This window comes from Apium graveolens, chromosome 6 (genome assembly GCF_009905375.1).
Source record: "Apium graveolens cultivar Ventura chromosome 6, ASM990537v1, whole genome shotgun sequence".
Classification (NCBI taxonomy): domain Eukaryota; kingdom Viridiplantae; phylum Streptophyta; class Magnoliopsida; order Apiales; family Apiaceae; genus Apium; species Apium graveolens.
In genome coordinates this window covers 158,983,173-159,055,261 of record NC_133652.1, presented here as the reverse complement: position 1 = coordinate 159,055,261, position 72,089 = coordinate 158,983,173, and the positions used below count along the sequence as shown (strand labels likewise).

General features: G+C 34.3%; 2 protein-coding genes and 2 non-coding genes across 5 annotated transcripts; 2 read left to right on the top strand and 2 right to left on the bottom strand.

Annotated features, from left to right (window-relative positions):
• Positions 1 to 21,160: 21,160 nt before the first annotated feature.
• LOC141667795 (E3 ubiquitin-protein ligase SINAT5-like) lies at positions 21,161 to 30,444 on the bottom strand. Of its 2 annotated transcripts, XM_074474416.1 has the most exons (4): positions 30,108 to 30,444; positions 27,830 to 28,216; positions 26,274 to 26,330; positions 21,161 to 21,673 (listed from the first exon to the last, which is right to left on the bottom strand). In XM_074474416.1, exons 1-4 carry the CDS (start codon positions 30,300 to 30,302, stop codon positions 21,311 to 21,313), a joined length of 1,002 nt encoding a protein of 333 aa, XP_074330517.1. In that variant the 5' UTR covers positions 30,303 to 30,444; the 3' UTR covers positions 21,161 to 21,310. The 2 variants fall into 2 exon arrangements, with proteins under 2 accessions (XP_074330517.1, XP_074330518.1); XM_074474417.1 differs by lacking the exon at positions 26,274 to 26,330.
• TRNAI-AAU (transfer RNA isoleucine (anticodon AAU)) lies at positions 24,766 to 24,839 on the top strand. The gene has a single exon. It is a non-coding gene; the product is annotated as a tRNA-Ile (tRNA).
• Positions 30,445 to 36,316: 5,872 nt separating the features above from the next.
• Positions 36,317 to 39,651, bottom strand: LOC141666654 (UV-stimulated scaffold protein A homolog). The gene is made up of 2 exons (XM_074472773.1): positions 39,394 to 39,651; positions 36,317 to 38,366 (listed from the first exon to the last, which is right to left on the bottom strand). Exons 1-2 carry the CDS (start codon positions 39,577 to 39,579, stop codon positions 36,612 to 36,614), a joined length of 1,941 nt encoding a protein of 646 aa, XP_074328874.1. The 5' UTR covers positions 39,580 to 39,651; the 3' UTR covers positions 36,317 to 36,611.
• A 16,931-nt stretch (positions 39,652 to 56,582) lies between these two features.
• Positions 56,583 to 56,689, top strand: LOC141670133 (small nucleolar RNA R71). The gene has a single exon (XR_012554377.1). It is a non-coding gene; the product is annotated as a small nucleolar RNA R71 (small nucleolar RNA).
• The last annotated feature ends 15,400 nt before the right edge of the window (positions 56,690 to 72,089 follow it).

Genomic DNA, 72,089 nt, shown 5'->3' with positions numbered 1-72,089 from the left:
ACAGGAGTGAAGGGTCCATTCTTGAGGATACCAATGTAGAGATGATTGGCCATTCTTATAAACAGCAACATTTTCTTTTTCCATAAAGTGTAATTGGCCTTATCAAAGGGAGGAATCTTGATACTACTGATTTTCTGTGTATTCATTTTTCCAAGATCTAATCTGTTTACTTTCAGATTTTGCTCTAATACCACTTGTTAGATATGAATACTACACAGAGGGGGGTGAATGTGTTTTGGCTTAAATGTTTGATTTTCGATCGACTTAGGCTTTAGCAGTTGGTTGTTGTTTATGATTTAGTAGAATGGATGTTAAACATAAATAGATGTGCAAATAAGTAAAACAAAGATCTTCAAAACTCACTTAATTTTATATTAAAAATCAAGCAGTGTTTTGCTACAAAATCTCTAAGTTCTTGTTTTAGAACTTAGCTTCTTTCTTGAGAGAGAACACACACGCTTCTATTCTGATTGTTCTTCTTTACTTAACTAGAGGACCAGTGTTAACTTTATAACTCAGTTAACTGCTGGTTTACACAGTGGATAATAAACATGCTATTAGCTTTTCTAAACTGTCACTTGTCATTTCTATTTATAGAAAAGCAAATCTTCCATTTCTGGCTTAGCATATCTTTAGCATCCCGTGTTAACTTTAATCTCCTCTGTTAGTTAATCTTTGTCGTTGATCTTGCACATCTCTCAAGCTGCTTTTTGTAGACTTGTCAATCCAGCTGTGTGAATTGTTTGTTGATTTGCAACCTTGGATATTGAACTGTTCTGCAATTTTGTACTTAGAGAAATTTCTTCACTTCGAGATCTTCAATTAAGCTGTAGAGAACTCGACATCTCAATAGGCATGTTGGCTTGTCGATATCTCTGAAACTTCATTGTTGCCTAGACTTATCGACAACTCTGAGTTCTCTAGTGAATTTTGGTTTATCGATAACTCAGAGTTCTCTAATGGACTTTGGCTTATCGATAACTCAGAGTTCTCTGATGAATGTATACTTGTTGATATCTCTGAGTTCTCGACAGACAATTTCTGAGTTCTCTACACCCGGTGGATGTTGCTTATCCGTCGAGTAGTGATGGCTTATCCGTCGAGTAGACATTCTTCATCCGTCGAGTAGATATTGCTCATCCGTCGGGTAGATATTACTCATCCGTCGGTACTCTCTGGAGTTTAAATGACTTCTCGATAAGTCATTATGGAGTTCTCGAATGATTTCTCTATAACACTAATTTTGTGACTTGTAGAGATCTTGACTTAGAATGTTTTACACCAAACAGATTTATTCAACTCCAAGCTTCTTCATAATTCTTCTGAGGCATGATCTTCTTGATCTTCTTCCAGATAGAATTCTTAGGCTTAACACTGTTTAGAGAAAAATGCTACAGTCTGCTCCATTTACATTTTACAGACATTAAGTGTTACAAGTATGAATTACAGATTAAGGTTACAATACAACTAATCTTAGGGTTGTCAATATCACTTAGTCTTGTTATGATACAGGCATGTCTTGCACAACAGAGTGAAGAGGAAATAATTGAAGCACGAGTTCATGCATCTGAACCTGTGATAGTTGAAGCTGAGAATGTTACTTCTCAGAAAGAGAAAGCAGCTCAAAGTTCTGATACTTTGAAAAGGAAATCTGTAAATTCTGATGTTGCTGAAGCAACTCCTTCATTGGCAAGGAGATTGAAGAAAATGAAGGCAAGGAGGTATTTGGCTAAGGCTATATCAGAAGATATTGAAGAAGCTGAGGAAGGGGGTCAGGAATCTCTGATCTCACAAGAACCAATTATCATTGAAGCCCTTCCAGCTCAAGCCAAAGACACTGCTAATTACACAGTTGTTACCCCTCATGTATCTCCTATTAAAGCTACAGATGATGCTAAAGAACAAACTGATAATTCTGAAATTGATATTCATAATTTGAATATACTTAAAGTTCTTTATCTGGAAGCTCCATATAAATCAAAGACACCAGCTGTGGAGATAAATTCTGCTTATCAGAATTTAGATGATGTTATTCCTGAATCTCCAGTTGCTTCGCACACTGTTGAGCTATCAGAATAGAATGAGTCTTCCTCAAGTTCTGATGACAGTGTTTCTGTTGAGACTCCGGTATCTACTCTGGGCAAGGAAGAATTGGTGAAGAAATTTGTTGAAAAGGAAGCACCTATTCCTTGGGAGGATACTCACAGAGGTGTTGAATGGACCAAGAAGTGGAATGAATCAGATTTTATTCCGTGTTCTGCAATTCTGACAAAGCATATTGCAAAAGCTGATGAGTTTCTTACAAATGCTAATTTCAAGACACAACTCAAGATCACATCTCTGTCTACAAAACATCTTCAAGGTCTACATACTTCTACTCATGAAAAGGTTGATACACTCAGGGAACAAGTTGATAAGTTCAATTCCTGACTGAATCGGAATATCAGAACTTGACATCAGACTTTGCTTATCACCACTTGACTTCAACTACAGATCAAGCTTGATAAGAACAGGTATATTAGACCTTTTTCTGAAAAAGTAGCAGCCATTGAGAAAACTCAAGAGAAGCAACAGGCCCAAATTGCTGAGATTCTGGCTAATCAAGCTTCTCAGAAAGCTCAATTGGATGAAATCCAATCTTCAGTTGGACTTCTTCTTTCTCTCTTACTTCCTGATGATGCCAAAAAGGGGGAGAAGGTAGTTAAGTCTAAATGCACACCTACTCAAGAACTGAAGAAAAAGGATGATAAAGGTGATGACCAGGGAAACTCTGAAAAGAGCAGAGGTCAAAGAAAAGTTCAAGGAAAATCTTCTATTCAGAACAAGTCAAGTTCTGATGTTGTGAATGCTCAAAGATTGAAGTCAAGTGGTGATAAGCAAAGTCTTATGTCAAGTTCTGATATTCTGATTCAGTCAGGATCTGAAGACTCTCAGAAGTTCTTGCAAACTCTGAAGTTAAAGGGGAAGCAGACTACTGTTTATTAAAAAGATCCTAAAATCCAGACACTTGATGAGGAGATAGCAAGAAGATTATTTCTGAAACACAATCCAGGAATGGATTTAGAAACTCTCAAGGAGGAAGAAGCTAGATATGCTGTTGAGAAGACAAATCCTAAGTCTAAAGTTTCTGATGCAAAGAAACCTCCAAGGCCTAAGGAAAAAGGCATTGTGATCAAGGAAAAGTCAAATTCTGAAACTTCAAAGGTCAAAACTAGATCACAGACTGAGAGTGATCCCAAAGACAAAGGGAAAGGAAAAATTTATGAACCAACCAAGTCACTGGACTTGAAAACTTCTCAAGCTCTGATGAACCAGTGTGTAAAATGGTTCAAGTAACTGATGATAATCTTGTTCAAGATAAAACTGTTCAAATTCTGAAAAGAAGAAAGATAATTAAAGATTCTAAAACAACCTCTGACACTGCTCAAGTTGTTATTCAGAATAAAGGACAGGAAGGTACCGAAGAAATAGCAAATTCTGATCAAGCTATCAAGACATCAACTACTGACAATGCTCAAGTTGATTTGGATAAAATGACAATTGCTGATAAGAAGAAGCTGTTATGGAAGAAAGCTACTCCAGTTGAACCAAAATCCAATCTCATGATTAATCAACTTGCTACATTTGGGTTGAAAGCCAAGCAACCTAGAGATAGAGTTAGATTAGGTTCTGATGAAGAGAAGATTCAAACAGGAGTAGAGGTTACTCTAAGAGATCCTTTCATATTGACAGACAAACCATATGAACTGAAGGGTTTTTAGCACATAAACGCAGCGAAAATGTAAATATAATCTTAAAAAAACCGAAAACCCTCTGCAGGATCCATGCGAAAAATAATATTTAATTCGTAGTTCAGTATGTTTACCTTAGGAAGCTTTACGTTAATGGAAAGATGGAGGTCTTTAATTGTGATCCAAGAACGATGAACGGAGATCCTTAGCAGCTGCTCCTCAAGTGTGAAGCGCTCCACCGGTATCCACCAAGAAAATGATGTAATGAAGGAGGAGGAGATGGAGAGAATTAGGGCTTTGTAAATCTTTTTTGTTGAGGCAAAAATAGGGTTTATATCAGTATATTTATAGGCAAAATTTTCAGCTGAAAATTTTCCCATAAAATATTATTATTATTATTAACCATTTATTATTCTCACTAATAATTAAAACACCTTTTAATTATTAATCCTTTTTCTAAACTCTTTAGAAATAATTCTCTCACTTGATTTAATTTCCAAAAATTAAATTCTTAAATAATAATATTAAGAACCTTTTTTTAATTAATTTATAATCAATTAAATCTCATTTAATCAATTATTAAATTTGCCAATTAATTATTTATTTCATAAACAAATAATTATCAGCCATTATTAATTAATTCATCCACCATTAAATCATTCTCTTTTATGGTATGATCCTGTAGGTTCAATATTAAGCCGGTAGTAGAAATAAATAATAATAAAACTATTTTATCATTATTTATATAAATTCTCTAATTCATTAAATATGATTAATTAATTAATCATATTTATTCTACATCGTGAGGGATACTTCTCAGCATATCGCGACTATCCGGATAATAAAAATTCACTGCTTAGAATACCAAGAACCTATTCAGTGAGTAGTTACCGTACAATTAATTCCTTCTACCCTGCAATGTCACGATTAAATACAAGGCATGGAACTTGTGTCAAGCCTATCTTATTTAATCACTTGCTTTCTCATTCACTATGCTTAGTTCTATTTAATGTAAATTAGAAACTCCTTTATAATTTCATTCACTCTGGCCAGAGATTCCTGAGCTAACATAAGTGGATCAGCATTGAACATTCTCTTCCTACACTGGAAGGGGTAGATCCTTTATTGATCATACACTATCTTCGTGTACAAATTCCTATACCCAGTAGAGCCCTTATAATTGTCCCTTGAGACTAAGAACTAAACCAAAGCATAGTTCAGTGTACACAAGATGACTATGATGACCTCAAATCTAAGGATACTTGTACAACTATCACTATGTGAACAACTGCTGACATGTGAGTGAACTCCATCAGTTGTTCAGTTGTGTGAGTCATGTTCAGTGAACTTATTCTATAATAAGCACCTACATACTAGCTATAGTGTCACCACACAAATATCTATGAGAACAGACATCCTTCATAATGAAGCAAGCATAGTATGTACCGATCTTTGCGGATTATTAATTACCAGTTAGTAATCCTACGACCAGGTACTATTTAAGTTTAGAGTTATCATCTTTTAGGTCTCATTATTATGATCTCATCACAATCCATAAAAAGCTTTACTCTTAACTGTGGTATATCTTATTTAAACATTTAAATAGATAGAGCCCGTAATAAAAACAAAACAAGCCTTTTATTAATACCAATGAAATCAAAATAGATTACATAAAAGTTATTCTTAAATCCTCATACATGATTGGACTTAGGACATATCTCTTTCATGAACAAATCAAACAAAGGCACCTTGACAAGGTGTTGTCTGCTCAAGTTGTGATAGATGCTCATGACAAAGAGAATCTAAAAGAGAAATTGATCTTATTTCTCAATGATGGAAGGACTTATAGATTAGCTGATACTGATGTATTAAAGAAGTCTATTAGAGAACTTCAACATATTCACTATCTTCTGGAAGTAAAATCTGATGTTACAAGAAGATGGTCAGAATACATTTTGAAGGCTATAAGAGATCTATTCAGAATCTCTGGTACAAAGACTTCTCATTACAGTCCAATGATTACTGAAGGTGATGGAAGAGAAATTCCTATGCTGAAGAATTCTGCTAAGGTGGAAATTATTTTGAAAGGAAGATGCTTATATTATAATGAAAACTCTTCACATCCTAAGGTTATCAGACTTGGTGATGGACTTGAAAGAACATCCATTCAAGCTCTCAGAACAACCATTTATCAAATTGGTGATAGTAATAAAGAAGAACTGATGCAGGTCAAAGCACAGTTAGCTGAAGTTCTGAAGAAAGTTGAAGATAATCTGATAAATGATTTTGTTAAGAATCATTATGGATTCAGATTAATTCAGTGATGTTGGTAAAGCTGGATGTTTTTTAAGTTGAAATTAATAGTCTTATTAAACTCTTATTACATTTGAACTTAAATGTTTTTGACATCATCAAATCTATTAACTTGTACATTCTTGCATAATTTACAAGTTGGGGGAGATTGTTGGATATATTTGAGATGTCATGTCTAATATGTTTCATGTTTAGTTTTCAGATCTTAACTAACTAGGAAATATCAGTACTTACTGGAATCAGGACTTACTTGAAGTCAGGACTTAAGGATATCAGGACTTAGATTATCAGAAGATAATATTAGAAAATGGAAATCAGAATTTAAGTATTGGAGGACTAACAGTTAAGGAAGGAAGCTGATTCACAGGAAAGATGATCGAGACTAATACAAGAAGAAGATATGCATGGAAAGAGTTAGAGGACTAGAAGAATTATATAAGATATCTAGTTGATATATTTTAGGAGACAGAATTATATTTCATATTAACTAGAAGTTATCTTGTAAATGTGTGTCTATATAAACACGGGCATAGGTTTACTCTATAAGAGTTACGATCATCAACCTAGCAGCTCTCGTGATATTTGTTCACCACTGAGAGAGAACAGTTCCATTGTAACAGAGTTTATTATATCGAATACATCTATTTTCTGTTATCTGTGCTTTGAATCAATTTGATTGTATTCTACACTGTATTCAACCCCCTTCTACAGTGTTGTGTGACCTAACACAGTTCAAGCCTAAGAAATAAATTCTGGAAGAAGATCAAGACAGGTCATGCATCAGAGAAATAATACGAAAACTTGGAGTTGAATAAATATGTTTTATGGCAAATATTCTAAGTCAAGATATCGATAAGTCACAGATCAAGTCGTATAGAGAAGTAATTCGAGAACTCCAGAATGACTTATCGAGAATTCCAAATTGGCTTATACAGAAATCCCAGAGATATCGACAAGTCAAATGAAGATATGAAAATTTAAGATATCGACAAGTCATTTTGCATATAATAACTCAGAGATATTGACAAGTCAATTTTCTCACTAGAGATCTCAGATATATCGACAAGTTAAAATGGAGATATGAAGATTGGAGATATCGACAAGTCAATTTTCTCACTAGAGATCTCAGAGATATCGACAAGTCATTTCTACATGCAGAGTTTTGGAGACCTCGACAAGACAAAATTCACTTATAGAGAATTCAGAGACCTCAACAAGTCAAAGACACTTATAGAGAACTAAGAGATCTCGATAAGCCATTATACTTATCGAGATGTCAGTTCTCTATACACCAAACTGGAGATCTCGATATGAACCTCAAGTACAGAATGTAGACAAGTTAAATATTCAAGATTATCAATCAACAAACGTGTTATTCCCAGTGGACTAACAATGAGATTTATAGAAGGGGGGTTGAATGTAAATCTCAAAACTTTTTCAAGTTTTGAGTAGTTTCTAAGGCTAAGTGTTTTAGTGAACAAATGTGTGTGAATTGCTTGAAGCTAATACAGATAGATATATATTCAAACACAAATGTAAAGAACACAAAGAACTTAAAAACTTTTCTGGTAGATTTGTTGTTCCACCAGAGATGTGTTATTTCAGAAAATATGTGATTCAAAGAATTAAATCACAGCTGCTTCCTAGTACAAACTAGATGATTTTCTCTCTGGATATTTCTAAACAGCTCAGGAAAATTCTCATCTAATTACTAGCTGTTACTTGGTTTATATATCACCAAGTTTACAAGTGAAGACAAAACTGTAAAATATAATTAAAAAGATTCTTCGCATGTTTCTTCTTCATTTCACTATCAAATGCAATTTAGGCTTGGCTGTAGATTTTTGAATACTTCCTTGTTTGCATCAGAATGGAAATGCTGCATTTTCTTGATTCCTCCTAGAGGCTTCCACATTCCAGTTTGTCTCTGTCAACCCATGTGCCTCTGTCAGCTTGTGAATTATCACTATCAACTGCTAATGAACTAAGCATCCGTTGAAGCTTTCATCCGTTGAAGCTTTCATCCGTTGATGCCTTATCCGTTGAGGCTTTATCCGTTGAAGCTTTATCCGTTGATGCATTATCAGTTAAAGTCTTTATCCGTTGAAGCACTCATCTGTTGATGGATATTATCCATTGAAGCTTTAGAGACATCCGTTGAAGCTTTGTTTCTTATCCGTTGAAGGTCTTCAATATCAGTTGATACTTCTTCACTTATACAAAATTACAAGGCATGAAATATTTACAATTAGCCCTCCTATTTGCATATCCACTAGTAGTCAACATGACTGATAATTTCCTACAACATCTAAGAGTTACAACTTGAATCCAGAGAATGAAATGTGCTACAATACTAAAGTTATTGCTAAGTAAAGCTACTCCTTCAACGGATAGCCAAGATGGTCTTATCCGTTGAGGCTACAAACACTAGATTTCTTCTTAAGTGTTTTGTTTAACTTATCATCAAACTAATACACATATTCCTAACAAAATAATCTAATCTTGTGAATGTTGATTCATCAAGTGGCTTGGTAAATATGTCTGCAATCTACTTTTCACTTGGAACAAAATGAAGTTCCACTGTAACTTTCATCACATGTTCCCTAATGAAGTGGTACTTGATATCAATGTGCTTGGTTCTTGAGTGCTGCACTGGATTTTCAGTAATGGCAATGGCACTTGTGTTGTCACAGAATATTGGAATTTTGTCAACAGTTAAACCATAGTCAAATAGTTGATTCCTCATCCATAGTATCTGTGCACAGCAACTACCAGCAGCAATGTACTCAGCTTCAGCTGTTGATGTAGAAACAGAATTTTGCTTCTTGCTGAACCATGACACAAGCTTGTTCCCTAGAAATTGACAGGTGCCAGTTGTGCTTTTCCTGTCTATTTTACAGCCTGCATAATTTGCATCTGAGTAGCCAATTAGATCAAAACCAGACTCTCTAGGGTACCAAATTCCTAGATTTGGAGTCCCTTTGAGATATCTGAAGATTCTTTTAATAGCCACTAAGTGAGATTCTTTAGGGTCAGCTTGAAATCTAGCACAGAGACATGTAGAAAACATTATATCAGGTCTACTAGCAGTTAAATATAAAAGTGAGCCAACCATGCCTCTATAACTTGAAATATCCACAGACTTTTCAGCCTTGTTTAATTCAAGCTTGGTGGCAGTGGCCATGGGAGTTTTTCCAGATGAACAATCCATTAAGTCAAACTTCTTTAAAAGATCATAAATGTATTTAGTTTGACTAATGAAAATTCCACCACTTACTAGTTTAACTTGTAAACCAAGAAAATAAGTTAGCTCTCCCATCATGCTCATTTCATATTTACTTTGCATTAACTTAGCAAACTTTTTACAAAGCTTATCATCAGTAGATCCAAATATAATATCATCTACATAAATTTGAACAAGTATTTTAGAGCCATTAACATTTCTAAAAAAGAGAGTTTTGTCAACAGTACCTCTTGTGAAGTGATTATCTAGAAGGAATTTTGACAAAGTCTCATACCAGGCTCTAGGTGCTTGCTTTAGTCCATAGAGTGCTTTCAACAGATAATACACATAGTCTGGAAAGTTTGGATCTTCAAATCTTGGAGGTTGGCTTACATAAACTTCTTCCTCCAATTCCCCATTTAGAAATGCACTCTTGACATCCATTTGATAGACTTTGAAATTGGCATGGGCTGCATAGGCTAGAAAGATTCTGATGGCCTCAAGTCTGGCAACTGGAGCAAATGTTTCATCAAAATATATTCCTTCTTGTTGAGAATAGCCTTTAGCAACCAATCTGCCTTTATTCCTTATGACAATGTCATTTTCATCCATCTTGTTTCTGAATACCCATTTTGTGTCAATAGAACTCTTGTTCTTTGGCTTGGATACCAGCTTTCATACTTTGTTCCTTTCAAATTGGTTTAGCTCCTCTTGCATTGCTAAAATCCAATCTGGATCCAATAGAGCTTCTTCCACTCTCTTAGGTTCCTCCTGTGATACAAAGCTATTATACAGACATTCATCTTGAGTAGCCCTTCTAGTTTGCACTTTAGATGTAGCATCACCAATGATCAGTTCAAAAGGGTGATTCTTGGTCCATTTCCTTTGAGGTGGTAGATTAGTTTTAGATGAGGTTGCCTCAGTATTGTCATGATGTGAGATAGAATGTTGATTGGTTGAAACTCCACCTGAGTTGCTGATCCTTTGAAAAGGAATTGGGAGCTCTATCAACTGATGAAGTGAATTGATTATCCGTTGACAGACTGTGATCAACGGATGCTTCATTATGAACTTCAACGGATGATGCACTTTGTCTTTCAACGGATGCTGCATTGCTTCTTTCAACGGAAGCTGAATTATGACTTTCAACGGATGCAGCATTCTGTGCATTATCCAAAGGCAGATTCTGAATTCTTCTTAAGATGCCTTCTTCATCATTCTCATCTTCACTATCATCACAATATATCTCAATGTTGTCAAATCTGAGTCCTTCATGATGTCCCTCATCTGTTAGTCCATCAATCTTTTTATCATCAAACACAACATGCACAGATTCCATGACAATGTTGGTTCTTAGATTGTAGACCCTATAAGATTTTCCAGCATAATAGCCAACAAATATTCCTTCATCAGCCTTTACATCAAACTTCCCTTTGTGATCAGATTGATTCCTTAAGATATAACATTTGCAACCAAAGACAAGCAGAAAGTTTAAAGTTGGTTTTCTTCTCTTGAATAATTGATAGGGAGTCATGCCTTTTGCCTGATTGATTAGAGAAATATTCTGAGTGTAACATGCACAGTTAACAGCCTCAGCCCAAAAGTAAGTTGGGAGTTTTGACTCTTCAAGCATTGTCCTTGCAGCTTCAATTAGTGATCTGTTCTTCCTTTCCACCACACCATTTTGTTGTGGAGTCCTTGGAGCTGAGAACTTATGTATGATCCCATTTTCTTCACAGAACAACTTCATGGTTGAATTCTTGAACTCAGTTCCATTGTCACTCCTAATATTCCTTACTTTGAAATCAGGATGATTGTTGACTTGCTTAATATGATTGATAATGATTTCACTAGCTTCATCCTTTGATCCAAGAAAATAGACCCATGAAAACTTAGAGAAATCATCAACAATCCCTAGGCAATATCTTTTCCTTGAAATTGACAATACATTGACTGGTCCAAAAAGATCCATGTGTAGCAGTTGTAATGGTTCATCAATTGCAGATTCAAGCTTCTTACTGAATGATACTTTCTTTTGCTTTCCTTTCTGACAAGCATCACACAGTCTATCCCTTATGAATTCCACTAGAGGCATTCCTCTAACTAATTCCTTTTTGACTAGATCATTCATTGTCTTGAAATTCAAATGGGACAGCTTTTTGTGCCATAGCCAACTTTCAACTGCACTTGCTTTGCTGAAAAGACAAGTAATGGATTCTGCATCTGTAGAGTTGAAGTCAGCTAAGTACACATTCCCTTTTCTAACTCCAGTTAGAACCACTTTATTGTCCTTTTTACTTGTGACAATACAGGCTTCAGAATTGAAGGAAACAGTATTCCCTCTGTCACATAGTTGACTGATGCTTAATAAGTTGTGTTTGAGACCATCAACCAATGCAACTTCATCAATGATGACATTTTCTTTTGAAATCAAGCCATATCCCATAGTGAATCCTTTGCTGTCATCTCCAAAGGTTATGCTAGGGCCAGCTCTCTCCTTAAACTCTGTGAGCAGGGTGAAATCTCCTGTCATGTGTCTTGAACAGCCACTGTCCAAGTACCATAGATTCCTTCTTTTTCCCTGCACACAACAAAATCAATCAAGTTGATTTTGGTACCCAAGTTTCCTTGGGTCCAGCCTTGTTAGTCTTTTTCCTAGACTTCATTCCTCCTGCATCTTTTGACTTCGGTAACTTTGGGTCAACCTTGATCTCAGATGTGGTTGGTTGAAGTGTAGGGTTAGTCACAGAATCATTTAGCACATTTGATTGAATTTGATAAGGCATAGATTGTGCAAACATGTTATTCCACATAGGCATATTGTAAGGCATTTGAGGCATACTAAATGCAGTAAAATAAGGATTATTAATATATGGCATGTTTGCAAAATGTGCATGGGGATTCTGATGAGACATAACAGGCATGGCATGCAGAGGTGACATAGACATGTTAGGCATGGAGGGATTTGAAGACATGGGAGCATTTTTAACAGATTTGCAATTATCAGATAGGTGATTAATACTTTTACAATGCACACAGCTTTTTCTAGGAGCATACCTATCAGGTGTGTAATTGTTATGTTTATTAATCCCTACCTTCCCATTTCTTTTAGATTTTCTTTTAGTTTCCTTCTTATCCTCAACCAACTTAAGCCTATTTTTCAGTTGATCTAAAGTCATGTGTCCTATATTCACCTTACTGACATCTTTGGATGTGCTAGCTCCTTCTTTGACAAAGTTCTTGAGAGTTGAATCATTCTTCTTATTGAGATTTTTATTTTTAAAATTACTTGCCTATTTTAATTGATGAGTCTTCAACGGATGCTCCTTTTCTTCCTTCAACGGATAACTTTCATCATCCGTTGATTCCACATCCGTTGACAATTCATCAATTAATTCTAACTCCTTTTTGTTTTTCTTCCAGGCATCCTCACAGAATGATTCAATTCCCTGAACCTTGGCAATCTGAACGCTAACATCCCTAGATGTTTTCCAGGCCTTGATTACCTCTTGCTCACTTTCTAACTGTTTAGAAAGAATTTCTACTTTCTTAACAGCTTCTTCTAGTTCACTTTCAACAGTCAAGCATTTAAGTTTAATCTTTTCAAGCTCAATTACCTGATTCTCTAACACAGCATTCCTATCACTTAAAAACATATTATTCTCTTTGATCCTAGTATTTTCTTTAGCTAGTGATTTAAGGGGAACACGCAAATGATATAATTCATTGGACATATCATTTATGGCTTCATTGCATTCATGTTTAGAAAGCTGAGAGAGATCAGTAGTAATTACCTGGTTGCTTGATGAACTAGTTTCATTTTCATCAGAATTAGCCATCAGGGCTAGGTTGACATATTCCATATCATCATCTTCATTGACCCCATCTGCTGCCCAATCATCTTGAGTGAGAAAAGCTCTTTCCTTTTGTTTGAGCAAATCAAAGACTTCTTTTTGTAATCAACTTGCTCAAATTTCTTTTTATCAGAGGTTGGCTTCCTACACTCACTTGCAAAGTGTCCACTGTAATAACCCCAAAATTTTCAACTTTTTGTAACCCTTGTGAATAGTGTTTTAGCTGAATGAAGAAACTTTTCATGCCACACTATGTAGGGGTTCTGTTATGGATATTCTGGGATATTATTAGTACTCTATAAAGTATATAAGTGTATGTAAAGATCGTCAGAATCCAATTCCGAACACTTTGGTTTTTCCCGGAAATCCACAAGATACGGAGAGAATTGAGTATAAGGTAACAGGATAAAAAGGATTTAAATTAAAGGATTATAATAGAGGATCATAAAAAGGAATATAATGTATTGAGAAAGGTTAAGGGAACCTAAGTAATAAGATCCCGGGTATGATCCTTCAAACGATAAACGAGAACGAAAGTTAAGCAAACCGTATAACAGATCAGCGGTCATTAGGCAAACGATTAGGAAGTTAATCAAAGGGATTAGGGGGAATGATGTCATCCAACCAATAGAAAGAGGACAAGGAAGGGAGGATGACATCATGAGGATGACATAAGCATGACATGGGAAGGAAGGAGGTGTGGTGGCTTTGTAACCACACAAATCCAAGGGCAAGAAGGTAATTGACTAAAGCAAGCACAAAAACCAATCGACCAAGCCAAGTAAAATCATTTTCATCAAAAATCAAAAGCAACCAAGGCTTTGTTCTTCATTGCTCACGGCTTTTCACTATTCAAAAGGCAAGAGAAATTCAAAATCCAAGATCCAAGCTTCCTAAATTGGTAAGATAATTCCCTAATCATCTTCATGCTTAGTTAGGACTATATCATGAGTATAAGCCATTAATTCTTTCTCTATCTTCTTCATTTAATCAAAGAAGAAGACAATGAATAGTGTTTTCAAGTTTTTAACTTGAACTTTTTCTTGTTTTTCTTGAAGATCCAAGCATTCTTAAGACTTCTCAAAGCTTCTTAAGGCTTCCTAGCTCCACCCACCACTTCAAGGAAGGTATACCATCTCCAAACCCTAGATTCCTATATATTATAAGATGATTTTGATTAGTGGGTTGATATTGTAGTTTGTTGTTATGATTTAGAGTTTGGGATTTGGAATGGTAGTGAAATGGAATGGTAATTGTTGTGGTTTTGATTTAAAGGAACTTAAGTATGATTAAAGTTAAGTTTAAGCATAAGTATGAATGATTAAATTGAATTGGTTGGGGTTGTTATGATGTGATAAGGATGGATGTTTGTTGTGTGTTGGATTTGAGGTTGGTTTGTGGTTGGTTTTGTATGGTTTAAAATTTGGAAATCGCGTAAACATAGCTGTCGTAACGTCCGATTTTCTTTGGACTGTTTTTGTGCATAGCATTAGGACCCGAGAACCCCCTGCTAGATTATGACCACTGCCATGTTTAGATAGCTCATGTTACGAGCTTCGTTTTGATATGTAGTTCGTTCGATTCCGATGCACGGTTTAGGAGAAACGACCGTTTCAAGTAACGGCGTTTCGCGAACGAAACTTTTTCCCTCGCCTTACTTTGAAACATAGGTTAAAGACCAAAAAGGGTTAATTAATGTATGAAACATTTATGGTAAGTGTGTTAGGCAGTTGGTAAGACACTCGCGAAGGAATCGCTTTAAAACTCGTAAAGGTTAAATTATTAAAAATGGTGGAGCCGAGGGTACCCGAGTGACTTAAGCGAATCGGTGAGCGCAAAACAAGCGTTAGAGTCTAAGTTAGTTAAAGTATAGATTTACAAGTGATTTTGGTTTAATTCCAACTTACTTGTTGTTTATAGGTTACCAGACTCATCCCGAGCCTTTCTCACCCCCAAGTCGCTCAGGCAAGTATTCTATCCGTTATACTGTTGTTGTGATGTATACATTTGTATATGCATGATCTTGCGATAAATGCATATTGGTTATTTAGCAAATTCTTGCGATATATTGTAGCATGTGATATGGTATATATGCATGCCTGTTTCATATTCTTGAAATATATATCTGTTGGTTCAGTTGATAATACATATGCTAGAGGATAGCGGTAACTTGCATATACCCTTAGTATAGGGACCCAAAGGTGAAAATATTTTCTAAAACCGGGAGTCGAGGATCCCGAGTAGATTTTGTATATATGGATATGGATATATATATATATATATTTATATATATATATATGGTTATAGTTTTCCAAACTATTAATCGAATAAGGTTTATTCGATAACTTTAACTTTATATTATTTATTGAATATTATTTGAATATTCATTCGAGGGCTTACGACTCTTTATATTATTTAATGAATATTATTTGAATATTCATTTGAGGATCTATGACTCCGATTATTTGCTGAAATATATTCTTTATTTTATTAAAGAATAAGGTGTTAATAATCAAACTTATTTTCGATTATTCAAATAAAGATAATACTTTCATATAAGTATATCTTTGGTTATTTAATACTCGTTTCAAGTATAAGTTTTAATACTTCTACTTCAATTATTTTTATAAAGATTATTCTTTATGGGAATATTATTTAAATAATAATATTCAGTCATTTTCTAAATATTCTGGGGACTGATTTACTTCATTAAATCAGTTTTACTCCAAACACTCTTTAAAGTGTTTTCGAGTCTTTAAAATGATTTTCAAAAGTGAGAGCGGATCCCAAAACTATTTTTATATTTAAGATCTTCCTTTTAAAAAGGGGATTTAAATACTCGCTCAAAACATGGGGGATCCGGCTCGGTGGTGTGTTTTATATTCGCAACAAGGTTGCTGTCTTGGTAAAAGAGTTTTTGATTACTTACCCAATATTCGGGAAGTAAAATTCTTGGAACAAGTTAATCCATTAACAGGCATCGCCTGGGAAATATCGGTGAGTTTTCCTTTCCAACTAGATACGACTTCTTGGTGGAGCCGTATCAACAAGTTTCTACTTGGAGAAAGGGGGAAACGAGCTTTACGTTTCAGAGTCATGGATTTCATCTGAACTAGGAGTGGCGTAAGTGGTCGAGTAGCGCCGGCCCAGCCTTATTATATTGGCCCAAATGGCCTGGAAGTTCCGCTAAGGCGGTCCATTCCTTAGGAGTTCAGTGTTCGGTTGACAAGTAAATCCGACAGGTACTCCTCTACATGTAGAAAATGGTGGGGTTGTACTACTACGACTGATCATCGTAAGTGGTCTTCCTGGCGCGGTAAACTCCCGTAATGAGTTCATCATCCATTTGGATAATTCTGCAACACTACCCGTAGCATTTCGATCGAAAGGCTACTAATGGGTGGTTGCCGAAGCATTGACAGGGTCAAACATTTTTATTGGTGTATCCATTGAATGAAGTATCTCGTAACTTCATCTCTTTTCAAAATATTTCAAAGATCAAATATTTTCAAGTTTTATTTGTGGTCTCATCTATGGGATGACCTCGTGAATCTTATAATACTTTGAACGGTGATAGTTCAAGTAGCTTTATAAATGATATAAGTGTGGGGAAGTATTGGTAACTTCATTTCTTGTTTTTACTTATATCTAGTAAGTAATTATCTTACACACGATAAAGATTCTAGTAAGTATCCATTTAGATACTTGTATTATTGTTATCACTACATATTATCTTGCGAGCTGTAAGGCTCACTCTTGCTTTATTTCTTCATCACACAACAACAGTTAGGAGAGATGGCCAGACTCCAGCAGACCCAGCGCAAGCGCGTGGGAAGCGTCCCGCGTCTTCCCGATGATGTTGTAGCTGCTATAGCTGCAGAGGTAGATCCATTGTAGTTCAGATTATCTACTTTTAAGAATCAAATTATGTATAATTATAACTTGTGGCAGATAATGGCAATTAACTGTAAATTATCAAGTAATCATTTTGGGTTGTAATAATTTTAAATTGTGGATTCAAAGACTTGTACTTATTTCAATTTCATCTCTGAGACTATAACGGGTTGTGGTGTGTGTTAGTGTGGGGTCACAGCATGAGGTTATTTATTATTAATTAAGTGAAGTGATATTGTGGAAAGAAAGACCGTGACAACCCGGATCCCCGACCCCGGATCTGGGGGTGTTACATCCACTAATGCCACAGTTGTAATATTTGAACTTTGATTTGTCCACCATGTTTTTGTTTGGCTTAGTGAATTTTGTATTTTTCCTGAACTTCATCTTTGCAAACCTCCTGGACAGAAAAGCCAGATGTTCATCAATATCATCAGAGTCATCCTGACTGGAATTGTCTTCATCCTCAGCTACTTGCTCTTTACCCTTGCTTGATTCTGATTTTCTTGTGCCAATTTTGAGACTTGGCATTGTCTTTTCCTCATTCCTGGCTTCAACCTTCTCACTGTCAGCTACAAGTGCAACTGATCCTCCTTTTCTCTTTCCCTTTTCCAACAGCTCATCTTGCTCCATCTCAAGTTCATATGTCTTCAAAATTCCATATAATCTTTCAAGTGTGAAGTCCTTATAATCTTGAGAATTTCTTAGAGAAACAGTCATAGGCTTCCATTCCTTTGGTAGAGACCTTAGAAATTTTAAATTGGAGTCCTTGACTTGGTACACTCTCCCATACAGCTTTAATCCATTCAACAGTTTCTGAAATCTGTTGAAGGTATCATTCAATGATTCTCCTTCTTCAAAGTGAAAATATTAATACTATTGAATGAGAAGCTGCATTTTGTTTTCTCTAACTTGCTCAGTGCCTTCACAGATAAGCTGCACAGTATCCCAAATTTCCTTAGCAGTTTGGCTATTGATGACATTATCAAACATATCTTGATCCAGGCCATTAAACAGAATGTTCATGGCTTTCTTGTCCTTGTGGACCTCTTCAATATCTTCAACAGTCCATTCTGCCTTTGGCTTGGGAATAGACTGTCCAACAGCAACTGTTGCAGTAGCAGTTGTTGCCACCTTGTGTGGGATGTGAGGACCATTTTCAATGCAGTTGATGTAGCTTTCATCTTGAGAGAGAAGATGTAAATGCATCTTCACCTTTCAGTGATGATAGTTATCTCTTTCCAGGATTGGAATCTTTACACCAATATCCTTCTTACTCATGATGGCTGAATAGATCTTTAAACTCTTTGTATGTTAAGAGCAAGCTCTGATACCAATTGTTATTCCCAGTGGACTAACAATGAGATTTACAGAAGGGGGTTGAATGTAAATCTCAAAACTTTTTCAAGTTTTGAGTAGTTTCTAAGGCTAAGTGTTTTAGTGAACAAATGTGTGTGAATTGCTTGAAGATAATACAGACAGATATATATTCAAACACAAATGTAAAGAACACAAAGAACTTAAAAACTTTTCTGGTGGATTTGTTGTTCCACCAGAGATGTGTTATTTCATAAAATCTGTGATTCAAAGAATTAAATCACAGTTGCTTCCTAGTACAAACTAGATGATTTTCTCTCTGGATATTTCTAAACAGCTCAGGAAAATTCTCATCTAATTACTAGCTGCTACTTGGTTTATATATCACCAAGTTTACAAGTGAAGACAAAACTGTAAAATACAATTAAAAAGATTCTTCACATGTTTCTTCTTCATTTCACTATCAAATGCAATTTAGGCTTGGCTGTAGATCTTTGAATACTTCCTTGTTTGCATCAGAATGGAAATGCTGCATTTTCTTGATTCCTCCTAGAGGCTTCCACATTCCAGTTTGTCTCTGTCAACCCATGTGCCTCTGTCAGCTTGTGAATTGTCACTATCAACTGCTAATGAACTAAGCATCCGTTGAAGCTTTCATCCGTTGATGCCTTATCCGTTGAGGCTTTATCCGTTGAAGCTTTATCCGTTGATGCATTATCAGTTGAAGTCTTTATCCGTTGAAGCACTCGTCCGTTGATGGATATTATCCGTTGAAGCATTAGAGACATTCGTTGAAGCTTTGTTTCTTATCCGTTGAAGGTCTTCAATATCAGTTGATACTTCTTCACTTATACAAAATTACAAGGCATGAAATATTTACAATTAGCCCTCCTATTTGCATATCCACTAGTAGTCAACATGACTGATAATTTCCTACAACATCTAAGAGTTACAACTTGAATCCAGAGAATGAAATGTGCTACAATACTAAACTTATTGCTAAGTAAAGCTACTCCTTCAACGGATAGCCAAGATGGTCTTATCCGTTGAGGCTACAAACACTAGATTTCTACTTAAGTGTTTTGTTTAACTTATCATCAAACTAATACACATATTCCTAACAAAACGATCTAATCACTTAGATTGAAAAGTCTACAAAAGCAGTTTGAATAGTGCAAGATCAAAGGCCAAGATTAACTAACAAAGGAAAGTCACAGACCTACACGATTTGCACAGATACAATAAGCTAGAAATGAAAAGTTTTAGAGATAACTTAAAGTATAGTTTACTACATCTTATTTTATGTTGTGTAAACCCGTGTTTACTAATCTATAAAGTAAACATTGTTCCTTTATCTTTAGACGTATCAAACAAATCTAGTTTTTCTTGTACTCTCTCAAGGAAGAAGTCGAGTTCTTTACTTACAAAGAACTCATGATTTCTAGCAAAACCCTAGCTTGATTTTAATACAAAATTAAGTGAGTTTTGAAATATTGTGTGGACTATTTTTATTTCAGCCTCAAGTTTAAGTTTAATTTTGTTGTAAAAATTTTATATTGATATAAAAGGGTTTAAACCGAAACCAAACCGAACCAAACCGTTTTAAACGAATCAGATCGGTTTGGTTTTTTATCTAACAGTTTAGTTCATATTGAAATTTAAGTAAACCGATATATTAGGCTTGGTTCGGTTTGGAGCTTTGAAACCGCCCGAACCGCCCGATACTCACCCCTGAAATAAATAACCGTTTTGTTTTCAGACCGTTTAACACAAAAACTATGCAAATTCTTCAATCTAAAAGGTATTACAATGAAATCTCGAACAATCCAACCTATACCAGTTGTGAAATTACTAGCATCACAATTGGCTTTCACATAAACATCATCTGCAGCCCAATGTTCAGATATATGAGTTACATCAACTGATATTGGAGTAACAAATACCTCTGAAAATTTGAACAATTTTTTATCGTAAAATGTGAGTTTTTGCGATATACATCATCATACCATATTCGATGCGAGTCTGAGAGATCCCTCAAAATACCATATCAATCATTGTCAGCAAAACTACTGAAACCCATAACATGACACACAAAAACATTAACACAGAAACACACTAACATCCCAAAAAGATGGACACGAATAACAAACTTAATAATAAGGTACTCAACAAGATTATATCCAAAAAAGATTGTATCTCGATTTTATTGAAATAACCGATAATAAAAGAGTGTACAAGAAAGTGCTTTTTTAATAATTGGGTGTGTTTGATAGACATTTTTTTGTGAAAATACTGTTAAAAAGGGGGTTTTCAAAAATATAATTTTTTAAAAAAATATTTCGAAAATACTATCATTTTTAAACTTACTTTTAAAAATATAATTTTTTAAGTTTCATTTTCAAAAATATGATTTGCAACTTCTGCAACTTATTTTGCAATTTTTATTTTATTTATTTTTCAAAGTTGATTCGATTGCAAACTTAAAACGCAATTAATGCAACTTTAAAATAAAGATTTTCAAAATTTGAAATTAACTTGTGTAACAAGTTGCAGAGGTTGTAAATCGTATTTTTGAAAATAAAACTTAAAAAATTACATTTTAGAAAGTAACTTTGAAAATTATAGTATTTTTGAAAATAAGTTTAAAATAGAGATATTTTAGGTAATTTCCCTAAAAATATTTGATAAAATTTAGAAATTACTTTTCTGAAAAATGTTTTGTGAAGTACTTTTTTTCTTTTACGGAATCTGCTCCAGAAATTTTATTTACCCTTGCCCAGCAGTTTTTAAGAATCCCAAACAGATTTGTCAGCAGTTACAAGAAAAGCTTAGTATTGAATAATGCATTCACCTCAAACATGTTACATGACATATTTCAAGAACTTTCTTGTTTTCAATACACTAAGAATAAAAATAAACCGAACTTCACCACACACAAAAACATCAAATAACAGAGGCTACCACCCATTTAACAGTTCCTAACTACAATTAATTGGTATACAAACTCCACTCTCTTGGTTCTGTTGTTCCTTCCATATACGTCCTGTAACTCTTAGTTTCAGTTCCTTCCTGTCACCTCCAGAAAAGAAGACTGCCATGTTCCGCTGAATAATAAGCCCGTCATGGCTATCCCTTACCTTCTTGTGACTATCTCTAATGCTTCGTGGAGTTCCCTCCCAAGTAAGTTTTCTGCCATTCCCTCCAACTTCTAAACTGTAGCTGTAGTTTCGGGCATCTTCATCATCACCCATATATCGTAGAAAAGCCATATAAACAGGGGCCATGCCGAGCTGAAAAGCTTCAAAATGGAGACAGAAGTACTGTCCGAAACAATTGAAGACCTAAACAAACAGGAGGGCTGGTTATATATCAAATTCACAAAAATTTATACTCTGCCAATAATAATTAGACCAACATTCAGGATCAGGCAACAAAATTACATTTAAAGCTGCAGTATTATGGTTCTTACTTTTTAAGGTCTCTTGTAATACATTACAAATATTAGATATCGACATAAAATGGACAGAATTTTTATCCTGAAACATAGGATAATAGATCATCATGGTAAAAATAGATAAACATTAATCACAAATTGTAATAATTAAAGAACATGATAATACAGACAAGAATTGGAATAAACGGAGTAATGCACTAAATCACTGCACCATAATAGCCTTATATACACTTTCATATTATATCTTATCTTTGTAATTGGTGATGTTTTTACGTTTTGACTTTTCATTGGAAAAAACTATATCTTTAGGCAAAAAGACATTATTTAAAAATAAATAACACAATTAGAAAACTTAAATAAGCTGGTCTTGTAGCTCAGTTGGTCAGAACATTGGTCAAATGAGCTAACTTAGGAAGCACGGACTCTTCGTTTTGGCTGCTGTATGCGAGTCCGACTCGGTCTCGACTTGGCTGAGTACGTATTGGACTCGCCAGGTGGAGAGTCGTGACAAAAAGATTGCTGGACTCATCTAGGACTCAGCGGGGACTCTTCTGGGACTCGCCCAACAAGAAAAAGCCCAACCCAACTAACTCATCTAGGACTCAGCGGGGACTCTTCTGGGACTCGCCCAACAAGAAAAAGCCCAACCCAACTACAAAAATCCCAACCCATTGAGCTTTTAATCTAATTTTATAAACAGGTGCTAGATATACACACACCATACATACAGACTGCATCATCCAAATTCATCTCTTTTAATCCAAACTCATTATCGATTTACAACCATACACCCATATATATATATATACAGTTATACACACACCCTATATATATACACATACACCCATATCAATCTCTATTCCCGATGAGTGGTTCAGAGAATTTATGGTTAATAAATGAAAATCCTAAGTATTTTTCATACATACCTCTTATCAAAAATATTTATTTATTTATTATATTATTTGCCGAGTCCCGTATCCAAAACTCTTCGAGGTTTGCCGAATCCCCGTGTCCCCGTACCCGAGTCCCATGTCGCCGTATCCGAGTCCGTGCTTCTTAGTGCCTAACATACTTTTAGAATTTAAGGCTGCCTTCCTAATATCATGCTCACCCATATATAAAATAATATAAATATATTTTTAATAAAAATATTAGTGATTTCCTAAAGTAGGCATGCAGTATTTATTTGATATTCATTTGGTTTGAATGGCAACCTCAGAGATTCTCTGGCAGTATAAGAGATTTTTACAAGTCAAGGGGTGTGCCATGACAGTTTGAGCAACATTCAAGATCAGGCAACAAAATTTACATTTGAAGCCGCAACACTATGATTATTACATCTGAAGGTCTCGTGTAATACAATACATATATAAAACATTAACATAAAATTGACAGAATATTTGTCCCGAGACATAGGATACTAGATCATTATTATAAAAATAGATAAACAGTAATCATGAATTGTAATTATTAAAGAACATGATACTCTAGAGTAGACAAGAATTGTCATAATGCACTTTATCACGGTACCATATATACACGTCACATCATATTTTAAAATTGTAATTTGTGATTTTTTTTGTTCTGATCAGAAAATATTATTAGATAAATTACAAAGACAAAAGAAACAATATTTAAAAATAAATAAAATTATTTGTATATACAGATAACCAGGTCTTGCAGCTTAGTTGGTCAGAGCATTGGTCTAATAAGCCGAGGGTCGAGAGGGATTCTTGAAATCAAGAGGTATTTTATTTGGATTAAAAAAAATCCTTTATAATGTGATGGTATTCAATAGAGATTAGAAAGAGACTTTTAAAATCTGAGTGTATTCAATTTATATTTTAAAAAGTCTACTGAAATCTGGCGGTTTTCAATTTGGATTTTTAAAAATCCATCAAAATATGATGGTTATCAAAAGTCCGTGATTTTTTTTATTTGAAAAAGTGATAAATTTTGATGGATTTACTAGTTCATTTTTAATCTTTTGAAATCTCTTTAAAATACATGAGATTTTGAAAGATTTATCTAAAATTTCACAAAATCAGCAAGACTCTACAAGATTTTTTTTATCAACTCCATCAAAATCCACGAACAAGTAAAAATCAACAAAAATCTTTTAAATTCATGGATTATTATCAATCCTTTAAAATCTGAAATGAATACACCCCTTGAATGTAATGCAGCCTTCCTAATATCATGCTCACCCATATATAAAATAATATAATTATATTATTAATAGAAATATTAGTAATTTCCTAAAGTAATTAGGCATGCGGTATTTATTTCATATTAAGTTACTGTTTATAGGGCAGTTATTTGATATCAAGTTGTTTATAGGGACTGCCAACTTATTTTTAGAATTTAAGGTTGCCTTCATAATATCATGCTCGCCCATATATAAAATAATATAATTATATTTTTAATAAAAATATTAGTGATTACCTAAAGGAATTAGGCATGTAGTATTTGTTTGATATTCATTTGGTTTGCAAGGGAGCCTGGGAGATTCTTGAGCAGTTTAAGAGATATTTACAAGTCAAGTAGTGTGCCATGATAGTTTGAGCATGATTTAGGATCATGCAACAAAAATTACATTTGAAGCCAACAAAAATTACATTTAAAGCCGCAGTACTAGGATTCTTACATTTGAAGGTCTCTTGTAATACATTACATATACAATATACCAATATAAAACTGACAGAATACTTCTCCCCGGGACATAGGATAATATATCATTATGGTAAAAGTAGATAAACAGTAATCATAAATTGTAATTATTAAAGAACTTGACAGTGTAGACAAAAATTGGCATAATGGACTTGATCACAGTACCATACATACACTTCACATTATATTTTGAAATCGTAATTTGTGATGTTTTTGTGTTCTGATTAGAAAATATTATTAGATAAATTATAAAGACAAAAGAAACATTATTTAAAAATAAATAAAATTATTTGTAAATACAGAAAATTAGGTCTCGTAGCTCAGTTGGTCAGAGCATTGGTGTAATGAGCCAAGGGTTGAGAGTTCAAATCTCTCCGAGACCATTTTTTATTGTTTACAGGGGACTGCCTAACTTTCTTTTAGAATGTAAGGCAGCCTTCCTAGTATCATGCTCACCCATCTATAAAATAATATAATTATATAATTAATAAAAATATTAGTGATTTCCTAAAGTAATTAGGCATGCAATATTTATTTGATATTGAGTTATTGTTAATAGGGCAGTTATTTGATATTAAGTTGGTGTTTATAGGGACCACCAAACTTAATTTTAGAATTTAAGGTTGCCTTCATAATATCATGCTCGCACATATAAAACATAATATAATTATATTTTTAATAAAAATATTAGTGATTTCCTAAAGTAATTAGGCGTGCAGTATTTGTTTGATATTCATTTGGTTTGCATGGCAGCCTGGGAGATTCTTGAGCAGTTTAAGAGATATTTACAAGTCAAGTAGTGTGCCATGATTGTTCAAGCAACATTTAGGATCATGCAACAAAAATTACATTTGAAGCCAACAAAAATTACATTTAAAGCCGCGGTACTATGATTCTTACATTTGAAGGTCTCTTTTAATAAATTACATGTACAGTTTATCAATATAAAACTGACAGAATATTTCTCCCCTAGACATAGGATAATAGATCATTATGGTAAAAGTAGATAAACACTAAAGAACTTGATAGTGTTGACAAGAATTGGCATGATGCACTTTATCACGGTACCATACATACAATTCATATTATATTTTGAAATTGTTATTTTTGATGTTTTGGTGTTCTGATTAGATAATATTAATAGATAAAGTTTAAAGGTAAAAGAAACATTTTTTAACAATAAATAAAATTATTTGTAAATATTGATAACCAGGTCTCGTAGCTCAGTTGGTTAGAGCATGAGCTGAGGGTCGAGAGTTTAAATTTCTCCGAGATCATTCTTAATTTGTTTATTTAGATCATCTCCAAGAGCCTTCTAATCCATTTCTATAAATATTATAAAATGTTAGAATCTTAGTGATTTAGGATATTATAAGGGAAGGTAACTCCAACAACACTCTTTATATATACTCCTTATAATTATTATAATATTAAATTTAAGAGGGAAAGAGAGAAATAGAAGAAAAAAAGGATTGGGTAATAGAAGCAAATGAATATAGAGACAAGTTCCTTAAAAATAATGTATAAGAGAGACATGTCAAAATTTTAAGGAACAACTAGCTAGCCTCTTGGAGTGACAAAATATGCCAAATTCCTTATATTTTGAATTTAAGGGACCATTTAGCTAGTCTCTTGGAGATGCTCTTAAGGCTGCCTTTCTACCATCAAGCACACTGCTCACCCATATTTAAAATAATTTAATTATTTTTGAAATAAAAATATTAGTGATTTCCTAAAGTTGCAATGCAGTGTTTATTTGATATTCAGTTGGTTTGCATGTACAACAGTCAATCTGAAGTTAAAGGATGAGAAAAGACCTTATCAAAATAAGCTATGCCTGGTACTGTACTGTCCCTGCAATTAACCCTATGATCCTACCAAAGTTCAAAATGGTTAATTTGAAGTTTGGTGGCAACGACAGTATCAGATTATTGAGTAGCGGACTAGCGGAAGCGATGTAAAAATCTCAGAAGACTGCATCACTAAAAGAGAACAGGAACTCACTATACATTTCTTGCAGAAAAGAAGATTTTACAAGTCAAATGGTGTCCCATAATAGTTTGGGCAACATTCAGGATCAGGCAACAAAAATTGCATTTGAAGCCGCAGTACTAGGGTTCTTACATTTCAAGGTCTCTTGTAATACATCACATATATAATTTTTACTTGAGTAGATATCAACATAAATTGACAGAATATTTCTCCCTGAGACATAGGGATAATAAATCGTTATGTTAAAAGCAGATAAACAAACAGTAATCATGAATTATAATTATTAAAGAACCTAATAATGTTGACAAGAAATGGCATAATGCACTTAATCACAGTACCATGTATACACTTCACATATTATCTCGAAATTGTAATTTCTGATGTTTTTTTGTTCTGATTAGAAAATTTTATTAGACAAATTATATAGGGGAAAAAACTGTTTAAAAATAAATATAATTATTTGCAAATGTAAATAACCAGGTCTCGTAGCTCAGTTGGTCAGAGCATTGGTCTAATGAGCCAAGGGTCTAAAGTTCAAATCTCTCCAAGATCATTTTTTATTTGATTATTAAGGCTTCCTTTACATGGCAGGTTGAGAGATTCTTTAGCAGTTTAAGAGATATTACAAGTCAAGTGGTCAAATATCTATTCAACTTCTGTCTCTTTGCCATTTTTTATTTGTTTATTTAAGGATTCCTTTGGTTTGCATGGCAGGTTGAGAGATTCTTTAGCAGTTTAAGATATATTACAAGTCAAAGTGGTCAAATATCTATTCAACTTCTGCCTCTTTGCCACTTAATGGCATATCTATCGAGTATTGAAGTGTTTTGTCGGATTCCTTTCATCATTGATAAGAATTAGTAACTTGTGGAACAATAAGAAAGGCCTCCTATATTCCTCTATCTTTCAACATTTGCTTGCATTCTTTGTACATCTTGTGTAGATGATACAATTCTGTATAAGTGCACTCGTTTACGTTATATATGTAGACATGATTCCTTATTTGCTCAAAACTTGATGCACATTTCTATCACGCAGCGGAGGCTGACCTCCACTTCAGTCCCCACTGATCAATGAAAACAGTCAAAATTTTATATTTAAGCCCTGCAATTTTCTTAGAACCGATTAATTTTAGCCCCGGGTCGATTTCAAATCCTAAATTCCGCCTCTAACCATGATCAAATCTTCAGCATCTATATATTACCATGTAACAGTTGTATTCTTAATATGGGGAAAAAACTGCAAGGAGTTTTACCTGTCATAGTATACATGGCACTGAACAAGCTAAAAAAATTGGGTGACGTGTCAAAAAGAAGACAAAACGCAAGAACATTCTAGTTTAAAAAAACAAAACAAACTATGGCATTGTATATAAACTTACAGTTAACATCCAAGTGGCATTTTCTACTTCACGTGGATTTGATTTGACATAACGATGATTGAATGTGCATCCGGTGTGCATGTCCACTTTGTGATCTTCCTTTAAATGAGTAACTAACTGTGGAATATCACCAACAACTGAGCACTCTGATCCAGCGTATGGGCAGTTATATGGCCTAAAGTTACAGATCGCTTCATGTTTTAACTTGCTGAAGTAGAAGAAGATCTCAGGGCATCCAAGGGAGCAATACTTGCAAGGCAATTCAAGGGATTCAGCTACCTTCTCTAGTGCAAGACACCTTATGTCACCAAGCTCCTGTCTACATGTGGGGCAACGATTGTGTACCCTTGTTTTACAGGTAGAACAAAGTGTGTGCCCATTGTGACACTAAAAATTCAAACAATATCATTCTTATTAGTAAGAACAAGAGCAAACACTACAAAACATGGTCCTGACAAACAACTAAAAATCGTTTATATCGAATTAGTAAATTGAACAAAACACATAATTTTATGATTTTGGCATTATGTGATGACAGTAAGAAAAGACAGTCAATCTGAAGTTGAAGGATGGGAAAAAAGCCTGATCAAAATAAGCTATGCCAAGTATAGTACTGTCCCTGCACTTAACCTTATGATCCTATCAAAGTTCATATGGTCAATGGTTTAGAGTTTGGTGGCAAGGACAGTATCAGATAATTAAGTAGCAGCAGCGATGAAAAAAAAACCTCAGAAGACTGCATCACTAAAGAAGAAGAGGAACTAGTTATAATTTCTTGCAGGAAAGGACCCAAACATTATTTCGGCCTTATATAGACTAGAAATTCCTTATAGGCTGCACCACACTGACATTTAATTGGCGGTGATAGAAAAATATAAAAACTTCAACACATTGAACCTAGAGAAACAACTCTCTTTTATTTTAGAAAAATATAAAAACTTCAACACATTCAACCTTGCCCATTATTGTAATCGTGATAAATTAAGTAACCAATGACACCGTAGTAAAGAACTTAGAGTTACATTGTAATAGTTTTAATTCTTATACATATAATTTGGGTCACTATGAGGAAATTCCAGATTACAACATGTGAGATAAAACAAAACTCTGTTAGTCACCTAGTGGAAGACAACTGTTGTGGAAGAAAACTCTGTTAGTTACCTAGTTTTACTTCTCAAACTATTGTGAGGACAACTGTTGTGGAAGATTTTAATTCTAATTACCTAGTCCTTCTACTTTGGTATCAAGTAAAAAGGGAACAGAGTCATTATCCTTTATGTCTGTATACTTACGGAACACAATTTTTAACAAAAATATTACTATCATTATGAAGCCATTTGAGAACATTGCTAATACCAAAATCTATTAAGTTTCCAGACTGATCATATAATTCCGTCTGTCTCGAGTGGCTGAAAGGGTACTAGGTACATAACTGAGCCTCCATGTAACGTGATTTGACCTTAAATAAAAACAAAAATAAATTGTGCATCCTATGACGGTTGAAAGTCACAATTTATTATCACTCCCAATTATTCTTAACTTGAGGATCCTATGCAGAAATGTGAAGCTTACCCCTACGAGCCTGAATCCTTGGCAAGCTACATTATGTAATAGTATTATACCACTGCAATATGTATCTCTCCTAGCACTCGATGATTCTCAATCTGTATGCATATTTATCAATATTAACCCCTAAAGATAAAATCGTTAACAAGTTTGATCACTTTCTACTTCATCTTGGGGGAACCATTTAAGAACATCCTCTCACTAATCAAAGGGAAATAAACTGTAAGATGGACAGAAACATAATCAAAGGGACAACTTAAGCTTGAAACGTAATAGAAATTGAGAATAAATAAAATTGATAGTCCTGGGATTACAATCCCATAAAACACACACACACACTCACACATAATACGGAAGCATACACACAGGCATAAAGAACAAAAACAAAATCACCAATGTAATGAGCACAACAAATCACCAATACCCCCAACAATCAAGAAACACATAATAATAAAGCAAGAGAAAGCACATAGATTCCCCTATTCACATGAGCATACACCGGCAGAAAAAAGGTAAAACAAATCAATTCACCAACATAATGAGCACACCAAACCAACTATACACCCAACAATCAAACATGAATTTAAAGAAAACCCATCAAAATTAAATACAACAAACATCAAGCAAGGCCGTAAAAAACAAATCTTGAAACCCAAAAAACAAGAAAATCGAAGAATCGAAAAAGGGGGAGGGGGAGGGGAAGCAAACAAACCTGATGAATAGGAGGGTACATTGAATGATTACAAACAGGGCACTCCAGAAGCTGATGAACACTAGTAGTTGGATGAACCCCATTTGATGATTTGTTGTTAAAATAATAAGGTTGTGTTTGTGTTGAAGACAACTGAGAAGAGAGCAAGGAATCATCTGAAGTTGATATGCATTCTATACTCTCCTCCACGTCCATTTTACTTTCTTTTTGTGTGTGTATATCACATCAATGACTGATCTTAATTTCCAATTTCAATTTCAATAAATTTAACAGTCTCCTCACACACACTTGATGAGCTTTAAATCATCCGGAGATATCAGGAGCGGAGATGACCCAGAGAGTGTTTCTTTTAATCATAAACATTATTTTAATAAATTAGCATTTAATAATACTAGCCTAACCCGTGCCAAGATTATTTTTAATATTATATAATTTTTTAATTTAATTTGAAGTGCAAATTTTAAATTCTGAAATTTATTTATTAGAAGTTTTTGATAATATGATTTGATAAATATTTAAATATGCATGTGTATAATTTAGTGAAATTTCAATTTTTATAGAAATATCATTGATTAAAAGATTTAATTTTGTTAAAATTCATATGTGTGTTTATAAAAGATAATTATGTTTTATTTAAAAAATAAAATTTAGCTAACATAAATAGTAAAAAAATTATCTTTACTTTGATATACCGAACAAATCTAATTAATTATATTCAAATTTATCTTGGGTCAGTTGTTGAAACCCAGATTAATGATAAAAAGTTTATGTATCAATAATAAACCCGAATAAAAGTACATATAATTTATGTTAGTTGGTATAATTATTTTCTTATTTTGATTTATCATGAATTAATTGTATAATTTTTTTAGCCCGGATGAATAATATGTATTGATTTATTTTAGTCTGATACGATTATACTAACTAATAAATCATCTCTATTTTCATTTTATTAAAATAATTTTGGATATTATAGAAATGGAAAAAACCCTTAATTATGTAAAACCAAACATTTTACACACAGATATGCAATCTAACCTTTAATATTTCGTCTATTAGGGTCGGATCTCGGTTATCCCACAATTCTAAGCCTACATTATACCTAACGACGAATTGGGTAGACTTTAATTTTATTTTAGCACGGATCAATAATATAGGAATTACCTTTAGTTTAAATTTAATTTTAATGTTAGCGTAGATCAATAATATACATTATTTTGTTTTAGCCTTAAACCCGTTATATCAACCATTTAATTATATTTAGTTTGTTTTTAATTTTATTTTAAATATTATTTTGTTTTAAGTCGAATAGATAACATATTTTATTTTTTTCTGATGAAATTATATCGACCAATGCATTATGTTATAGCCCGGTTTGATAAAATATTTTTTTTAGCTAGATCGGTAGTATTTATTGTATTGTTTTACCTCAGGTAGCAAATCTTGGTTTTAGTCTCGAACACGTTATGTCAACCTAATCCAGCTAATTATATTTAGTTTTTTGTTTAATTTTATTTTAGCTGGGAATGAATACTATTATATTTTAGACCAAATTGATAATTATTAATATGATGACATTAGATCTTTCAAGCGAATTTACTTTCAATTTATTTTGTTTTAGCTCGTTTATTTTTTTGTTTTAGCCTGATGACATTATATCGACCAAACGAATTTGCTTTCAAATTTTTATCAATATTTATTATTTTATTTTAATCCGAGGCTGCAAATCCAACTAATTGTAAGTAATTTATTTTTATTTTTTTATTTAGGATTGGTTCAATAGTATAATTTTATTTCATATTATATATTATTTTGTTTATATCAAAACCATTAGACATATTACAATTCTATTTGTATTTATATAATTATATTGTGAATATTAATCTATTTATGAGAGTATTTAATTTTAAATATTATTATAATTACGGAGAGCACCAAAATTTCATTGTTTCGTCTTTAATATAATAGTAAATAGATAGTATAGAGCAAGATTTGTTTCATTTGGTGAAAATTATTGAGCATGTATTAAAATTAAATTGTCCATAAAATATCAGTAATATACATCAAAAATAGATAGATAATGAACATATATTAAAAAGAATTGTTCATAATATTTTTGAGAAAGATTTGTTTCATTTGGAGAAAATAAAAAAGACAACATTTTTTACTTAAAAAGTATAGATTAAAAAGAATTGTCTAAAATATTTGTAGAGAATGAGTTGTTTTATTTGGTGACATTAAAAAAGGCAACGTATTTTACTTATAAAGCTAATTGGGTAGATATTAATTAAGTAAGGGTAATTGAATAAAATATTATTTTTTTAAGAAAGGGTCATTATGTAATTGAAGGAAGGACAGTAAAGTTTCGTATTTAATATAATAATATAATAGATAAATATTTTGACCTCAAAAATCGAATATTTTTTTTATTTTGTTTATGTAATTGAATTATAAGATAATACTTACTTTAAGTATATTTGTCTTTACATTAATAGTAAAAATTATATAAAACAAATATTTTTTATTGTGGGCCCGTACAAAATATATATGTGACAACTACTGGGTAGAGGTTGCAGATGGTTTTGAATTTTACACTGTTTTAAGAATAACGGGTTTTTGCATTGCCTTAAACGATGAGATGAGATTGTTTTTGTTGTCGAGGAATAAGGATGAAGATTCTAAGTTGTTCTTGTAAAACAATTAAGAATTTATGAATTGCTAAAGTTAAGGAGCTTAATAAAGTCTTTAAGTAAAATAATAATTAAATAAAATAAACATTAAGTAGTTGAAAAGGGTAATTTATTAGTTATTAATGGTTATAATATTATTATTTTATTTTATTAAATAAACTTGTACGTGATATTTAAAGAAATTATTTTAATTGAGATAAATAAAAAAGATAACGCGTTATAGTTGAAAACGATTTTTATTTTTTTTTCTATTATAATTCGATTACTAAAGTTAATAAAACTTTCAAGTAAAATAAGGGTAATTTAGTAAAATTCAGCGTGTACCAAAAAACAGGTACCGTATCAAAACTTTCAATGTTTCGTCTTTTATATAATAATAATATATATAAGAAGAAGAGACACATGGGTACTAGTATTCGGGCACACGTGCCAGACAAATTTCTTCAGGATATGAATATGAAATTTTATCTTCATAAATTTTAGTCAAAATATATTTTAATCAACTATATTTATAAATTAAGTATTCATGTTAATTAGTTACTATAAAAATATTAAGGGCATTTTTCATAAATAACCAAATTTAAAAGAATTTTTGCAAAAATATTGTCACTTTTTCAAACAAATTGTAAAAATACTATGTTCCAAAAAATATTTACAAAAATACGGTGGTTGCATATGCAACCATATATGCAACTGTTAGCAACTAGAAATACAACTTTGAAAAAAAAATTAAAAATTATATTTATTTGCATAATAAGTTGCAACTGGTCGCAAGGCAGAAAAATAAATACCCCTGCGGGGTCAAACATTGCAGCCTAAAAAATAACTAAAACAACAAACTAGAAACCATAATATCCAAAGATTTGTCACGAGCATTCTTCTCAATTACAAAGTGTACAATATCCACTATGGTCACTTCCTAAAATAATTTAAGTTACCTAATATGCTGTACAACTTTTTTATACTGACCCGCAGGGGCAGTTGCATCTAGATACAATGGGATGCAACCATATGTAATTGAATGCAATCAAAATTAATAATACGGTTCGTAACTTCTGTAACCATATTTCAACCAAAAGCAATCACTATTGAATCTTACATAAGTGGTTGCATAACAAGTTGCAGGTTGCAGTGCCCCTAGGGTCAGCAACCACAGATGTAATCAAAACAACCTGCAACTTAAAACACCTACCTCCATAGCTGCCACCACCACCTCCATACCCATCGCCACTACCACCATATCCACAGGTTACAGTTCCCCTACGGGGCCAGCAACCACAAATACAACCAAAATCAACCCCAAAATCAACTAAAAATAATCAAACCCACTCACCACTAACTCAACAAAGCCCCCTCCAACCACCACCACTCCCCCATCATCACCCGATTACACTAATTACATTTTCGCTTCATTGTAATTTCATACCTCCGAACTCGATCCTCACTAATTACAATCAATCAATTCTCACAACGCAAATTACCTGCAATAAAGTGTGAGAGAGTGTACAGACACTTTTACCTAATTACATTTTTGTTTCATCCCAATTCCACTAATTACAACTAACCAAATAACATAATTATAAAACAATCGGTTCACATAATTCACTAATTACAACTACGCCTCGTCATCGTCCTCGTCGTCGGCGTCAGAGAGCTAAGAGTCTAGGGCGAAGAGAGGCTTCAGGAACTTGTAGAAGGTTCGAATTGAGAGAGGCGGTTGCGTACGGAGATTGGGAAGAGGAAGGGTAAGTTAGAATCGGTAAGTGTAGGAGAAGAGAGTGGGAGAGAGATGAGAAAGATTGATTGGGAGAGAGATGAGATGAGATGAGAGAGAATGAGATGCTCATGGCGGCGGGATTGTACCGGATTGAAGATAATTGTGTGTGTATTGCTCTGCATCTAATCTTATTTCTGCAAAGTTAGTAATTTCTTATTTATTGGAGGAGGGGAGATGGTATTTTTATAATTTAATTGTTTGTATGTTTAAAAAGATAGTAAATTTGCAAGACTTTAGGTAAGGTTGTAGAGTTATAAATAAATATCTAAAAATTGGTATATTTGTCAAATTCCCAAATATTAATTATCGTATTCATTTTTTATACTTTTTACTTGTATTATAGTGTTTTAAATTAATAAATGATGCATTTAGTTCATTTTTCATACGTTTTATTATGTTTAACATGAAATCTATATATAAATTTATTTTTTCCGTGCTCCCGCGCCCGTATACCTATATTATTATATTTGTCGAACTACCATATTTCCGCACTACACACACCCGTGTCCTTGCTTCCCAGATAATAACATATGTATTGTTTATCTTTTTTACCTTTATTTTGCTAAATATTATTCATCTTAATAAAATATTATTACTGTAACTGAAACATAAAATATTTGATTCTACTTTGATTCAAATTTTCACATGCTTTCGTCATATCATCTCAGCTCCTTTAAGAAACTCCAACAGTTTGACCCAAATTTATACCGATCCTAGGTCCAAATTTGGACCGAACCCCTCTCCAACTCCAATATTTGGTTTAAATTTCGTTCTAAATTATAATATGATTTATAATATATATTTTAAGTTTTACAGTATAGACACTTTATATATTATATAATATATGATAAATGATATTATTTTAAGTTTTAATATATGATATATGAAAATGTCCGAGTAACAACATTCATCCTCTCAAAATGGAGGATCTGAAGATGAAGGTCAAGGATCTCAAAATAACAAGAATAGTTATGGACAATATTTTGACTATCTTGGAGGAAGTTTGTCAGACTAAATTGAGTATTTTCAAATTGCATTTTCTTTTAAGTTGTATTTTAAATTCAGTTGTATGTGTTGTAATCCTTATTTAATATGTTTTAAATGTATTTTTAATTTGAAATTAAGAAATGCAAGTATATTTTATTTAATTATATTTTAGTATTTGTTAATACAAAAAATAAAAAAAAATAGTAAATATATTATAATATTAGTTAATTACATTTATACATATTTTAAATCAAAATATAATCTAATAAACTAAACAAGAAAAAGTGAAAAGCTATTATTTTAATATTATTCAAATTTGAACCGTTTGGACCGACACTATTCATCGGTCCAAATTTGGACCGAGATTTAGGCCATTCTTGAGTGAATTTGGACCGAAATCGGTCCAAATTTGGACCGAAATCGGTCCAAATTTGGACCTATAGACCACTATTGGAGTTGCTCTAAAAAATTGAGCACATATTTTAATTAAGTAACAAAAGTTGTGACAATACAACATGTGTTTTGTCAAAATGTATCAGGTTTGATATTTGCCTTTTTCATCTTTTGAGCGAGGGTGTCCCAAATGGTCCAAAGAATTAAGGCAAAAAAAATGTCAAATCAAGGTTGGACCTTGAATACATAAACTGTCTCTCCAAATGCTCAGTGGAACTGTGGAACCTCTCCAAGTCAAAAAGAGAATCCAATACTAAATCTGCTACCGTTAATTTAGCATGTCAATAAACTACAATAAAGGATCATTGTAAAAGCAGTGTTCTTTATTTATTTATGCTAACAAGTAGTCAGTAGTGGTTACATGTAAACAAATTAATTCAGTGTACACCATTACAAAGAAGCATCATGGTTACAGTTCAACTACAAGTCTGTGATAAATACTGATACTACTCTCTTTTGCAAACTTTTGAAAAAAAATCCCATAGATATGTCTAACGACTAGATACTAGAAACTACGTAATAGCCTTACACACACTGCTTCAAGATATTTGCCATCTAAATAATAGAAAGCTATATGTCGACAGAAGTGCCTTATTTTCACCACTGATTCGGAAAGGCCTCTCTGTATTTCGCATCCTCTCCCAGTGTCAGCTGTTTTGTTGTAGAGTCCCTAACGCGCGTGTTCAAAAGCCTCTGAGATAATCTATCTTTAACAGTTACTTTCTTTTTCAGCATCGATGCTAGGGTTTGTTTTTTGTTTCCAGTAGATGATCTTCCACCTGTTGTCTCCATGTCCTCGCCAAAGTGTTGGGATCCTGAAGTTGACGCAAGGGCAGCATCTCGTAAAACGGCATCATTGTGTTCCCGAACTTTTGCACGCCTAGCTCGCTTCAAAGACTTTTTATCATGTTCTTTCTTCTTTTCTTCCTCTTGGTCTTTTTTTCTTACATTACTAATAGCTTGTTGTGCCAATTGTTCCACTACGTCTTTCCCTAAATCCAGAGCAATTGTCTCCACTGAAGATGTTTGATATATTGGTTTGCCTTCATTATCTCGACAAACAATGGGACCATGGAATGGACAAACTCTCTGGTCTCTTCTCCGACATAGTCCCCCTTTTCTTAATGGTGCATGACATTCCTGGATTTCAACAGGCTCTTCACTGTAAAGAGTTGTCTGAACATTCAACTCCGCTATTTTCGCAGCCGGAATAACTTGATTGTAGTCTACTCTCCCCCAGTGACTTTCAAGTTCCAATCCCCTTTGGTGAGCCATAAAATCCCGATTTGAACCCCAATTATCCAAAAACGAACCATAGTTCATGACTGGAGCTTCAGCTAAAAGTTTACTCTTCAGAGGATCCACGTCAGTTTTGTTACCTTCATGATTTGGCTTGTCGTTGCCATTTGATCTTCTCTTATCATGTCCAACATATTCTATTTTCTCCTGAGATGTAGATGCAATAGAAGTATCCTCGCTTATCTTACTGGGTGGGCTCGTTCTCCCATTACCATATTCCTCAACACGTCCCTCTTCCCAAAAGTCATCTTCCTCTTGCTTTTTAGTGTTTGGAAGAATACACCCTGATTCCTCGCATTTCTTCTTTACTGATTGGACACAGTTGCGAATGTCAATGAACTCCTTTAACATAGAATCCCTGAACCTGTTCTCTGATGTTTCAACCCTTATGAGAACAGATATCCACTCTAGCACAATAACTAAATGCTTGGTCACTAATAGCTTGTACAATTCCCTCAAAGCATCAAAAACCACTTTATTCTCGCTATTTTCATGAACCTTCTCTCCTTCTTTTATTGAATTAAAACGGATCTGCCGCAGTTCAGAGTTGCGAAATTCTTCCATCTCTTCATCATCTATAGGAACCAATGACATATCCTCATCTTTGGATCTAATTATATCCAAGCATTCTCCAATTTCGTCAATTGTAGACTGTATTTCATCCTTGATTGTTGGAAAATTTTCTTTCAGAACTTCAAATTTATTCAGCAGGATCTCTTTTGTCTTCGTCTCCCTTTCACTTCTCTGCTGCTGAATTCGAGCTGCATTTGCTTGCAGATTAGGGAATTGAAACCTGAGGGTGTTCTTAAGGTAGTCATAACCTAATCTGAGCTGTCTATAATGAACCCCAAAGGCGGTGTTCCACTTTTCGAGGATTTCTATGGCCTTCGAACGCAGAAGAGATGCGACAGCTGGTGGAGCAGGAAGTGGCAAATTTCTTCTGAATCCAACACTTAAACTTAACAACTGATCCAAGTTCTCAACAAGAAGGGTTCTAAAAAGCTTTGAACGCATGAATAATTCATCAATTATGAGAAGTGCAAGATACCTTACCTGAAAAACCCAAGTACATATTAAAGTTGAAGATTCATCAGTAATTTATACTCACTACAAGCAAAATACAATTAGACATTAGTAGTCCCCAAAGGCCCAGCTGGTATATTAAAATTCAGACACACCAGTAAAAATATAAAGGAAACAATTTTGGTTTTAAAAAAAATAACTTTTTGTTCTTTCTCAAGGGAAAGGAAGTAGTGGAAAAAAATATTTGCAGATCAAATATACTTAAAAGTGTGCATGGAAACAAAAGCAAGCATCCATTAAGTTTGTATTTTAACCAGAGTAAACCAAGGACCTTAAACATTCTGAACCCATAAACTAGTGATAATTACAAATTATATGATTGTTTTATCCTCAATACGAATCTAATAGTTAACGTAACTTGTATTATGCTAATTCTAATCCGAGTTGGTATAAATAAACAATTAAAATTCAATCCACTTATATGGGAATATTCCTCAACATGTAATTGACACTTGACCTTTCTTCTTTTTTCACCTCTTATCATCACATTCACTTCATCTCAATTGTCAACCAATCCAAACCAAAGTTCCATTGCCATTGCACAATCACGGCCTCCAATAAGATATGTAAAATGCTACTACTACATAACAAACTAACATAAAACCCAAAACAAATACCTAAATTTGAACTCATTAAAACAAGATAATTCACAAATTCAAAGCTGGGAAATAATCATCTCGAAATTCTTATTCATCCCACAATCATTTAGGCAACCAAGAATTATACAACAAGAGCAATTGTTTGGAACGTATAAGACCATAATTTCAGCCACAATATTATTTAAAGAAATGTGCAAATCATAAAAACACAAAATTAATTTTTTCATAAGAAAAATTAAAGTAGTTGAATCAAATTCATAACAAATGACACCCAATTTTTTTTTTAAAAAAACTAAATTAAAGTTGCAAACTTTGAATAAAAAATAGAGAAATGAAATAACGAAAACCACAAAGTGAAATTGAATTGAAAGAAAAAAATAATAGAAAAAGAAGGAAACCTGAGAATGGTCTCGTTTCATGAGGTTGGTTAGGGTATGAGTAGCAATTCGGAGCTCCGAATCAGAAAAGCGGACGAGAGATTTGATGGACTTGAGGAGCCGTGGATCAATATTGGGCTCTATTGAATTGGTGGCCTTCTCTATCAGCCCAACCACCACCGCCATTGATTTTCTTTCTTCTTCCATGACCACCCCCTTAATGTTATTGCGTCATCTCATCTCATCTCCTCACGCATATATATATACCATACTTTTATAAACACCCTTTGGTCGGTTGTTACATATAATAACGTCATATCTATCTATTATAAATTGATGGATAACCTTTTTCTAAGATTTGATATCCATATTTTGACTCAGATATAATTTTTAACTTTAATTTGATTTAGTGCATTATTCATTTTTATGTTTGATATCCATATTAGGTTAATAAAAGATTCATATATTTATTATGACCCATTTTAATTATAGAAACTTTACAATACAATTATAAATATGAATTGTATTATTTATGGTAAGTTTTTAATACAAATTTGAAGTAAACTTTAAATTTTGACAAATCTATTTATAGAAATAATCTCATAAAATATATAATATAAAAATAACTTATGTAACGAAAGTATTATATAAATAACTTAATTTTTCAGAATTATATTATTCAATTTTAATTATAAATTTATTTATTTATTTAATTAAATCTATATATTATAAATTGCTAGATAACCCTTTCTTAAGGTTTGGTATCCATATTTTGGCTCAAATATAATTTTTAACTTTAATTTGACCCAGTGGACTATCCATTTTTAGGTTTGGTATCCATATTATGTTTATAAAAAATCCATATATTTATTATGATCCATTTTAATTATAGAAATTTTGCAATACAATTATAAATATGAATTATATTATTTATGGTAAGTTTTTAATACAAATTTGAAGTAAACTTTAAATTTTGACAAATCTATTTATAGAATTAATCTCATAAAATATATAATATAAAAATAACTTATGTAACGAAAGTATTATATAAATAACTTAATTTTTCAGAATTATATTATTCAATTTTAATTATAAATTTATTTATTTAATTAAATAATTTTCGAAATACCCGTGTACAAAGCACGGGCTATAAACTAGTCTAGAGAAAAAATAGATGAAACTCTAGGATGGAATAATAAAATAATATTATATTAATATTTAAACTGGATTTATAGGTTTAGGGTTCGAATCCCGCCAATATTATATTATATTTAAATTTTTATATTCTTTATTTTTAACAATTTCTAAATGTTCAAGATTCGAGTCCCGTGAACAACATATATCATATTATATTATTTATTTTCAGTCAAATTTCAAATTATCATAAAACATATACTATTATAACTTATAATGTTTTTCAATTTATTTTTCAACTATTGAAAATCTATATTAATATATTAATAATTTTAAGATAAAATATATTATTAAAAATTATTCGAGTGTTAAAAGCAATCCGTGCATCGCACGTGTTATAGGCTAGTATATATATCTATTTATACTATACGAAACATTAAAAGTTTGGTAGTCCGTCGGTACTTGGTGAAATTACTTTATTACCCTTATTTAATTATTTCAATTCTAATTATTGGGTCGATCAATTCTAATTCTAATTGATATTGAAGTTAACTTCCTCTATTACTTTACCAGGATTGGAGTGCCTTGATGAAAGTGAAGCTGAAACCCTTAGGTTTGAAAATTTGAACATTGATAGTGATTCTGAAGATGAAGCTGAAATCAACACAAGCAACAAAACAAATGAAGAGTCAACTGAGCAAGTGAATCATGAGAATGAAAACTCATCTCAAACACCTAAATTTGATAGCACAGTTTCAGGGGGAAGAGAAGAAAGCTCTGCAAGTCATGCTAATTGTGAAGAAAATGCAGAAAACTCAACTCAACCAAATCGTACCAGAAAGTGGGATAAGAGTCACACTACAGATGCAATTATTGGTGATCCCAATGCTGGTGTGAGGATTAGGAGTACAACTGCCAATGAATGTCTACATGCATGCTTTCTTTCACAAATTGAACCCAAGAAAACTGAGAAAACTCTACTTGATCCTGATTGGATATATGCTATGTAAGAAGAGCTAAATCAGTTTGAAAGAAACAAAGTTTGGAAGTTAGTTCCTGCACCAAAGAACAGAAGTATAATTAGAACAAAGTGGGTGTACAGGAATAAGATGGATGAAAATGAATTGTGACAAGAAACAAAGCAAAGTTGGTTGTGAAAGGCTACTCGCAGGAGAAATGAATTGATTATGATGAAACTTTTTCTCCAGTTGCAAGACTTGAAGCAATAAGGATCTTTCTTGCATTTACTGCACACTCAAACTCTAAAGTGTATCAAATGGATGTGAAGAGTGCATTCCTTAATGCAGAGTTGGAAGAAGAATTTTATGTGCAATAACCACCTGGCTTTGAAGATCCATAATTTCCAAACTTTGTATACAAATTACTCAAGGCTCTATATGGATTAAAGCAAGCACCTAGAGCTTGGTATGACACAATATCAGAATTTTTTCTTAAACATGGATTCACTAGAGGAACAATTGACAAGACTTTCTTCTACAAGCAGCATGGTGGTGATATGATCCTAGTACAAATCTATATGGATGATATCATTTGTGGTTCTACTAATGAAAAGCTATGTCAAAGATTCTCAAAACTTATGCAGAGTGAATATGAAATGAGTATGATGAGAGAATTAAGTTACTTTTTTGGGTTACAAGTCAGTCAAAGAAGTGATAGAATTTTCATCAGTCAAACCAAGTATGTTAAAGATTTATTGAAAAAATTTGAAATGATTGATTGTTCACCTGCTTCAACACCTATGTCTACAACTACAAAGTTGGATGAGGATAAAAAAGGAAAAAGTGTAGACATTTCAGGTTATAGAGGAATGATTGAATCTTTATTGTATTTGACTGCTAGTAGACCAGACATTAGTTTTGCAACATGTCTGTATGCAAGATTTCAAACCAATCCAAATGAATCATATTTGATGGTTGTGAAAAAAAAATTCAGATACTTGAAGGGGACACCAAGCTTGGGATTATAGTATCCTAAGGGAACTGGATTTGAAGCTGTTGGATACACAGATGCATATTTTGCTGGATGCAGGGTTGACATGAAGAGTACTAGTGGAAGCTGTCAATTTCTTGGACAAAGACTTGTATCCTGGTATAACAAGAATCAACAATCTGTGTCAACTTTTACAGCTGAGGCTGAATACATAGCCGCTGGAAGTTGCTGTGCTCAAGTGTTTTGGATTAGAAATCAGCTAATGAACTATGGCCTAGTGTTACACAAAATCTCAATTATGTGTGACAATACTAGTGTTATTTCTATTGTTGCTAATCCAGTTAATCATTCTAGAACAAAGCACATTGATATAAGGTACCATTTTATTAGAGAACATGCTGCAAATGGTACTATTGAGCTTACTTTTGTTCTAACAGAAAAATAATTAGCTGACATTTTCACTAAACCTTTGGATAAAGCAACTTTCACTAGACTTGTTGGTGAAATTGGTATGTAAAATTCTTCATCCTAAAGGCAAGAACCCAGCTAATGTGTTGTAGCAGATTAATTTATAGTAAATCAAAATTAATTTGATTTAATTGGAAATTAAATGGAATATGAGTTATAAATATTTCAGAATTCTCTGTATATTTATTTTTCAAAATTCAAAATTCAAAATTTTAGCTTGAAAATTTTCAAATTCTAAGAAAACTATCAGGTGTTAATTTACATTTTCAATATGTGAATTTAACAAGACATAATCAAAAAGAACAAAAGTATTTAGAAAACTGAGTTGTTGTTAAGTGGCATTTATGTCCACTTAGAATGTCCTATAAAGGATCGAATTGGTGTTTTGTACTCAAGTTATTTGTGTATTTGATGTATTTCTGTAGTGTTTTGCATATCAGGCATAGATAAAGGAATGAGGAGATTTAGCATTGCTTTGGTGCTAAATTGGTGTTAGGAAGGTGTCCTGGATGTTGCTCGTGAATCGCCATAAAAAACAACAATTAAAATAAAAATCAGAAGTTTTTCTTGAAGGTCAGCGCGCGCCCGGGCCGGTTGTCAGAGTTACAGCGCGCCCGCGCTGGGAGAGCGCTCGCCCGCGCTGGGAGAGCGCGCGCCCGCGTTGGGTCGATTTTCAGGAATTCTGTTTTGATTAGAAGATCGATTTGCTGGGCTCTTGGACGATTTGGGCTGCTATATATTAATATCTTAAAGATGTTTTTCATAACAGAGACTAAGGAGAAGACGGCGAGAAGACGTAGGAGCACAAATATGACGAAAGCGAAGAGGATCTAGTTTATTCTTGTGATTCTTTATTTTAAGTTGTAGTCTTGGATGCTAGTTTTCTTGTTTGTTAAACCTATACTCTTGTTTAACGTGCTTTATTTATTATTCAGTTTAAAAAGACTTAGTTTATTATACCATGCTTTCATCGGAACCCACAGTGATGATGAGTTCGGTTATGGGCTAATCGTTATCGTGGGGTTCTAACAGATTTACTTATGGATTTCAATAGTTAATTTGTTTCGATACCTTAGTGTGTCGTGATTGTATAATATCCTAGTATTGGTTGTGCTTATTCGTCTTATGAGTGTCGCGAACTTATAAGATAGCGTGTTAATCTCTATTGAAGCGAAAGTGAATATAGGGGTTTAGAACTTTGTTATTCCCTAACAATACAACAAGAATTACAGAAGGGGGGTTGAATGTAATTCTGGCTACTTTTGAGATTTTAAAAATATTCTAACTTAATATATATAACAGTGTTTGATTTGCTGTAATGCGGAATAAAGGAGTAATATAAATCAAAACACTAAGTAATAAAACACAAGCTTTAAAATTTTCTGGTGGATTTGAAAGTATCTACCGGATATATATATATATATATATATATATATATCAGATTGAGAATTCTGTGATTCTTTGAATAACACACAGCTGCTTTACAAGTGAACAAACAAACTACAAAGAAATTCTTAACAAGTACAGCTTTATCTATCTCTCTGAAAAATGTGCTTGCTTTGTTAGTTGTTCTACTTGCTATACTTGGTTTATATATCACCAAGTTACATGACAGTAAGACAAGACAATAAAACAAAATAAATCTAGTCTAATATCATGCTGCAACATTACTCTATCCAGCATCTTTAAATATCTTCACATTTGCGTGGAAATCGGTAATGCTTCCTTGTTCTCAAAGTCCTGCTTAACAGGATGCCACATTCCTTTTGCAAACATCCGACGCATGTGACTGTGTTGTCACTATCAACAACTATTTTGAATATGATCATCCATCGGGATTAGGTTGAACATCCATCGGGAATATGTTGATCATCCGTCGGGAGCCTTGTAGATCATCCGTCGGGAGTCTATCTGTCACTTGACAATATTTCACTTATACAGAATTACAAGACATCTCATATTTATAATTAGCCAACCTATTCTGCATATCAATCTAGTAGTCAACATGACTTAGAGAATCCTACAGAATCTACTAGACTAAAACATGTTATTTGTATAAATCTGCTACGGTACTTTTTTGTTACATAAGCTACACTCTCGATGGTGGTTAAATTGTCATCCGTCGGAACTATAAAGTTTATCCGTCGGGACTATATCAGAATATTCGTCGAGAGCTACAAACTAAGTTAAATCTACTAAGGTCTTTTGTTTAACTTATCATCAAGATCACAACATATTCCTAACAATCTCCCCTAATTTATGTCTACTGGAATTATAGCCATAAATTAAGAGAGACTTGATGATAACAAAATACCTTAAATGTACATATTAAAATATAGTAGATAAAACTGATTAGCGCTACAATTTTATTGAAAATTGAACAAAGTAAAAGTGCATAAAGAGTTCTCACAATCATTTTCCAGGTGCTCCTCTAGTCTGAGCAGATGATTTCTATTTCCTTGATTGTCTGGATTTCTTCCCGAGCATCCTGTTGTTTTCCTCTATTTGATTTTGGAGCATCCTGTGGAATTCAAGTTCTTCAGCATCTGACAGATCCAGCTTTTCTTGCATTTTCAATAGAGTCTCATTGCTAGAGATACTCAATTGGTCTTCCAGTCTGAAGAATCTTCTAACACCCTTGTTATCCGTGAATTCCATCAGCCAATAAGGCCTCAAATGCACTCTATTTCTTGTGAAGGGAATTGATAGAGTTTTTGGGAGTGCATCTTTGGCTTTATTGCTCCTTAGATCTTCTATCTTCTTTAGGACCAATTTACTTGCAGTGAAGAGGCTATGTGATCTCTTTCCCTCCCTTGTACTTAAATACTAGTCTTTCAGGAAGATGTCTGTGAGCATCAATTCCTCTTACCTCTTCCAATTCATCCAAGTAGAGATTTATATCAGAAAATTCCTTGATGTCACAGATGTAAAGTAGATCTCCCTTGTTGACAGTTGGTTGAGTTTTGACTAAGGCTTTGGTTCTGAGAGTCACAGGCTTGACCTTCTTGGTTGCTCTTATCTTTGTTTTCTTTGATTTGTTGAAGATAAGTAAATTTAGTTCAGGAATTGGCAAACTTTCCTAGTCTATTGGCTCATCCTTGGGAATTATAGGCTCACCATAAAAAAATTTTGTTGGATCCACCTTGAATTCCTCATGTACCACTGAGGGCTTGAATGCTTGAGTTGAAGTTGTAGACTGTTTGGGAATTTAGTCTTTCATTTCCTCTTCACTGAAGTTCAATTTTCTTTTGGAATGGAGCTTGTATCTGAATTTCCTATTCTGTTGAGGTTCATTTTGCATTTGCTGATCTTGAGCTTCAGTAATCACATGTGGTTTTTCAGAGATTTCAGTTGCAGCTTTCACAACTTGAAGCTTGGCTACTATAGCAGCTTGCTCTTTCTTCTGTTTGAGCTTCTTAGCATCTAAAGCAACTTGCCTCTTTTCTTGCTTAATTCTTTCTTTTTCTTCCCTTTTTGCTGCTTCAAACTGAGGGTGTCCAGCCACCACACAGATCTTTTTTTCATTCCTGTAAATTTTGGCAATTCTCTTCTTTTGCATTGAATCAGATGGATCTTTGTCAAATGCTATGGACCTTGCCAACAGCTTCTTTTCATCTGGTTTTGGAGTCTCAAACATGAGATCCAAGGGATTCTTGTGGCGCCCTCCAAACCCGGGTCAGAAGTTTGGGGTCCACACACACACACAAACCTTATTTATAACCTGCTTATAACAATGATAAAGATAATAATAATATGCAGTGACCCTACTTACCAACTACCACAGACCGCAACAGGTTAAAGTTTGTACACAAGCCACACACACACACTTATATTACAAACGCCCAAATCCCAACTATTCAAACTTACAACTGAATATTAAACATCATTACAAACTTTACAAACTTAAACTATCCCAAAAGCTGTCAGCTAGCTTAAATCGATCAACCTGGACCCCTAGCTCTCGCACTGGATTGGGGATCCTCGCTACCAAAAGGTTCCTTCCTAACTGGAAAAGAACATAAACAACATCGCACAAATGAGCTAACTAGCTCAACAAGTCACATTGACAAGACTGAGAATAATGATCATCAAGTGAAAAGAGTTAAGGTATCAAGTGAACAATGATTAATGATTTAGAATTGGATATTATATTTTCATTTTAAAAACCAAGGTTAGGCTGCTGATCAGTCACGTACTAATCCCGAGCAAGGCACACAGCTCTGCTCTAATTACTGGATCCACGTCACACATTGGCCTGACTTGACCACCAATCTGGACTAACCGCGAATATGGTCCATAATTTTATAAAACAATCCAATTCTATCATAATAACAAAATAAATAATGTAAAGCAATAAACAGAATCATAAGCAACATTGGATGTCCAATACTGAGATGGTTTCAATCTTCACAAATGAGCAATATGGCAATTTCAAAGAATGGCTGTCAGGTAATGAAAGAATTGGATAACAAAGGAATCAAAGTTTCAAGGTTATAAGGATTTGGACTTTCATATCATAAGGTACAATAGTTTGAATATGTAAGCAATCTTGATTCAGTGTTCGGTATTTAGTTTATATGTATTTGTGGAGTAGTATCATATATTTGTGGTTCGTATTCGGGTAATCAACAATCAATGGTTCGGAAAGAATAAGGTTTACGGCTCAAAGATCAATAGTTGGAATCAAGGTTTAGGGTTCAGTGATTCAAAGCACTTGCAATATAAAACAGGGCTATCAATTATCTACAATATATCTCGAGAAAGTTCAGAACACTTTCCAGATATTAGCTTGCTATACTTCACTAACTTCTAATCACAATCTCCTATTCCATGGCTACTTGCTTCCCTTCCCTACGCCTTGCCTATTCTGCTCACATATCATAAGTATCTATCAATACTCAACTCATATAATTCTATTCGGTATACACTTCTATCTATCCTTCGTTTTACCCAAATCCGATTAACGGATTGAAAGTTATACTAAAAACAAGTAAACACTGATCACATAATCCGACAGTCAAATAAACAAGTTACATATAACACATAGCACGTCAAACAATCAATGAAATTTCATTTATACGGAAGTCTCGGGTCATAAACAGTCTTTCGGGTATTCAATATGATTTTGAAAACATTTTTCGGAGTCAAAACGGGTCATTGGATAAATTTTAAAACAATAAACAGGGTTCAGTTGGCCAAATCTGGCTTCAAAATAATTTTATAATAATTATCGAGCCTTGAAAATAATTTAAAATAATATTTTAAAGCTCAAAACTATTTTTTAGAATTTTTAAATCAATAATAAATAATTAAATCTAATTAAATAATTAATTAAAATCACTTAATAATTAATTAAATCAATTAATCAATTAATTTTCGAATTAATTGACCAATTAACTAATTAATTATTAACTAAAATTAATTAACTAATTAATTCAGATTTATTTTTGAATTAAAAAATAATTTTTGGAATTAAAATAATAATTTTTGGAATTTTTAATAATTAAAAACAAATTTTTATAATTAAAATAAATAGGAAATATGATTTTTAAATATTTTATAAACAGGAATGCTAAATTTGCAAATTCTGCAAACTACAGGGACTCAACTGTTTCTTCTTCAAAAGTTCAGGGGCCTGTTTGCAATTTTGCAAACCCTCGCCATCGACTCGCCGGAGTGTGGCCGGAGAACACGATTCAGGCCACCTCAGGCCACCAAACTCTCCAGAATTGGAGTACAAATCACCAGGAACCTATATGTGCAATCAAAACACCCACCCCTTTCCAGAATCGACCGGAAAATGCTCAAGAAACTCGCCGGTTCCGACAAAACTTAAAAAGACAACTTCGTTCAAACCAGGGATCGTCTGTTAACAAGTTATACACGAATCGATTGCAAATTTCAAGGGGAACAAAACCCACCCATCTAGAACATCTACAAATCCTTAAATAAGAAACCCCCAAATTCAATCAAGAACATTCAAAAGAATTATAAACCCTAATTTTAAAATTCGAAAATTAAACCCAATTTTGAACATGTTATTGAACTCCAAATCAGTCATATGACATATCAAAATCATCAGGAAGACAAGCTCTATAACATACAATCATCAAATCATTCAAACAATCATCCGAACAAAAATTCATAACTTTAATCAAAATAATTTGAAAATAAATAAAAATATATAAAATCAACCTTTGATTCTGCAGTTTTGAAACTTGGATAATCTGATAGTACTCCTTAAACCCTTTGTTTTGGTTACTCGAGCTTTCCAAACAAAGATCAATAACACCTTGATTTATTGGTTTGATTCTCAGAAAGTTTATATGAATATAAGTATTTTTTCTGGAAAATTCTGTAAATACTGTTTTCGGTACGAAATAAAATACAGTAAAGACTATTTATAATTACGGAAAATTATTATCCCGTTGGATCATTCCGGATATAAAGTAGTACGTTTATTTATTAAAATAGATCCAAACGGTACTGGTTTTCGAGATAATTATCCAAATCAGTACAATTTGTACTGTGGTCTTGGTCTCAGCACCTGGTTACACGTATTACGAGGTGATAATTATAATAGTTTAATAAAAAGATCCCGTTTATCGAAAATACGAGTTTTATTGATTTACCGAAACGAATTTTGTATCGAAAATATTGCGCCGGGACCTGCGGAAGACAAACCGTATGCCGGATCGAAAAAGTCGAAACATGGAAAATGTTCGGAATATTGCAATTAGGTTATGAAGGAGTTCTCGGAAGAATTTCGGGTTATAAAAAAGTAAGAACGGATGAAGTCAGTTGGTTCCCGATTATATAAAATAGTTTATAATTACTCGGAAAAAGAATTTATAAAATCCATAAATTTCCTATAAAATCATAAATCAACATAAAAATAAATAGGAAGATATGACAATTATCTATATTTTATTTTGGACATATAAAAATTAAAATACTCAATTTATATTATTTTTAAACATCCAAACACATATACCACTTAACAAATAATTCACAGAATAAATACTGAACATGCATAATATTTATTTATTATCAAAAATAATTACATGATATATCCCAGATATTACATCCTTCCCCCCTTAAAATGATTCTGTTATCAGAATCTCCTAAGAAAATAAATGAGGGTATTTTTCTCTCATATCACTTTCTAACTCCCATGTTGATTCCTCAACCTTCGGGTTTCTCCACAGTACTCTTACTAACTTTACTACTTTATTTCTTAACAATTTCTCTCTTTCTTCTAGATCTCTATCGGACTCTCTACATATGACAAATCTATTTGAAGTTCTATTGGCTCATATTCGATTACATGTCTGGAGTCTGGATTATAATTCTTAAGCATCGATACGTGAAAAATATTGTGAATGTGTTCCATGTGCGGGGCTAACGCCAACTCATAAGCTACTTTGCCAACACGCTTTAGAATCTCAAAAGGTCCAACATATCTAGGGCTCAGTTTCCCTTTCTTCCCAAATCTCGTCAATCCCTTCCACGACGATACTTTTAACACCACTTAGATTTGCTTGACTTGAGAGTGGTGATGAAAAATCTTGTCTGGTTTCTATATCTGACCAAATTTCTTCTGAATTTCTTCATCTATCTGCTTCCACTTGTCATCCAATTCCTTCTTAACAGCCACAACATCAAGCATCTTGAAATTGGAGTTTGAGTTCAGTTTAGCAGCTGCTATTTGGATCAGATCAATGCTGTCCAATACTGGTGGCTTTGGCAAAGTAATTTATGGAACTATTACTTGACTTTTTGAACATTTATCACATGCTCCCCCTCATTGGTTTTCCCTCCTTGACTAACTGGGATGATTGAATCTTTCTCCCCCTTTTCGTTATCATCAAGTAGAGTGGAGGTGGAAGTTTGTGCAGCAACTAGCTTTTGTAGCAACTGAGTCTGTTATGCTTGATGTAGATGAATAGTTGGGAGAGAGGCTTCTACTGCTTTCAGTCTTGTGTCTAGGGAATCCACTTTCGTTTCAAGATTAGAGTTTTTCCTCAACTGTCTACTGATGTCAAGTACTGTTGTATCTGGGAATTTAGCATCCAATCTTTCAGAGACATCCTTCTTGATTTAGTCAATCTCAGTTTTGATTGAAGTGACATCTTAATTGTGTTGAAGAGCTTGTATTTGATATAGTTGTAGAGAGTTGAGGTGTGCTTGTAGAAGCTTCTTGGTGCTAGCATTAGTAGTGGCTTGAAGAGCAGTATGTGTCTGTTGAATGATGTGAAAAAGGGTTGTCTTGAAATGTTGCTCATCACACACTTTAGAAAACACCCAAGGTGGAATATTTGATCTAGAGCTAGGGCATGCTTCTCCCCTATGTCCATGAACTCTTCTTCATCATCATCTTTATCTCCAAAGAACCCTTCAGACTCACCAGTTCCATAGTCAACATCATCACCAGCTTTAGGTGGCATGGCTGTGATAGCATCCTTTGCTCTTTGCATTGAAGCAGTTGTATGCACCAAGTTAAGCATCTTTTCTGCATCCACATTGTCCTGTTTAACTAGAACTTGATATGCTGCCACAGGGTGAGTAAATGCCTCAGCTTCAAAAGAAACAGAGTCTAAAACAGCTTGATATTCTTGCTGAATTAGCTGTCTCTTGTCATCCTCATTGACATCCATTAACTCACTTACAATAGGCTCTTCCCATTCAGCTGTACCTACTTTTCTCTCATTTTCTCTCTTTTATTGCATCAAGGGCTCCCATTGGCTCACTGTTAGGGCGAAAACATGCGCTAATATTCAAGCAAGTATACGCGTTCGCAAGTAGTAGAAGATATAAATCAGATTTGTTCCCACATAGACTGGTTGAGGTTAAGTTCAATTTATGCACCTATGCAACAATGTATGGTTATCGCTCAATGCTAAGATAAATAATAAATTGGGTTTTGATTAAACTAAGAGATTATACTAAATAACATTAACTAAGAGAATTGAGGTTGAATTACTATATATGATAAACATGGGATCCTAACTTCATTAAATACTTCATTCAATAGCCTTTTTGTTCTTAACCTTAGCATGTAATGGTGATGACACTAATCAGATAACACGAAACTAGTAAACGCCAACTTTCGTTGTACGAATACTCTACTACCAAGCATCCACAAAAGAGATAGAAGTTGAATAGACACCAATTATGCTTAGTCTTTATATGTCTATAAGAATTGAAAACATAACGATTTAATGCGCAAGTTATCTATCGTGATTACATAGGGCAAGTAAGATGGTTAAAATTACCTACGAATCATGCATAAAAATAACACATGAACCTATGCTAGCATGGCAAGTTCTAAACCTCTATATTCACTATCGCTTCAATAGAGATTAACACGCTATCTTATATGTTAGCTACGCACATAAGATGAATAAGCACAACCAATACTAGGATATCAATTAATCACCACACACCAAGATATTGAAACAAATTAACTATAGAAATCCATAAGTAAATCCGTTAGAACACCACGATAACGATTAGTTCATAATCGAACTCATTGTCATCATGAGTTCCAATGAAAGCATGATAATAAACAATATAAGAGTACTAGGGTTCAAGAACAAATTGAAAACAAGCATCCAAGTATCAACTATATTGAAGAAAACAAAAGTCTTCTTCTCCGTAGCCTTCTCGTGCTCTCTAGGTCTTCTTATTGCTCTCCCAGGCCTCCTTCTTGTTAAAAACGTCTTTTATGGGTATAAATAGGCTCCAGGATGACCAGGACTCTCAAAATCTTCAATTTTGACTAAAATTAGAATTCTGGGACAGAAACCGGGTGCGGGCGCGCGGCCTTCGGGCGGGGCCATGCTGAAACAGTGTTTCAGCGGCGCGGGCGCGCTGCCTTCTGGCGCGGCCGCACTGACATTCTGGAATTTTTCTCACAAATCTTCTTTAGGCCATATCTTGAGTTCTGCTCATCAGAATTAGGCGATTCAACTGCCCACACGAAGCTAACGAGATTCTATACAACTTGAGAATAGACTAGGCTTCCAATTCTGAACTTTTTTCAGGATAATTCTTTGAAAAGCTTCTTTCTTCCTTTAACTGATGCCTGAAATGCAATAACACAAAAACACATAAAAAATACCAACAACTTGAGTCCAAAACACCAACTTAAGCCTGTAATGAAGCGTTCCAAGTAGATATAAAATCCACTTATCACACCCCCAAACTTGAATTGATGCTTGTCCTCAAGCATAAACAGACTCCAAACTACAAAACAAACCTAATGCATGAATGCAACTACGTGAATACAACTAAATGATAATGCAATCGATCCCCTCAGAATAACCATAACCAAATGAATAAGCCAATGCCTCTAAGAATGCAATGACTCAAAACAGAGCTTTAATAAATCCCACAAACCAACTCAAAAATCAGAAACGTGCGTGTGTGGGATGCTTAACAGATATACTCTCGATACTAGACAATAACCATAACTTGTTTTTCATCAAAACAATCACAAGTTTATAACTAGAATAGACGTTAAACGCATAATGACTCACAACACCTCCTTTCTACTAGAGTTATACAAGGATTCATGCTATTATTGAACACATAACAAAGATGCTTACTTGACCGTGCAATGAATGAAGTCCCAAAAGACTTATGCAATAATACCCATGTAGCGAGCATTAGGTTACCGGATCCCAGACTATAAAAGCCTTAGGTCACTAGGCACAAAATCCCCTAGAACTTAATAACTCGAGTATTAAAGAGCTCACTCTTGATCAATTATGCATAAACACATACTTTTTTTTTCTCTTTTTTTTCAACAATTTCTGAATGAGTGTGTTTCGCTCCATCTCATTCAACCCTAAACTACTCATAAAAATATGAGCCGGCTACTAGCCATTTGACGCCTAACCTTACAACAACTAGAAATGAAATCCAAGTTTTTCTCCAGATAAAAAAAATCAGTGTCTTTACGTCATTACGAGAATATCACAAATTCTAAATATAACCAAGTGATTAAATCTCAACAACAAACAAGTATGATCATGATTTAGATCAAAATTAACCCAATAAGACTTTGTGAATTTTTTTGTTTCTGTCATGCAAATCAATTCATTAAGACTTAAAATCCCTCTATTCGTCATCACCACACTCAAATCAACATCAACTTATCAAATAGCATAGTTCATCTTAAGGGATCATGATAAATATGCATACAAATGCAACTCTATGAAATCACATAAAAAACAAACAAATATGTCCTATATGAACATGCAAAATTATGAATGAAGTACAACTAAACATGCAACATGAATGTATATGAACTATATGGATACATACAAACTAATCCTTACATTATCACCCCCAAACTTAAAATTTTAAATGTCCTCATTGAAGGCAATAATAAGGATTTCAGGCATACCTAGTCGTCAGAAAGATCACCCTCTTCGGGTGGAGGATCAGGTGGCCAATCAATCTCGACACTAGTGGCTCGGAAAATAGTGCCCAAAGCCTGTGTCAAATCTGCAGTAAAATGACGGTGAATGTCATGCATGGCCTCCATACACCTAATTACTCGCCTGCACTGCTCATCACCAACACCAGTCCTATCAACTACCTGCTGCACATGAGAAGAACCCTCTTTAGGCACTAGAGGATTCATTCGGCTACCCTCGACATCATCAAAAATATATCCCAAGTCCTTATCATGTGGTGCACCTAAGAATGCATAACTCAAGTGATCTGGTAGTGGGTTCAACTCAAGTGTGGGAGCATTTTTAATAGACGACTCGAGACGTTCCTGAGAAATTTGTAGCTCTTCTAACCCAAGAGAATCGAATGGAATATCCAACTTCCTCTTCCACGGAGGAGCATTCTAAGCCTGCAGTTGCTCTGCTCCTTCCTTGTCATCAATAACTGATTTCCCCATCAAGGATCTCTCTAAGGTCTCTGACTTTAGCAATTGCTCAAGTTCTGAATTCACGACAGAGTCTACCCACTCTACTTTAAAGCACTCCTCTTTAGTTGTGGGTAACTTTATTGCCTTGAATACATTAAAAGTGACCTTTTCATCGTGGACCTTCACATCCATCATAGTTTGGCCTATAGCCAAGAATGGTTTCCCCAAGATAATGAGAATCTTCTTATCCTCCTTAAAGTCAAGAATTACAAAGTCAGCGGGAAAGATAAGTTTGTCCACCTTAACCAAAACATCCTCCACTATACCTCTTGGATAAGTGATGGAATGATCAGCTAGTTGCAATGACATGTATGTTGGTTTCGAATCAGGTAGACCAAGCTTCTTGAAGATAGATAAGTGCATCAGATTGATGCTAGCTCCCAAATCACTTAAACACTTGTCGAAAGACAAGTTTCCAATAGTGCAAGGAATAGTGAAGCTTCCAGGATCTTTAAGTTTTAGAGGCAACTTCTGTTGCAGCACAATACTGCATTCCTCCGTAAGAGCAACGGTCTCTAAGTCATCGAGCTTCACTTTCTAAGAGAGAATACCTTTCATAAACCTTGCATAGCTAGGCATCTGTTCAAGAGCTTCAGCGAAAGGTATGTTGATATGAAGTTTCTTGAACACCTCCAGAAACTTAGCAAATTGCTTATCCAACTTCTGCTTCTGCAGCCTTTTAGGAAAATGGGGTGGAGGATAGATCTGTTCCTCCCCTGTATTACCCTCAAGAGGAGTGTGTTCCACAGTAGTCTTCCTTGGTTCCACCTCTGCTTCCTTCTACACTTCTTCTTCAGCCATAATCTCATTTTCTGGAATTGGCAAGGGTACAGACGAACCTACATTCTGGACATAATTTTCTGACTCTTCATCTTGCTGAATTTTGGGACTTGTGACCCTTCCAGACCTCAAGGTGATGGCGTTCACCTGTTCTTCAACTTCCCTCTCGCCTGAATTGGCTTCTGTATCACTAGGAAGCATTCCTGGTGGTCGATTCAATAAGGCGTTATCAATTTGCCTTATTTGGTTCTCCAGATTCTGGATAGAAACAACCTGGCTTTGGCATATAAGATCCTGGTTTTTGCACATAAGCCGCAACTCCTCCAATTCAGATTTTTCAGTCGAAGATAGACCTGCACCTCCATGAGTTTGTTGTTGAAGTTGGAGTTGTTGTCTTGGTGCGAATTGTTGCTGAAAACCAGGAAGATTGAATTGCTCATTTCCAAACTGCTGGAATGGCTGTTGCATCGCATTCTAATTGTTGCTCCATCTGAAGTTAGGATGATTCCAGTTGTCAGGATGATAAGTGTCTGGAACTGGTTGCTGCGATCTCTAAAAGTTGCTCATAAACTGAGCTGACTCACTAGATATAGTGTATTGCTCCGTCGCATGCGAACCTGCACATAGCTCACAAACACTGGTTATCTGATTAACACCATAGTTAGCAAGATAATCGATCTTCATAGATAACTCCTTTAGTTGAGCAGTGATGGCCGTAGCTGTATCCACTTGAAGAACTCCTGCTACCTTTCCCCGTGACAATCTCTGAGTTAGATATTGATATTTATTAGCAACCATCAGTTCAATTAGATCATAGGCTTCCTTATAGCTCTTTGCCCATAATGCTCCACCTGATGCTGTGTCGAGCATGGGTCTTGAATGTGCTGCCAACCTGTTATAAAAACAATTGATGATCATCCAATTAGGAATTCCATGATGATGACACTTCCTAAGCATCTCCTTATAGCGCTCCTAAGCTTCATATAAAGATTCTACCGAATGCTGTGCAAATTGAGTAATAGCATTTCTGATTGCAGCTGTCTTTGCCATATGGAAGAATTTAGTGAGAAACTTTTGAGCAAGATCTTCCCAAGTAGTAATCGAACCAGCTGGTAGAGAGTGTAACCTGCTCTTATCCTTGTCCCTCGGAGAGAATGGGAATAGTCTCAGCTTCACAGCATCTTCAGAAACACCATTGAACTTGAAGGTGTCGCAGATCTCAATGAAATCCCTAATGTGCATATTGGGATCTTCCGTTAGAGAACCCCCTAACTGGATTGAATTCTGTACCCATTGAATTATGCCAAGCTTGATCTCAAAGGTATTAGCTGTGATAGCTGGCCTGGCAATGCTAGATTGAATGTCATTGATCTTGGGTTGAGAAAAATCCATCAAGGCTTTCATTCGTGCTGCTGGATCTCCCATTATAGCGAGTACCTGAAACACAACAAGTAAACCGTGAAAGTAAAAGAGTCCGAGTCAGTGAACTTTAACGACCACTGATGACAAGCACATAAACTAAACAATTAACAACACCGAGTCCCCGGCAGCGGCGCCAAAAACTTGTTAGGGCAAAAATACGCGCTAATATTCAGGAAAGTATACGCGTTCACAAGTAGTATAAGATATAAATCAGATTCGTTCCCACAGAGAATGGTTTAGGTTAAGTTCAATTTATGCACCTATGCAACAATGTATGGTTATCGCTTAATGCTAAGACAAATAACAAATTGGGTTTTGATTAAACTAAGAGATTATACTAAATAACATTAACTAAGAGAATTGAGGTTGAATTACTATATATGACAAATATGGGATCCTAACTTCATTAAATACTTTATTCAATAGCCTTTTTATTCTTAACCTTAGCATGTAATGGTGATGACACTAATCAGATAACACGAAACTAGTAAACGCCAACTTTCGTTGTCTGAATACCCTACTACCAAGCATCCACAAAAGAGATAGAAAGTGAATAGACACCAATTATGCTTAGTCTTTATATGTCTATAAGAATTGAAAACATAACGGTTTCATGCGCAAGTTATCTATCGTGATTACATAGGGCAAGTAAGATGGTTAAAATTACCTACGAATCATGCATAACAATAACACATGAACCTATGCTAGCATGACAAGTTCTAAACCTCTATATTCACTATCGCTTCAATAGAGATTAACACGCTATCTTATATGTTAGCTACGCACATAAGACGAATAAGCACAACCAATACTAGGATATCAATCAATCACCACACACCAAGATATTGAAATAAATTAACTATATAAATCCATAAGCAAATCCGTTAGAACCCCATGATAATGATTAGTTAATAATCGAACTCATTGTCACCATGGGTTCCAATAAAAGCATGATAATAAAAAATATAAGCGTACTAGGTTTCAAGAACAAATCGAAAGCAAACATCCAAGTATCAACTATATTGAAGAAAATAAGAGTGTTCTTCTTCGTAGCCTTCTCGTGATCTCTAGGTCTTCTTATTGCTCTCCCATGCCTCCTTCTTGTTAAAAACGTCTTTTTATGGGTATATATAGGCTCCAGGATGACCAGGACTCTCAAAATCTTCAATTTCGACTAAAATCAGGATTCTGAGGCAGCAACCGGGCGCGGGCGCGCGGCCTTCGGGGGTGCGGCCTTCGGGCACAGCCACGCTGAAATAGTGTTTCAGCGGTGGCGGTGTGGGCTCGCTGCCTTCTGGCGCGGCCGCGTTGACATTCTGGAATTTTTCTGACAAATCTTCTTTTGGCTATATCTTGAGTTCTGCTTGTCAGAATTAGGCGATTCAACTGCCCACGCGAAGCTAACGAGATTCTCTACAACTTGAGAATAGTCTAGGCTTCCAATTATGAACTTTTTTCAGGATAATTCTTTGAAAAGCTTATTTCTTCCTTTAACTGATGCCTGAAATGCAATAATACAAAAACACATCAAAAATACCAATAACTTGAGTCCAAAACACCAACTTAAGCCTTTAATGAAGCATTCCAAGTAGATATAGAATTCACTTATCACTCACCACCCTCAAACCCTCACCTTCACCTACTAAGGTGAAACTCCTCTCACTCTCTTTTGCCAGACTGGAAAAAATAGTCTGCATTTGTTCACTCCTTTACTCTCCTTTTTCCTGAGAGAAACTCAGCCTCTCACTCAATTCACTCCCTTCCCTCAGTCCTAAGAGTGATTGTACAACTACTAACTCATCTACACTTGTAACAATTGTTGAAATTTCAGTGTGTGTAGTGAGTACCGACGGATGAGGAACATCCATCGGGGTAGTAGTTAGGATAGCTGACGGATGACTGCTGTTAGGTACATCCATCGGGATACAATCACTAATCGACGGATGAACAATATCCACCAGAATAGAAGAAATGAATGAGTTTGGAGTGGAGACTATTATAGACTCTGTGCAGATTGATGAAAATTTGGGCATAGATGTCTCAATAGTTCCTGAAAGAATTGGCAAGTGAGCCAACAAATCATCCAAAAGATGATGCTCAGTTGCACTAGATTTTGGCTTACCCAACAGAGTTAAAGAAGGGGAATCAGGAATTGATGTGTTGATTATATCCACATCCAGAGAATTTGTGGGAGAGTTTGGTGTTTGTGGTGCTTCTATGATTAAAGATTTTGGCCGTGACTCCATATTTATTGGAGTCACATCAATTTTTATTTGAGATGGTGCAGTGACTGAGCCTTTAGCTTCAGTTTGCACTATGTGTGTTCCCTGTGCATCCCCAATAGTTTTGGATCTCTTCTTTCTGGCATAAGTTTGGGGTGAGCTTGTGTCCCTTACCCTCTTGGCATGTGCTCCTGGTTGGGAGCTTGTTTCAATAGTAACATCCTTTTGGGAGGCTGAAACTAGAAGTGAGCTGATTTCCTTATTAATCACCACAGTTTGTTGGGAAACTGTGGTGTGGTAGGCTTAGGTACACTTACCTCTCCATCCTTATCCTTGGGGTTTCTTTGATGTTCACCCTGTCCCTCACCTACCTTACCACCCTGCACACTCCCCTCTTGGTGTTTGGTAGATTTTGCAACTGGTTTCTTTTGAGAGAAACCAGAGGGGGTTTTGTAATAATCCCAAAAATTTTGGACTTTTTGTAAACCTTATGAATAGTGATTTTGCTGAATAAGAAAACTTTTCATGCCACACAATGTAGCAGTTCTTTTATTGATATTCTGAGGTCTTATTAGTACTCTATATGGTATATAAGTGTATGTAAAGATCGTCAGAATCCAAATCCGAACACTTTGATTTTTCCCGAAAATCCACCAGATACCGAAAGAATTGAGTATAAGGTAACATGATAAAAAGGATTTAAATTCAAGGATTTTTAGAGAGGATCATAAAAGGAATATAAAATATTGAGAAAGGTTTAGGGGAACCTAAGTAATAAGATCCCATGTATGATCCGTCAAATGATAAACGAGAACGAAAGTTAAGCGAACCGTATAACAGATGAGTGGTCATTAGCCAAGTAATTAGGGGTTAATCAAAGAGGTTAGTGGATGATGATGTCATCACACCAACAAGAAGAAGACAAGTGTAAGAGGATGACATGAGAAAGATGACATAGGCTTGGTGACATAAGCATGACAAATGGAGGGATTGGTTGGTTAATTGTGAGCCACACAATTTTTACCATGGTAACAATCTAATTAACAAAAAAAGGAAGTAACCAATCTAAACACCACACAAATCATTTAATCAAACTAGAAACATTTTTACTTCACTTTTTCTTCCCTTGCTCTCGGCCAAAACCAGAGCAGCAACTTAAAACTACCATATATCCTTCAATACTCACTAAAATGTTGTGTTTTATAGCTCGTTGGAAAGGTATTGAGATGGCCTACAACTCTTGTTCACAAGTCTCGTCCAAATAAGCATAGTAAGACCCTCATTTGTACAGTTCTTTAAATCGGACTTTTAGAAACTTTAAAACCTAACTTTGTGTTCTTGATTTCTTTGGTTAGATCAAGCTTGTAGGAGGTTAGATTAAGGCTCCCTAAGGCTTCCTAGCAACTTAACACCTACCAAGGAAGGTATCAACTTCAAACCCTAGCTTTGATTTTATGTTTCCATTAAGTTTTATTGAAGCATTGTTAGTATTAAGGCTTGATCTTTGATTATAAGTAGTTTTGGTGGATTTGTATTGGTTTTGAATATTGGGTCTTTGATTGGTTGGATAAATTGGTAAAACTTGGATTTGGGGACTGAGTTTGTAGTCTGATGGTTGAATATTGTTGTATTTGTGGTTGTGAGTGAATTGATGATAATTTAGAGTATTAATTAAATTGGAAATTGCGTAAACATAAACGTCATAATGCCCGATTTTCCTTAACTGTTCTGTTCTTAACTTTAGGACCCGTGAACTCACTGAAAGATTCTAACCCTTACCATGTTCAGATAGTTCATGTTACGAGCTTCTTTTTGATATGTGGTTCGCTTGAATCCGATGTACGGTTTAGGAGAAACGACCGTTTTAAGTAACGGCATTTCGCGAACGAACCATTACCCCTCGCCTTACTTTGAAACCTTGGTTAAGGCCCTTAAATGACTAATTGGAGTATGAAACAATTATGTAAAGTGGACTAGGCAGTTGGTAGGGTATTCACGAAAGCGTCACCTTAAAATTCGTAACGGTTAATTTATTAAAAATGGTGGAGCCGAGGGTACTCGAACGACTTATGTGATTTGTTAAGTGTAGAAATGACCATAAGCAAACGTTAGGGTTCAATTGGTTAAAGTCTAGTTTCTTAAGCGACCGTGGTTTAATTCTGGCTTATGTTGTTGTTCATAGGTTACCAGACCCACTCTAAGCTTAAGTCTACCCCGGAGCACTCAGGCAAGTTTTCTACCCGTTATACTGTTGTTGTGATGTAAATATATGTATATTCATTATCTTGTGATAAGTGCATGATTGTTATTAGCAAATTTTGCGATATATTGGAGCATGCTGATATGGTATATATGCATGTCTGTTTCGTAATCTTGATATCTAATTGTTGATTTAAATACTTATAAGTTGCATAATACCTATGATAGAGATAAGCAGTGGTTGCGTATACCCTTAGTATAGGGGACCCAAAGGTGAACATTTTCTAAACCGGGAGTCGATGTTCCCGAGTATAATATATATATATTTATTTATATATATATATGGATATAGTTTTCAAAACTATTAATCGAATAAGGTTTATTCGATAACTTTATTTTATTTAATGAATATTATTTTGAATATTCATTCGAGGACTTATGACTCCGCTTACTTTATTTAATGAATATTATTTTGAATATTCATTCAAGGACTTATGACTCCGCTTACTTTATTTAATGAATATTATTTTGAATATTCATTCGAGGACTTATGACTCCGCTTATTTTATTAAATAATATTCTTTATTTTATTAAAGAATAATGTTTCGATAATCAAACTTTTTTTCGATTATTCAAATAAAGATCGTGCTTTCGTATAAGTATATATTTGGTTATTTATTATTCATTTCAAGTATGAGTTTTTTTAAAACTTCTAATTCAATTATTTTTATAAAGATTATCCTTTATGGAAATATTATTTAATAATAATATTCAGATATTTTCTAATATATCGGGACTGATTTATTTTATTAAATCAGTATTACTCCAAACATTCTTAAAAATGTTTTCGAGTCTTCAAAATGATTTTTAAAAGTTAGAGCGGATCCCAAAACTCATTTTGATATTTAAGATCTTCCTTTCGAAGGGAATTTAAATACTCGCTCAAAACCTGAGGGATCCGGCTCAGCGGTGTATTTTACATTCGCAACGAGGTTGCTGTTTTGAGAAAAAATCTTGATTACTTGCCCATCGTTGGGGAAGTAAGTTCATCTATTTGAGTCAGCATAAGCAACATGGGCTCAGTGGGCGTCCATGAAAATGTAAGTGGCTCAGTGGGAGCCCATCAAATGCGTAAGTGGCTGAGTGGCAGTCCAGCATAAGGTCCTATTGCGGCCAGGGTGATGACCAGTGGGGAATTCGTCCATCTACTAGTGGAAAAGGTTACTTATTGGTATCTTTGCTTGATCAACAAGATATCAGGTTTATGCCAAGGTTTTCTCCTTTTCAAAATTCATTGGATATTGCAACTCTGTTTATAATTTTCATAACAGAGGTTTTCAAGGAGTGTATGAAATGTATATATATATAGGTGTATATATATATCGAGACTTAATGAAGTATCTCGTAACTTCATTTCTTTCAAATGATATTTCAAAGATTGAATCTATTCAAGTCTTATCTTGTAGTCTCATCAGTGTGATGAACTTTTGAAACTAATTATAACTTGAATGGTGGTAGTTCAAGTAGTATTCGGAAAAGATATAAGTATATTGGAGTATCTTGTAATTTCATCTTTTGAACTTATATCTAGTAAATGATTTTCTTATGCATGTCAAAGATTTTCAGAAAAACGTTGAGACAAGGTTAGATATATGAGATCACCTTGCAATAATATTTTTAAACAGTTATAAACTAGAACTCTGTGTATATTATACATGTCAGAGGATTTCAAAGATTGTGAAAAGTATATATGTATGTATATACTGAATATTTTGCGACTTGGTCGCGTTAAGATATCAACTTGATTCATTTCTTCTTAACCAAGACTTTCTTGAGTACTATGAGAATGCTCATATATTGTAAATTATTATACATACTGTAAGTCATATGTCATAGGCCTATTTGTATATTCGAGGATTCAACTCAACTCAAATAAGAATATAATAAGTAAATAGTGGATCGACCGTCAGAGAGATCTCGCAAAGTAATATCTGTCAAAAGATTCAGAAACAAGGTTCATCTACAGACTTGAGGAGTTAATTCACTGGAAGAAGTTCAAGAAGTTGATCATGCCTCAGTGATATAAATCAAGATCGTGGATTTAATCAAGTGACAGAGATCTCGTCAGAGTATCATTAATTACAAGGATTTAATCTGAAGAAAATCAAAGTGTCAAAGTCAAGACATGAAGAAATGTCACGGAAGTTAGTCACTCATGAACCAGACAGTACATCGAGTGTCAACATTGAAGTGGTGGAATTGATTCATAATTTTCAGTGATTTTCAGAAGATCTGCAGAAGGATGGGTGCTGTTGAAGACTAGAATTAATTCTCTATTAATTAATTAAGTCATCTAATTTAATTAAGAAAATAAATTATATCTGCGAAGAATAATTTATTTATTAATTGAATTAATTGATTAATTAATTCTGAATTAATTTTAGGAATTTTCAGAATTTAAATTGGATTAAAATCTGCATTAAATCAGCAAGACAATTGAAAATGAACTAGCATGACAATCAGGATTGTCATACCGATTGTCATGCTAGGCCATTTTCAATAGTCTCACCGAAAGTTACACTAGGAGAAGGATTGTCTTGCTAGTTCATTCTGATTGTCATGCTAGTTCATTCAGATTGTCTTGCTAGTTCAATCCATTGTCCTACCGAAAGTCTTGCCAGCTATAGGATTGTCATGCCAATTCAATTCTATTCGGTTGTTGATTAAAAAGAAGCAGAGAAGCAGCAACTCAATAATCCAGAACACAGAAGTCAAGAACAAAGTAGAAAAGAAAAATAAGAAGAAATATTTCATCTTTTCATCTGCATACTTCAAGATTAAATTTCTAGATTGTAAAGTTAAATCCAATCCACTAGAAATCTTTATCTTGCTCTTGTGTAACAATCTAGCGGATTAAAATCCCTAGAACTTAATCTCAAATCGCGTTTAGCATTTGATTCTAATTATTGCAAAAATAGAAAAAGTTCATGTCGAATTTATTCTAGATTTGTGATAATTGATTTGAGATTAATACCTTGTAATCGATACAGTTGTTGTAGCACCTTTCAAGTTTAATAATATTTTTATTTAACTTGAATTTTGTTTCACATTTTTTATTCCGCATTTATTCGATTATTCGGTAACGTTTGTATTCAACCCCCCCTTCTACAAACACATTGGGACCTAACAATTGGTATCAGAGCCTTCTGATTAACGAACAAATCAAGATCCTAGACTTTTGTGATTTTTCAACTCCTTGAATTTTTATTTATTCAAAAATTCATAATGACTTCACATAAAGTTGGAACCGTTAAAATTCCCCAATTTGATAAAGAGAATTATATCATGTGGAAGAAGAAGATGCTATTATTTTTACAAGTTGCAAATCCCAAATATTCAAACTTGTTAAAGAAGGGTATAAAAACTCCGATGGTTATTGAACCGGAGGTAATAATAGATGGTGTGGTGACTACTGAAGCTAGAACCTATCCAAAAGAGCCTGAAGAATTTACTCCTGCTGAGAAGGAAGAAGCCTCCTTGGATGCCAGCCTTCAATTAATATTAATTGATTCCCTTGATCCCTTGATGAACAGACATGTGATGAACTGTAAAAATTCCAAACACATGTGGGAAACTATTGAGGTGATTAATGAAGGCACAGAGGAAGTTAGGGAGAACAAGTTGGAAATCCTAACCTCTGAATATGAACATTTCAAATCAAATCCAGGAGAAGGAATTACTGAAGTGTTTGAGAGGTACAATGCGTTGATCAACAACCTGAACATCAATGGAAAGTATTATTCAATCAGGGAGGTCAACAAAAAGTTCCTTTTAACACTGCCAACTCATCTTGAACATAGAATCACTGCCATTAGAGAAGCTAGAGATCTGAGTGAGATTACTTTGGACAGGCTTTATGGAGTGTTAAAAACCTATGAGTTGGAGCAGATTCAACAGAAGGAAGTCTACGGGAAGGATAGAATGGTCAGCACATCTACTGCACTTGTAGCTGAAGGTCAACAACAACAACAATCTCAACAGTTAGAAAGAATGGTACAGTTTTCCAAGGGTGAGGAAAATAAGTTAGTAGCAGAATATGATCCTCCTACTATAAATCAATCAAGTGATGATTTTTATTCCTTGGAAGAGCTGGAGCAATTGGAAGATGAATCAATGGCCCAAATTGTCAAGAGATTCTCCCATGTCAGATTCAGGAGGAATCCCAAGCTTAAGTACAAGTCCAACTACAACAAATTCCAGAAAGGTGGATCTTCATCCTCTAACACCAGCAGTGGTGGGTACAAAACAGGGATGGTTGATCGAAGCACAATTAGATGCTATAACTGCAATGAGTTGGGACACTTTGCCACAGAATGTAGGAAGCCAAAGCAAGTAAGAAAGAACTCTGAAAGGGCTTATCTGGCAAAGGGAAGAAGCTGGGATGATACTGACAGTGAAGATGAAGATGAAGGAAATCTTGCTCTTATGGCTATTGATGGAAAAGCTTCATCGTCAAGAATAGAGGTAAAACTTTCTGATGCTGAAATGGTTTATCATCTAAGAGGTAACTTAGATTGTGCACGTCGTGATAATGAACTGTTAAGTTTACAGATCACAGACCTTGAGAAAGAGGTCAATGAATTAAGACTTGTGCACATTAATCAAGACAAATTAAAAGAACATGTATCTTTTCTAGAGAATAGAGTTGACTGTTATAGAAAACTCGAAACTATTCTCAAAGACAAGATCACCGGTCTTGAGACTAAGGTTAGAGCCTACTTCAATTCTTGTTCGAAGGCTAAAGAGTTCTACAGTAAGCAAGCTGTTAATCAAACATCTGGAATAGGTTATGATTACAATGCTGCTATTGGAGAATTAGGCATAAACTCCCCTCCTCATGTCTGTGCTAAAGGGAGGGAAGTACCACATGTGCTTAAGGGTGTTGATGAACCCCTCTATAAAGCATCAATTGCTGAACCATTTGATGCGACCTCTTCTGTTATTCATGAAGAAATACGTGCTGAAGATCATGCTAATGAGAAGATTGTTTCCAAGTCAAGTGAGTCGAAAGTTCCAGTCAAAGTTGTGAAAGCAACTGAGACTAACTCAGACACACATGAGTTGGATAACAATAATTCCATGTCTACCATGCATAAATTGCCTGCTGTTAATCACTCTCATAAAGCATGTAGTGTTGCTAATTGTATGTCTTGTGCTTTTAATATGATGTATGCTTATTTTAATGGTAAGCATGTGTCTAATGATAAGACTACTCCTCGTCAGCATGTGAATAACAAGAAGCATGATAGGTCTAAGACTGCTAGTCCTTCTAAGGCTAGAAAGGAGACATTTGTGCCTAAGCTTAAACAGAAATTTGTTAAGGCTGTTTACAAGGTCAAATGTTCAGTCATTGAGGATGTTGAGATCGTTAAAATTAAAAATGTTGTTTTGCCTGACAAAGGACAATTCTACAAGTATGCCGGGCCCAACCAAGTTTGGGTTCCGAAGAAGGTCTAATCCATTTGAAGTGCAGGGCAGTATACAGGTGTAACCGGTAGTGTGGATTCTTGACAGTGGATCATCAAGACATATGACCGGAGATAGAGCCCTGCTATCAAATGTGGATTGAGAAAGCTGGCCCCCTAGTTACCTTTGGAGATAACAGCAAAGGTTTATCTGAGGGATATGGCTGTTTGCAAGCTGGGAATGTTATCATTGTAATTTTGTATATTGTGCTAGGTTATTATCAGGAAGCAGTATCTAACATATAGCACCAGTGACGAGACTTGAGAATATTATGACATATCAGGCACCTGCTGCACATTACACTTGGAATTGTACTCTAGTAAGATGTGTACAAGTGTACTCCTGATTGGTGAGTTAAAAGAAGAAGTCAGTGCACCACAGTTCATGGACTTTGCAGCTACAGATCTATTGGACTATGCAATCTCTTCTTCACAATCTCATTTCAGGTTGGTATGAACTAGTATACTGCTCAAGCAATCGTCAAGGACATGGTATGGCACTCTAACAGAAGTTATAATTTTATATGAATAAGTAGAGCCGTCATATTAATAACTATCTTATCACTAGGCACAATCATATTGTTTTATATGTGCAGTGGTATATTGATTATGCAACATAACAATTAGTATCTAAAGTACTTGACAAGTATCGGTCAATGATATCTTGTTAACATTATGTTGCAGATATTTGTAAGCTTTTGATATGAATGAGAATTACTTAGACTTTACCCTAAGTGATCAATGTTTTATCAAAAACTCATTCATATTGAAAAACAAAATCAAACTTCTTTCTACATTAGTGATTTCTTATTTCGTGTAAAATCTTTTGAAATTACTATTGTAAATCATTTTCTCTCTATCACCATATGTTCTGTGTTACAGGTTCAGTCTCCAATGACTTTCTTTCATTGACAGTCATGAGGTTGAAAACCCACAACATCTATCCCAGACTGTAAAGACAAACACAGAAACAGAACCAACCAACACTCTCTTACCACTAAATATAGTATGAATGAGCGTGAGGGAGATAGTGCCTTAGTGCACCACATAAGGAAGGTTCTGTAGTCAACCCAGTAGCTCTGTCTCCTACATAGATGAGTAGTATTTAAACCGAGACAACTGCTAGCCCCCATACATCTTCTCAAAAAGATGTAATGGCTGAAAAGGCACAAAAACAGTTACTAGATTCATTCTCTCAACAGGGTGAGTCTATTGAATTTTGCCTGTCGGCCAAGGTATCCGATGTAGTGTCACCACTTCAAACATAATCAATTCTTGATGCACAAGGAGAGGTTACACACACAAAGGATGAGTTGACGGAAACAAGAGTTTCGACCATTTTAAGGTCAGATTCGATTGTTCAAGGTTCGTTAGTGGACCAATTGCCTTTACAGGTGTTAGGAGAGGATACTGATCCAAAAGCCATATGTCAGTGGTCAGTGTCTACCTCCCCAGGCTTAAATCCCCTGGATGCATCTGCGGATAGTGGATCTGACATAGGTGCAGATCGGCAACTTGTTGACAATGATTCAGATATTACCTGATAAGTCACAAGGAAGTGTCTTCACAGACATTAGAAGGGAACTTTGATCTTTATGCTAAAATCGTTGGATCATTGTTTACCTTCCCAGAATTCAAATCTGGAACCCTAAAAGGGAAACTAGTAACTTGTAAATTATGACTCAGATTCATCTGACGAGTTTAACAAGGATGGGGATTTGCGAACTCCCATTACACCACCTGTGACCTCCTTAAGGATGGCTAAGGTGATTTTCCTTGCAGGCACAGCTGGAATATGGAGCTATGAGAGGAGTGATACACTTGTGAGAATGAGTGTAAACACGAGTGGAGAGAAGAGTGAAACACATGTGAGGTACACTAAAACAGGATCACACACTCACAGTGAGGAAGAAAGAGAAACTACTTGTTATTTCTTTTCCAACCAAGTGAAATATGAGAACTCCTTTAGACGACGGCATACATTCCTTCTTTAAGAGGGAGATAAAAGCTTAAGTAATAGTTTGGAGGATTCCTCAACTAAGGGGGAGAAATAGAAGGGAGGAAGAAAAAGATCCTACATGTACAATACACCACACCATTGTTGTTTGTAACTACGGATCCTATTGTACGGGAGAGGTGGTAAACACAAGGTGATTTTCTAGTAAGGGAAGAAGCTGTTTTCAAACGGGGAGTACCATTAGCTTTTATCTGCGGATCCTATTGTACGGGAGAGGTGGTAAACGAAGGTGATCTTCTTTAATCAGTTGATTCTCATAGGGGAGAAGCAAGAGAGATATGGGCTTCTCAACAGGAAATGTGGTTGTACAAATGAAGATGGAACTACTTGAAGATATGTTCAGTCTAGAGGAACATCTACTTGGAATCTGGAAAATGTTAAATCTAGTCCAGAACTTTTCTACTATTTACTTTGCATTTCTGTTTATATCTTTTTCGTATTTGTTAGTTGAGTTATCCTCTAGGTATTTGTGTGTTATTGTCTAATAAACAAATAGGGGGAGATTGTAAGTCATATGTCATAGGCCTATTTGTATATTCGAGGATTCAACTCAACTCAAATAAGAATATAATAAGTAAATAGTGGATCGACCGTCAGAGAGATCTCGCAAAGTAATATCTGTCAAAAGATTCAGAAACAAGGTTCATCTACAGACTTGAGGAGTTAATTCACTGGAAGAAGTTCAAGAAGTTGATCATGCCTCAGTGATATAAATCAAGATCGTGGATTTAATCAAGTGACAGAGATCTCGTCAGAGTATCATTAATTACAAGGATTTAATCTGAAGAAAATCAAAGTGTCAAAGTCAAGACATGAAGAAATGTCACGGAAGTTAGTCACTCATGAACCAGACAGTACATCAAGTGTCAACATTGAAGTGGTGGAATTGATTCATAATTTTCAGTGATTTTCAGAAGATCTGTAGAAGGATGGGTGCTGTTGAAGACTAGAATTAATTCTCTATTAATTAATTAAGTCATCTAATTTAATTAAGAAAATAAATTATATCTGCGAAGAATAATTTATTTATTAATTGAATTAATTGATTAATTAATTCTGAATTAATTTTAGGAATTTTCAGAATTTAAATTGGATTAAAATCTGCATTAAATCAGCAAGACAATTGAAAATGAACTAGCATGACAATCAGGATTGTCATACCGATTGTCATGCTAGGCCATTTTCAATAGTCTCACCAAAAGTTACACTAGGAGAAGGATTGTCTTGCTAGTTCATTCTGATTGTCATGCTAGTTCATTCAGATTGTCTTGCTAGTTCAATCCATTGTCCTACCGAAAATCTTGCCAGCTATAGGATTGTCATGCCAATTCAATTCTATTCGGTTGTTGATTAAAAAGAAGCAGAGAAGCAGCAACTCAATAATCCAGAACACAGAAGTCAAGAACAAAGCAGAAAAGAAAAACAAGAAGAAATATTTCATCTTTTCATCTGCATACTTCAAGATTAAATTTCTAGATTGTAAAGTTAAATCCAATCCACTAGAAATCTTTATCTTGCTCTTGTGTAACAATCTAGCGGATTAAAATCCCTAGAACTTAATCTCAAATCGCGTTTAGCATTTGATTCTAATTATTGCAAAAATAGAAAAAGTTCATGTCGAATTTATTCTAGATTTGTGATAATTGATTTGAGATTAATACCTTGTAATCGATATAGTTGTTGTAACACCTTTCAAGTTTAATAATATTTTTATTTAACTTGAATTTTGTTTCACATTTTTTATTCCGCATTTATTCGATTATTCGGTAACGTTTGTATTCAACCCCCCCTTCTACAAACACATTGGGACCTAACACATACTATTTCGGTGGGCTTGTTGCTCACCCTTGCTTTCTTCTTTCATCACATAACATCAGATTGACAAGATGAACAGGACCAAGCTCCCACTTCGCGAGCGGATAGGAAACGTTCCGCAGTTTCCTATAGGCGTTGATGTCGCTGTAGCTGAGGTAGGAACTACCAATAGGTTAGGCTTTCAACTTTTGATGTACCGGACTTATATATCTTTATGAATTGTAATAATGGCAAATAAATGTAAATTTAGTCAGAAACCCTTTTAAGGTGTAATGGCATATAATTGTGGAATAAAATGACTCGTGTTATTTTTGGATATTCATCTATGAGACTATAACTTGTGGTGTGTGTGTTTATTGTGGGGTCACAGTACGAAGTAGTTGATTGTTTTATTAAGATTGGGTGTTATTAAGGGAAATGGAACTCGTGACAACCCGGATCCCCGACCCCGGATTTGGGGGTGTTACAGGTTTTCTTTGATTTGGATTTTGAAATTTTTGTTTTGGTGATTTGGGTAGACATCTATTTGGTCATTGACACATATGCCATAGTCACACTCAAAGGCAAAGAAATTTGGGAGGTTAGAATAGTAGAGACAATGGTGCTTACCTCACTTACCTGAGGGCCCTCCATGATTGGAAAATAGAAAAAGGACACCTCATTGTGATGACTTGCTCTGTTCAGATCTGCAAGCACTATCCTTTATTGAACCCAACAATCCAGTTTATTGGTTGGGTTCTCAATAATAATATCCTCAACAAAATGGTTAGCAAGAATCATAAAGAATCTAGCATAATAGATATTTTAGTTCTCTTTTTAATTTCCCCTAACTTCTAACCTAACTCAAACATGATCATGTCATTGAAATTATGGTACTTATTAGTAACTAGCATATAAAGCATGTTAAGCATGTCAGTGTTGACAGAATCAAAGTTATTTATCTTACCAGAAAACACTTTGGTAACTACATCACACAAATAACTCCACTCTTTTCTAAGACCTAGCCTTCTAATCTCACTTAACTTAGTAGTAGGAAGAGCATAACAAATAGAATTAAGCATAGTAACTAAGTTAGCATCTGTGTGTGGTTCAGTAGTAGTGTTCTCAGGAATCTTAAAGCATGCTTGAATTACATCACTGTTAATGCAGAATTGCTTACCTTTGAGATTAAAAGTTATGGTTTTGTTAGTAGACTGATACACAACAGTTTTCCATATCTCTTCCATAACTTCACA

Excerpts from the sequence above, each read along its gene's own strand:
- LOC141667795 (XM_074474416.1), bottom strand. The coding sequence starts at position 30,302 with ATGGACGTGGAGGAGAGTATAGAATGCATATCAACTTCAGATGATTCC. Across the intron at positions 28,217-30,107 it reads TGTACCCTCCTATTCATCAG|TGTCACAATGGGCACACACT; the intron begins GTTTGTTTGCTT and ends TTGAATTTTTAG. Across the intron at positions 26,331-27,829 it reads ATGCCACTTGGATGTTAACT|GATCATAGGGTTAATTGCAG; the intron begins GTAAGTTTATAT and ends GAACTTTGGTAG.
- LOC141666654 (XM_074472773.1), bottom strand. The coding sequence starts at position 39,579 with ATGGAAGAAGAAAGAAAATCAATGGCGGTGGTGGTTGGGCTGATAGAG. Across the intron at positions 38,367-39,393 it reads TGAAACGAGACCATTCTCAG|GTAAGGTATCTTGCACTTCT; the intron begins GTTTCCTTCTTT and ends TGGGTTTTTCAG.